General features: G+C 37.1%; 5 protein-coding genes, 1 non-coding gene and 1 pseudogene across 6 annotated transcripts; 2 read left to right on the top strand and 5 right to left on the bottom strand.

The window, feature by feature from the left end:
* The first annotated feature begins 11131 nt into the window (after positions 1–11131).
* On the top strand, positions 11132–16316 carry LOC109174985. The gene is made up of 2 exons (XM_019324232.1): positions 11132–13806; positions 14278–16316. The coding sequence occupies exons 1-2, from the start codon at positions 11132–11134 to the stop codon at positions 16289–16291; spliced, it is 4689 nt and encodes a 1562-aa protein (XP_019179777.1). The 3' UTR covers positions 16292–16316.
* A 5980-nt stretch (positions 16317–22296) lies between these two features.
* On the bottom strand, positions 22297–24303 carry LOC109174984 (annotated as a pseudogene).
* Positions 24304–30838: 6535 nt separating this feature from the next.
* TRNAC-GCA lies at positions 30839–30910 on the bottom strand. Its single transcript has one exon. It is a non-coding gene; the product is annotated as a tRNA-Cys (tRNA).
* Positions 30911–53170: 22260 nt separating this feature from the next.
* Positions 53171–56413, bottom strand: LOC109174983 (F-box/kelch-repeat protein At3g23880-like). Its single transcript, XM_019324230.1, has 2 exons — positions 55282–56413; positions 53171–53508 (listed from the first exon to the last, which is right to left on the bottom strand). Exons 1-2 carry the CDS (start codon positions 56411–56413, stop codon positions 53171–53173), a joined length of 1470 nt encoding a protein of 489 aa, XP_019179775.1.
* Positions 56414–59750: 3337 nt separating this feature from the next.
* On the bottom strand, positions 59751–62814 carry LOC109174982. Its single transcript, XM_019324229.1, has 4 exons — positions 62404–62814; positions 61574–61783; positions 60941–61373; positions 59751–60607 (listed from the first exon to the last, which is right to left on the bottom strand). The coding sequence occupies exons 1-4, from the start codon at positions 62812–62814 to the stop codon at positions 59751–59753; spliced, it is 1911 nt and encodes a 636-aa protein (XP_019179774.1).
* Positions 62815–62851: 37 nt separating this feature from the next.
* Positions 62852–63649, bottom strand: LOC109174981. The gene has a single exon (XM_019324228.1). It carries the CDS (start codon positions 63647–63649, stop codon positions 62852–62854), a length of 798 nt encoding a protein of 265 aa, XP_019179773.1.
* A 4833-nt stretch (positions 63650–68482) lies between these two features.
* On the top strand, positions 68483–68920 carry LOC109174980. Its single transcript, XM_019324227.1, has one exon. It carries the CDS (start codon positions 68483–68485, stop codon positions 68918–68920), a length of 438 nt encoding a protein of 145 aa, XP_019179772.1.
* Positions 68921–72089: the final 3169 nt, after the last annotated feature.

The following is a 72089-nucleotide window of genomic DNA, read 5'->3' as shown; positions in this document are numbered from 1 at the left end:
ATAAGAAGTTCTAAACAGACTCATATACATAGAGTCCTAATACTCCCCCTCAAGCACAGTGTATACTAGTAACCTGTAGCTTGTCCCTTAAGGAAGAAAATCTAGGTCCAGGCAGAGCTTTGGTGTAGATATCAGCAAGTTGATCCTTTGTGGAGATGAAGTTGACTTGGATATCGCCCGAAGCTACTCAATCACGAACAAAATGATAATCAATCTCCACATGCTTTGTGCGCGCATGAAAGATTGGATTGGCACTCATATATGTAGCTCCTAGATTATCACACCATAATTTTGGAATGGAAATACCCAGAATCTGTATCTCACGCAATAATGACATAATCCATAGAACCTCAGCACAAACATCTGCAAGAGCTTTGTATTCAGCCTCAGTGTATGACCTGGCAACAGTTCTCTGTTTCTTGCAAACCCATGATATAAGATTGCTCCCCAAGAAAACAGCAAAACCACTCGTGGATTTTCGATCGTCAGGACAACCAGCCCAATCAGAATCAGAGAAAGCATGAATGTCTCTAGATGAGCACCGTCGTATGCGTAAACCATGATCAACTGTTCCCTTAACATACCTGAGTACCCGTTTGAGCTGCTCCCAGTGTGATATGGTGGGGGCATGCATATGCTGGCATAACTGATTAACTGCAAAGGATAGGTCAGGTCGTGTGACAGAGAGATATTGCAGTGCTCCAGCTAGACTCCTGTACTGTGTGGGATCATCATATAGATCTGAATTGAAGGGGACAGTTTTCGAGACAGAGATAGGTGTAGAAATGGGTTTGCATTCAGACATTCCAGCCCGTTTTAAAATATCATTCATATACCGTTGTTGAGATAAAATAATCCCATTGTCACTCTTAACTGTTTCAATACCCAGAAAAAAATTTGGTTCACCAAGATCTCTGATTTTGAATGTAGCAGACAGTTTGGACAAGAGCTGAGACATAATACCTTGATCACTTCCCATTACAAGAATGTCATCCACGTACACCAATAGATAAACCAAAGCAGAGTCTTTAGAGTAATAGAACAGAGAGACATCTGTCTTGGATGCTTGAAAGCCAATCGATAATAAGAACGTATGTAGTCAATTAAACCAAGCTCTGGGAGCTTGTTTTAACCCATACAGAGATCTTTTTAACAAACAAACATGATTCGGGAAGTTAGCATCAATATAAACAGGGGGTTGCTTCATATAAACTGTTTCAGCCAGATTACCATTCAGAAAAGCATTATGAACATCTAGCTGTTTGATAGACCACCCAGATGATAAAGCTAGAGATAGAAAGAGTCTTACAGTCGTAGGCTTTACCACTGGACTAAAAGTGTCGAAGAAGTCCTGACCTGGAACCTGATTAGAACCTTTCGCAACCAGCATGGACCGCCCACGTGGACGGCCTCGCCGGCGAGCAACAGGCTCTACAGGATCACCCGACGAGGCAGCCTGTCCAGGATCCACGGCTGGTTCGAATGAAGCAGGTAGCGGCGGTTCTGGCAGCTCATCATTGGACACGGCAGGAATAGGTGTGCTGTGACTAAGAACAGATTTCGCCCAAGGCCCAGAAAACGGAGTAGATAGATCCTGCAAAGAAGTTTTAGTAGCAAAGGGGAAAACTTCTTCATCAAATCTGACATGCCTGCATGTGTAAATCTTATTAGTATGTAAGTCCATGCATCTGTACCCCCTAAAGGACTCAGGATAACCTAGGAAGACACATGGAGAAGACCTGTATGACATCTTATGACGATTATATGGTCGAAGATGAGGGTAGCATAAACACCCATAGACACGAAGAAAAAGATAGGAAGGAGGGGATTTATGTAACAGGAGATGAGGATTGGAGTTATTTAATACAGAAGATGGCATTCTGTTAATTAAATAGACAGCAGTCTCAAAGGCAAAATCCCAAAATTTTAAAGGAACAGAGGCATGAGCTAGAAGAGCCAGACCAGTTTCAACAATGTGACGATGTTTTCGTTCAACACGACCATTCTGTTCATGTGTATAGGCACATGATTGTCTATGTTGAATTCCTAATTGAACAAACAAAGAATGTAACTTTTTGTACTCAGCACCTAAATCAGACTGAATGGCCTTTATTTTGCAATTAAAGGACCGTTCAACATGAGTACGAAATTTATCAAAGATGACATAAAGATCAGACTTTAATTTCATAGGAAAGAACCATGTATAACGGGAATAGTCATCCACAAAGATCACAAAATAACGGAAGCCAGAAGTAGATAAAGTGGGCGCAGGACCCCAAAAACAATTGACTCCTGTGTGGCCGAAACCTTTACAGATTTGACACGGATTGTCGAAGCCACGTTGCTGACCTCCACGGTAATTAAGGTTGCCATCGCAGCGCTGCATCTTCTTAATTTTATGAATCACAAAACCCTAGCTAACTGATACCAGATGAGAACTAATTGTATTATATTTTCTGAACTTGATTACAATGAGATCAGATGATGTCAATATATAGAATAGAGAGTCACAGTGTGACAATGATAAGAAGTAGAGAGTCACAGTGTGACAAGGATAAGAAGTTCTAAACAGACTCATATACATAGAGTCCTAATATTAATGATAGTTTCATCTTATTTTGTAAGCTTTAAATGTTTTAAAAATTAGGGGTGTTACACACACACACACACACACACACAGAGAGGGGGGGGGGGGGGGAATGGTAATTAGCCTATAAAGGGTTAGGGTTAGATATTTGGAGTTGGAGGAAATTGGGTGGGCCAATGAAGAAAAAAATTCATTTAGAGAATTGGGTCTATTTGTTTTCAATGTAGAAAAGGTAAAGAGTATAAAAATGGAAATGTAAGAAACGCTAATGGAAAAAAAATTGTCCATACTAAGTAGCCCTTAAATATTCAAGAGGGAATCGAAAAGCAATAAAATATAGAATAGGAATTATATTCCACTATTTTTTTTCGGAAGAAATATATTTTAGAAATTGTATTTATTTTTTGGTTCGTTATAGAAATAAAAAAGCAAAATATTGATAAGAATTATATTTCACCACTATCTTTACTTATGCACATTCACTTTACTTATTTTTATATCATTACCTTCACCCACCTACCCAACCATCTAGCTACCACGACCTACCTACCTCAACCATCACTATTTAATATTTTCCTCTAGTATAATCATATCATTTTTACTAACCATGACCTATTTATTTATTCCTACTACCACCTACCTATTCAATACATCCCCCATTATCAATATCCCACAATTGTCTACTTACTTACCCATTACTACATATGCATTTATTGCATTCATATTTCTTTTACTTGTTTTACCATTATTTCACTCACTTAATCTCAGCTACCTACACACAAGGCCACAACAACCTACATAGCTACAATATAACTTGATATTTTTATCATTTACCACTACAATTTTATTGCTTTATGAAGAAAAGAATTTAATGCCAATTAATTTCATATTTTATAAATTGAAAAATATGTAGATTTAAACATATTATATAGCTTTCTAATGAAAATGAAAACATGATATTTTTTTAGAAATTATATATGTATATATATATATATATATATATATATTATATATATATATATATATATATATATATATATATATATATATATAGAGAGAGAGAGAGAGAGAGAGAAATGTAACAAAATAATCCAAAAGCTATTTGATGTTTGGTAGTGGTTTATACTCTTTTTCACTTTTAATTGTCAAAAAACTTGCAAATTCGGACGTATTAAGTAAGCAAAATTTAGGAAATACAACAAAATTTAGGAAAATTTCGGATGTATTCAATAAAATGTTTCGAAATGAAAATGTTTTCCCAATTTCAATTTATTTACAAAGAAAACTATTTTTCTGTAGTCTAAATGGAAAACATAGATCTACACTTCTCAAAAAAAAAATCATGTCTTATAGCTAGTAAAGGAAATGAGACTAGAGATCAGGTTGATAGATGTATAGACACCTTGTTTTTCAATCGAGAGACGAGAGGCAAAAGTGATTGAGAGCGAGAGAGAAGATTAAAGTGAGATGAGACTTGATACAGAGGATTTCAGTATTTAGAGAAAGAGAGGGGGGGTAGTGGTGGAAATGATAAAGAGCATATAAAGGATTAGGGTTAGACATTTGGACTTGGGGAAAATTGGGCGGCCCAACGAAAACAAATTCCATTCAGAGAATTTGGCCTATTTGTTTTCCATTTAGAAAAGATAAAAAATGTAAATATATGAAATAGAAATGGAGGATTAAGAGTGGGGATTTTGGTGCTTAGAGAGAGAGAGAGAGAGAGAGAGAGAGAGAGAGAGAGAGAAACTGGGACACATGAATTGTCGAGATATGAAGAAATTATCAAGTTAGATGCAATTCGTGGTGTTCCTAAATTGAAATTGATACAGTTGGAGTTTGTGGAACCTGTTTAGCTAGAAAACATACAGAACACCCCACAAGGCCATCAAGAGCATCACTACTGATCGGTGTCTAGAACTTGTTCATGTAGACCTAGTCGGACCAACTCAAGTGGAAAACATTGGAGGTAAGAAGTATATTTTTGTATGTGTTCATGACTTTTCACATTTTTTGGATTGCTTTCTTAAGGGAAAAATCATAAGCATTTGATGCATTTAAAAAATTATGCATTCGACTTCAAAAAGAAAAGGACGAATCAATTATCATCATTCTTAGGTTAAGGAGTAATCATGAAAGGGAATTCAAGAATAACTCATACTCGGAATTTTGTTCAAAGCATGGTATAGAACACGAATTCTCTGCTCCAAAGATTGCACAACATAATAGTATTGTTGAACGTAAGAATTGGACTCTATAAGAAATGGCACGAGTCATGTTGAATGCAAAAAGACTACCTCAATGTTTATGGACAGCGGCTGTTCATACAGCGTGACATACAGTCAACTGGGTTTATCTAGCTACGTCCTAGTATACAAATGACTCCATATGAAATATAGAAAGGTAAGAAGCCTAATCTGAAATATTTCCATTTTTTGTACTAAGTGTTACCAAATGATGGAATAAACATACTCATAGGAATTCTATACCATTCCAAGCATATTCCATGAATCAAACGTAATGCTAGTCTTTTTTATTCATGTTTGTTTTATTCTTCTTTGTTGAATCTTTCATTGGCAATTACACATTCTATTACTTTTGATATATCACTAATGGTTTTTAGGCCCAAGAAAACCATAGAATTGGAAAATATAGCGCGTATGAATTATGAGAATATGGGGTCTAAGAGTAAGATGTTGGATAACTTGTACCATTTCAGCCTCTTGAAATTGTTTCTTTGATATTTGGACAAGTACAAAACTCAAAGCATATACAAGATAATGAATTTAAAGAATGAGAAGATGATGATGACCAAGAAATAAGTTGTATCGGTCTTTTATATTATAAGCCTTGAGGAACGGTTGCTCTAGTCCATCAAATCTTTTGGAACGTGGGATGTTCTGCACAACTTTTAACCACATCCTCGCACAGTGCCATGTATGAAGCACCTGCATGATCGCACGTAGTTTGCCCCAAGTGGAACGTAGGCACTCCTATGTGTTGGCATGCTCATGATGGTGTGCAAGGCTAATAGCAATAGTGTGGGCTCACCACACAAGGCACATAACCCCTGTGTAAGGTTTCTGTAACACCCTGTGTTACGGCCTCCGTATACGGACTAATCATAGAATTAATTCCGTTAACATATAATCAAAAAGGATTTAATTAGACTAGAATTCCCATTAATTTATTAGTATGGTCCACAATGGATCATGAACCCTTATCCTAAATCAAGTCTTTAATTCTATTAGGAATAGGGAAAGTGGGTCTTTACTATTCAGATTCTAGTTAGGACTCCTGAATCTATATATAGGGGATTAGAAGGCATTTAGAAACCCTACCACAATTAATTCTACCACGCGAGACATTCCCCGAGGAAACCTAGCAAAGGAATTCCCCACCGCGAACCTAGGGAGATCCGTTGGAAGGAGATCTTAGAGAAGAACCTTAGTAGCCAAGGATATTGATTAGGGCTAAGAGGTAACCCATGTCTTACAAAACCTATTTTCCTTGCTATATCTTATTTATTGGCTCCTTTGATAATTGTATGGGTGATTATGTGATTGAGTCTTGATAGAGTTTTGCCTAGGGTTTATGATGTGTGTTTTGATTGATTATATGTGTGATCTTGTATTTAATTATGTCTAGAGCTTGTCCCTAGGGTTTATATCATGAATCTCATTTTTGTGATGTTCTTGGTATATTTGGGAGGGATTATGCATGATCGGGTGTTGAGTCTAGCCTAGGATTTATCATTAGGGCTTTGCATATAATTTTCTTGATACTCTTGTGGTTCCGGATGCTCCTAAACCGTTATATGATTGATGTTAAGTCTTGGAATGTTTAGGAATCGTGTTACAACTTATTTGGAATGATTCTTGGTTTAGTCTTTGTTAATTGAATCCGTGATATTGTTGTTACGTGTTAGAATGTGTTTGGACATGGTTTCGAGTCCCCCGAACGAAATCGAAACCAGATTTTCTACCTTAGTACCAGTGGGGGGTAGGTGGGGGGAACCAATCCCCACCACCTACCTGCTGCCCGAGACTGCCCAGTTCCAGCGGGCAGCCGGCGGGCAGGCGACTGCCCCCCGAGCACCCGCTGGAAACCAAGGCCGCCGCCGGCGAGTGGTCCTCCACCCGTCGCCCACCCGTTGGAAAAAGTTGGTGGGTTGTGATGTTTTTCCCCGTTTGATGTTTCCCCGTGTCCCGTTGTACCCCGTTTAACGTGTATGAGTCCCGTTTGATGTTTTGGATACCGTTCTAGGAATTTATGTGTAGTACGTATCGTTGTTATTATGCCTTGATTGTTATTGATTGATTATGTGTTGAGTGATTGAATGGTGATGGGCATCGTGGTCATTGCGCAATGATCGGTGTGACTGCTGATGATGAGATTGTGATTGGTGGAAATGAATTGTTGGCGGAAAGCATTACTAGTACTCGGTTATCGTGCTAAAGGCATGGACCACCCCTTAGACTAGCTGGCTAAAGGCTTGGGTCATGGTATAAGCGCCGCGGTGTCATGTTAGAGCTATATGCGCTAACCTCTTGGTATTGGTACTAGAGGCACGGACCATGCGAATGACACTTCGGTGCTACAATGTTGGTGGACTTGTTGGTGGTTACGGAGTGGGGCATGTAGTTGCTCCGGAGGATAAGGAGGAGGTATAAGGGTGGCCTGGAGGTACAGGTTGGAACTGAAATAAGGATGGAGTGGTGTGAAAATGTTGGAACTTGGTATAAGTTTGGAAGATGGATTGTGTGACTTGATGATTAATTGCTGATTGACTGTCTTGAATCCCTTTGTTGTCTCTATTTGCTATTTATAAGCTTATCTGTCTATTATGTTTTGTATTGTGTTCTTAGGACACATGTTTGTCTTTATTATTGTCCTAGAGTGTTAAGTCTATTGTTGTGTCTCGAGTCTTGATCTTGGTTTAAATCTAGAGTTGCTCAAGTTATATATGTATTCCAGTTTCAAAATGATTTCCTATATTATATTTATTGTACTTAACGCGTGGGAGTGGGTTACTCAGCATTATTCGCTGACGGTCGCTACGATATGTTTTTCAGGTGATGATCATTAGCTGAGGAACGCGCTAGATGGACTCATAGTCTTAGTCTAGTTAGTCCTAGATACAATAGCCGGCCTGCGTGCCATGGATTGTGTTTTGTTTATCGGCTTGTGGATTGCACCTGCCTGAATAGTCTTAGCCTGTGCACCTAGGTTCTCAAACTTAGGTGTGGCATAACACCCCGACAATTATGTTTAGCTTATGCTCTGTTTGGATAATTATTACAAGTTGCCTTTACTTTATAAGTCTTTAAATGATTTAAAAATTAGGGGTGTTACAGTTTCCACATGGCTAAACCTCTAGCCTTATATCACGCCCCTCCTTGTTCTGACTTGGGCACACTTTCTATAACACCCTCGATTTTTCGGCATAATTCAAAACTTAAATATAAAGATAAGTCTAATCATTAAATCAAAGCTTAGAGGAAGCTAATCAGTAAAATACGAGGGAGTTACGCCACATCTATCTGACTATAGATGCACATGCTAGAAGCTAAAACCAAATCCAAACATAAGTCAATATTAAATAATTCTAGGCTCACAGGCCACAAGTCTAGAATAACAAAAGAGAAAGCTACGCTATCTAAGCCTTTGTCTAGCGCGCTCTCAAACGATCTACTCAACACCTGAAAACACAAGGGTAGCACCCGTCAGCGAATAATGTTGGTAACCCACCAATACTTGTTGAGTAGAATATAATATAGATATAGAGAAAAACATTTGAGACTTGGATACATTATATATAGTCTTTAAATACCAACATCATCGGTTACTCAATAGATCAATAAGAACGACATAAGTAACATGCTTAACAACAAGATACATCATACGATAATCAATCAAGAGACAACACAAGTCATACTCATAAACCATGAGAGACAAGATTCACATTCAATGATATGCTCAAGTTCCGAGTTCCAAGTTCCAAGTTCCAACCTTATGGCTACCCCCGACCTTATCTCAGTTCCAACCATTACCTCCTTGTGCCACCCTGTACACCAAGTCCAACCTTATCCCTCCGGAGCCTTTACATTGCTCCCCGCCTGCATCCGCCAGCTTGCCACCGAACGTAGACATTCATAATGTCATTAATCATTTAGTACTAATCATGATAGTATACCGCCAACATGTGAGCAAAGGTTAATAACATTACCACCAATCTCATAACATTCACATAATCATTGTCATAGAGGATTGAAGCCCATCAATAGCCCAATCAAGTATCAATAAACAGGTACATCATATGTACAAGATCATATCAAGGAATTCAATCAATAGATTTCAATGAAAGACATGAATCAACAATCAAACAACGATACAACAATGATAGACTTTAATCCAAAGATTATCATGATTGGCAACACAAGTTGCCAATCCTCATTGGGAACAAATGAACAACCACATACTAGCATCAACAACAGCATAACTAGCATGTATATCAAAATGGCAAACATAACGGTTCAATCGAAAATCAACGACTTCACATTAATCCAACGAATCACAAGGTTGGACCATAAGCACGATTCAAGACTCATAATCCTATCATGGATACTTAGGACACCGTTCTAGACATACGAAACATCAAAGGAGACACACAATTGCGCAACGATTCAACAAAACGGAGGCCAAAGCATCACGTACCTGATGAACAATATTTTTAGTGTTAATTTAGTTTATTGTTTCTAATTAATAAGTAATTTTTAATTAGTTATTGTACATATTTTTATATTTCATTATGTTTTTTAGTTTTTCTTAAAATAATTAAATAATAGGTTGTTTTATTATTACTTTTAGTATTATGTTTTTCTAAACCCAATTAGTATGATTATTTAGTTGAGCCCAATATTTGTAGTCCATTTGATAAAGTCCTTTATCATTGTGCAAAGAATTGATGCAGCAAAACAAAAGGATATGACGCATCAGTTTGGCCGATTCAAGCGCGATCCAAAAGGATTTTCTCCCAGCGCTGCCTAGTCCTTTGGAAGATCCGATTGAGACGTTGAGCTATAGAATCTCCGGTTGATCAGCGGGATCTCAGTGAAGCGGTTGAACTAAGCACTATAAAAAGAAGCCAGTGTTCATCGATTTTTTTTCATGACCAATCTCACAGATTCAGCCTTCAATTCTCACACCCAAAGTATTTGCTGCGAAAAGAAAAGAGAAGGAGAGTGATTTCGGCGGCGTACGACGGTGAAGGCGCTTCGCATCTCAGTCCCAGCAGATTAATTATAGCAGTAAATTCTAGGTTCAATTCGGCAGTGGGGACAATTGATTTTGGCAATTTGCACACTCCAGGTTCTAGAATTAATTTGCAATTTAGTAGTGCATGGTATCTATTAGTTTATATAAAATCAAGATTGCAATTTTGGGATACGTGAGGTTGTTGTATCTTTGCAGTAGCATTCATATATTAGTTATATAATCGAAATGTTGAGTGGCTAATTCTTTAATCTGGGTACATGAAACAATAACTATGAAAATTCTGCACTAATATGAGTTTTAATGCTTTCAATTAAATTATGTTTTATCTTACGCTTTCATGTGATGATTAATTGTGTTGAATCTGGCCAGTTCTAACGTTAATTAGTCGTTTGATGGAATTAATTGTGTACATACCATACCTGTTAATTCTAAGCTCTGTAGGATAAAAGGATAAATAATTTGGCTGTCTTGTTGGCTTATTTATTTGGTTCATAACCCGGGTATTCCGTAGTTCTTTTAGGACTTAATGGGTTTTAACTATTTGAATAAGTATCTTAAGTACATGAATGGTTAAAACACATGATTACTTTGGACGTCATACGAAGTTATCATATTTTAGAAAAGAACGAACTCGTAATTGGTTGGCACCATTAGACTTAAAATGCAGAATTAGTAATAGTAATTGATTCATGTTCCCAGTTTTGTTTTTCTAATCTGAAGTTTAAGTTGATAATCTGTTTTTTGGTAATTTATTCGTTTACTTAATTTAAGCTAGTCTTAATTTTTGGATCTTGTTTCTAGAACTTTAATTTGTTAATTTGATCGTTTTCAATCTGTAAGTTGCATTGTTTTAATTCCCTGTGGGATCGACCCTTGCTAAAGCACACTATTACTAATAATTGACTCGTGCACTTGCGAGGACATTCAAAAATTGTCCATCAATTTTGGCGCCGTTGCCGGGGAATTGTTTACGGTGCAATTTGCTTTAAAATTTTATTTTTTTTTTAAGTGTTTAATATTGGTTTACTTTTTCCTATTTCCCTTTTATCTTATTTATTTTACTTTCAATTGCTTGTTTTTTTTTTTCTTCTTTTCTTCCTTTTTTTTTCTTTATTTATTTTTGTTATTTTATTTATTTATGTTATGCAGGGTCGTCGTTCTTTAAACCCTAAATTGTTACCTTTAGACGACCGTATTGACAGGAGAAAGAAAAAAATATTAGTTTTTGAAAATCCCATTTTTGAACCACAAGAAACGACCACCACCATGGCTGCACTTCCTCCACCCAATCCCAATCCTAACCCCAACCCCAGGCCTAATCCTAGGCTAATGAAAGACTTTGGTAGTCCCCAAGTAGGAACTTCACCATCTTGTATAGTGCTTACCAATGCAGGGCGGAATTATGAGTTAAAGACGGTTCATTACAATCAATTGCCGTCTTTTCATGGTTCAGGAACCGAGGATGCCCTCACCTTCATTAGGGATTTCTACGGGGTAGTCCAAAACTTTCCGTTGAATGACCTAACGGAGGATGAATTGAGAATGAGGTGTTTCCCTTACACCTTGAAAGATGCAGCAAAGACATGGTTCATGTCTCTCACACCGGGGTCCCTTCGGACATGGCCGGAGGTGTACAACAAATTCATAGGTAAATTCTATTCACATGCCAAGACTTCCGAATTAAGAAGAAAAATTGCGACTTTTTCGCAAGCTGAAGGCGAACCATTTCATGAGGCATGGGAAAGGTTTAAAATGTTGCTCATTAAATGCCCCCACCATGGCTACCCGTTGGAGCTGCAAAATCAAACATTCTATGATGGTTTGACCCAAACCAGCCAATCAATAGTTGATAATGCGGCTGGAGGTGCCATGGCAGAAAAAACTGCGGAGGAGACCTTAGCGTTGTATGAAATGCTAGGAGCAAACTCCCAACAAAAAAGCATAAGGGGGCGGACACCAGGAATGTATGAAGTTAGCTCAAATTCTGATTTGACGGCGTATATGTCTGAGTTAACAAAACAAATGACAAGCATGTGTTCTATGATGAGTATGAACCAAAAGAATGCATGTATGATTGAAGAAACTGACAATGTTGAGCAGGTCAGTGCAATGAACAATTTTAATCAAAGGCCAAGAAATGACCTGTATTCCAATTCTTATAATCCGGGGTGGAAGAATCACCCTAATTTTTCATGGGGTAGTAATCAAAATTATCAATCAACTGATCCACCTCAACCAAAAAGACCATCTTTGGAGGATTCATTGAATACTTTGGTACAAGCCTGCAATAGACAGCAGGAAACAACGGAGCAGCAATTCAAGATGCAACAAGAAGCAAGTGAACGACGATTTCAACAACATGAAGCTTCAATGAAAAAATTGGAAGCACAAATAGGGCAAATCGCCGAAGCTCTACAAGGCCATGTGCCAGGTAAGTTGCCCAGCCAACCTGAACAAGCTAAGGTTTTGACTGTTTTAAGAAGTGGTAAAGTTATTGAAAATAATGTGAAAGCAAGTACCACTCCTAAACAAACTGAAATAGTTGAAAACTTGAATGTTGATGATGATATTAATAATGATAAACCCAAGTTGCATAAATCTGATGATCCTTATGTGCCCCCTAAGCCTTATGTTCCCCCGGTTCCATTCCCCGGTAGATTAAGGAATTCAAAATTTGATAAATCATTTTCTGACATTTATGATTTGTTGTCAAAAGTGAATGTGAATTTACCATTGTTAGACATGATTAAAAATATGCCTGCTTATGCTAAGTTTTTAAAAGAATTGAACACTAGAAAGCGTAGATATGAACATAATGAAAAAGTTTTCATGTCTAAAACTGTAAGTGCTTTTTTGCAAACTAACTTGCCTCCAAAATTAGAAGACCCTGGTAGTTTCATAATAAATATTACAGTGGGGAATTCTAAGCAAGAAAAGGCTATGCTTGATTTAGGGGCAAGCATTAACTTGATGCCATATTTTGTCTACTTGCAGTTAGGTCTGGATAAATTGAAACCTACTACAATGTCCTTAGAGCTTGCTGATCGTTCTGTCAGATATCCTAGAGGCATTGTAGAAGATGTTTTAGTCCAAGTTGACAAATTAATAATTCCTGCTGACTTTGTCGTATTAGACATAAATAAAAAGTATAATTATGAGCAGGACATGCCTATCTTGCTTGGCCGACCTTTCATGGCCACAACAAAAACAATGATTGATGTTCAAAATGGAAAATTAACCATGACTGTGCTTGATGAAACTATTGAATTCTCCATTCTTAAATCAATGAAACTGCCTGAAAACAATAATAATCATTGTTTTGCTGTAGATGTTTTAGATTCAATAATTTCTGCTAAGTTTTTAGATCAATATCCGTTGAAGGTCGAGGTTGATGACGTGGAACACGACGAAAGCCCAATAAAAGAGGGGAGTGTTGAAGGAGGTTCAGTTACATGTCTGGAGCAAATCAAGGGAAAACACCGTCCTTCTATCGAAGCTGAAATTCCACCCACGCTGGAACTAAAACCTCTTCCTAGTTCTTTAAAATATGCTTTCTTAGGTCCAAATAATACTTATCCTGTAATAATTGCCTCTGACATTTCACTTGAACAAGAACAAAGTCTGCTAGACGTATTACAAAAGTATAAAAGTGCAATTGGTTGGACAGTAGGAGATATTAAAGGAATAAGTCCAACGGTTTGTATGCACCGTATCCTTCTTGAAGAAGGGTCAACTCCTGTCCGTCAACCTCAGCGCAGGTTAAATCCAAATATGAAGGAGGTTGTACGGGCAGAAGTCCTAAAGTTGCTGGACTCAGGTATTATTTACCCAATTTCAGACAGTAAATGGGTAAGTCCAGTTCATGTAGTGCCAAAAAAGTCTGGGATTACTGTGGTCAATAATGACAAAAATGAATTAATCCCAACTAGGACAGTAACTGGGTGGCGCATGTGCATAGATTACAGAAAATTAAATGCCGCCACTAAAAAAGATCATTTTCCTTTGCCCTTTATTGACCAAATGTTAGAAAGATTAGCTGGGCATGCTTATTATTGTTTTCTTGATGGCTTTCAAGGTTATTTTCAGATTCCTATTGCACCTGAGGATCAAGAAAAAACGACATTTACATGCCCTTTTGGAACTTTTGCTTACCGCAGGATGTCATTTGGGTTATGTAATGCACCTGCGACTTTTCAAAGGTGTATGATGTCGATCTTTTTTGATATGATTGAAAAATATATTGCAGTGTTTATGGATGATTTTTCTCTATTTGGTGACTCTTTTGATGATTGCCTTGCTCATTTATCGTCTGTGCTTGAAAGGTGTGTTAAAATGAATTTAACCTTGAGTTGGGAAAAAAGTAATTTCATGGTTAAAGAGGGCATCGTTTTGGGGCATATAATTTCTGACAGGGGAATCGAGGTTGATAAGGCTAAAATTGATGTTATTTCGAAATTACCTCCCCCTACTTCTGTAAAAGAAGTGCGAAGTTTTCTTGGTCATGCAGGTTTTTACAGGCGCTTCATAAAAGATTTTTCAAAAATTTGTAAGCCTTTATGTAACCTGCTTTCAAAAGATGTTGTTTTCAAATTTGATGATGACTGCTTATCTGCTTTCAAGTTTTTAAAAGAAAAATTAACTTCGGCTCCCGTCCTTGCTGCACCTAATTGGGAGTTTCCTTTTGAAATAATGTGTGATGCATCTGATTATGCCATAGGCGCTGTTTTAGGACAAAGAATTAATAAAATGCCTTATGTGATTCATTATGCGAGCAGAACTTTGGATAGTGCTCAGGCTAACTATACAACTACTGAAAAGGAGTTGTTGGCTATAGTCTTTGCATTAGAAAAATTCCGTTCTTACTTGATTGGTTCTAAGGTGATTGTTTATTCTGATCATTCTGCTCTAAAATTTTTGTTGGCTAAAAAAGATGCTAAACCTAGACTAATAAGATGGATTCTATTGCTGCAAGAGTTTGATTTGACTATCAGGGACAAGAAAGGTTGCGAGAATGTGGTAGCCGATCATTTGTCCCGTCTACCCGAAGCAGCTAATAACTATCCTAATTATGATATTCCTATTAATGACAGGTTTCCAGGTGAACAATTGCTTTCTTTACAGAACACAGAACCTTGGTATGCTGACATTGTGAATTATTTAGTCTCGGGTCAATTTCACCCAGACTTAAATTCACAAGGAAAAAAACATTTTCTTTCCAAAGTAAAACATTTTTTTTGGGATGAGCCTTATTTGTTTAAAATTTGTCCTGATCAAATAATTAGAAGGTGTATTCCTGAGCTTGAACAACAGAATATTTTGAATCACAGTCACACTTTAAATTGCGGAGGACATTTTAGTGGGAAGAGAACTGCATTGAAAGTTTTGCAGTCTGGTTTTTATTGGCCCACTTTGTTCAAGGATGCGTTTGAATTTTGTGCTAAGTGTGATAGATGCCAGAGAACTGGTAATATAAGTAAGCGTCATGAAATGCCCCTCTCAAATATTTTGGTCATTGATCTCTTTGATGTTTGGGGAATTGATTTTATGGGGCCTTTTCCTACTTCTTTTGGTTATAATTATATTCTTGTGGCTGTTGATTATGTATCAAAATGGGTTGAAGCTGTAGCTACTCGGACAAATGATAGTAAAGTTGTTCTACAGTTTTTGAAAGATATTTTTGCCAGGTTTGGGGTACCAAGAGCTATTATTAGCGATGAAGGTACCCACTTCTGTAATAAACTTTTTGCAGGTCTTCTGAAAAAATATGGCATTACTCATAGAGTGGTTACTCCATATCATCCACAAACCTCTGGCCAAGTAGAGGTGAGTAACAGGCAGATCAAGGGGATATTGGAAAAGACGGTGAATCCTTCTAGGAAGGATTGGGCCATCAAACTTAATGATGCACTGTGGGCTTACAGGACAGCCTACAAGACCCCGATTGGTATGAGCCCGTACAGGTTGGTATTTGGCAAGGCTTGTCATTTGCCAGTAGAGTTAGAACATAAAGCTTATTGGGCTATTAAATTTCTAAATTTTGATTTGCAGAAGGCTGGTAGAATTAGAAAATTAAATTTGAATGAATTAGATGAAATAAGAAATGACTCCTATGAAAACTCGAAAATCTATAAAGAGAAGACTAAAGCTTATCATGATAAGTTTATTTTGAGGAAAAAATTTGAACCTGGGATGAAAGTTTTGTTATTTAACTCTCGTTTGAGATTGTTTCCAGGTAAGTTAAAATCTAGATGGACAGGACCTTTTGTGGTTCGTGAGGTATTTCCTCACGGTGCCTGTGAAATTGAAAATCCAAGAACAGGTGAAAAATTTAAGGTAAATGGGCAAAGACTTAAGCAGTACCTCGAGGGTGAATCTTCAGCCCAGATTGTTGAACGGATAGAGTTGCAGCACTCTGAATGCCCATAGTTGTCTAGCTACAGACAATAACTGAAGCGCTATTGGGAGGCAACCCAATTCTCTTTCCCTTTTCCTTTATTTTTAATTTGACTTGCTTATTCTATTTTAATAATTTGATGAGCTCTGACAGTTTTTTGTGTGTCTCTTTTAATTGTTGTTCTCTACATTGAGGACAATGTTTGAAATAAGTGTGGGGAAGGTATTTATATTCTAAATAATTGTCATTCTCTTCCTCTTATGTGTTTTCATTGCAAAAAAATAAATAAATAAATAAATAAATAAAATAATAATAAAAATGTTTTACTTTTAAAAGCAATTAAGTACGAACTTGAGTTTTACTTAGTAAGTCTTTTGATTAGCCTATGATGAAAATAATGCAGGTTTTTGTCAGCTCTTAGTGTGTATATTGCTTTTGACTAGTTGTTAATTTCTTTAATTTTATATCTTTGTCAAATAAAAAACCAAAAAAATCAAAAAAACAAAAAAATAAAAATAAAAAAATAGAATATGAAAATCACAAATACCCTTATATGTTTTATGCGTTTTCTTTAATAGTTTATATGTTGATTTCAACTTATATTATCCTTATCAAATTCTTAAACAATTCTTGAGTGCTATAAATTGTGGTGTAGTATGTTGGTTTCAAGGATCATCTTTATGGCATAAGCGAGGTGAAAGAAAAGGATTAAAAAATATTTAAAAAAAATGAGAGTGTTTTATTTATTTATTTATTTTATTTGCAATAAATTCAGAGATTCTACTCCGCTGAATCAGCCACCTATACACATGTACCATAAATAAATAAATAAGTGTCGTGGTCTGGTTTATGAGTACACACAAAATTGAAAACCCAAACAAGTCTGGCTTAAAATGGCGAGGTTTTTGGGGAAGTTCTCTTTGGAAAAAGTCAAAATAGAAGAATAATGAGTGAACTTTGGAAGAGACAAGCAATTGCTTTTCAATTTTAATAAGTGCCTTGATCCTGATTTCCTTCATGTTTTGCACCTGCATTGTGATTGAATATTTCTGAATTTGGTTTAGGTTGAATTTGGTGAAATTTTCATATTTTTCTATTGAGTTTTTGTATAATTCATATAAGGGGTGTCAGCACACGAGCACACGTTTTATAATTATTTTAGTTGTTAAAGTTTTTAATTTCTAGTCAAATGTTTTATACAATCTTTGAGTTTGGCACTAACTTTGCATTTATGAGGCAATAAATTTGAAAGGCTATTTGGGTAAAGCTCGATCTTATGCTTGATTTTATTTTAATTTCTTTTCTTTTTAATAATGTCTTTGCTTGAGGACAATCAAATAAATAAGTGTGGGGAAATTTGATGAACAATATTTTTAGTGTTAATTTAGTTTATTGTTTCTAATTAATAAGTAATTTTTAATTAGTTATTGTACATATTTTTATATTTCATTATGTTTTTTAGTTTTTCTTAAAATAATTAAATAATAGGTTGTTTTATTATTACTTTTAGTATTATGTTTTTCTAAACCCAATTAGTATGATTATTTAGTTGAGCCCAATATTTGTAGTCCATTTGATAAAGTCCTTTATCATTGTGCAAAGAATTGATGCAGCAAAACAAAAGGATATGACGCATCAGTTTGGCCGATTCAAGCGCGATCCAAAAGGATTTTCTCCCAGCGCTGCCTAGTCCTTTGGAAGATCCGATTGAGACGTTGAGCTATAGAATCTCCGGTTGATCAGCGGGATCTCAGTGAAGCGGTTGAACTAAGCACTATAAAAAGAAGCCAGTGTTCATCGATTTTTTTTCATGACCAATCTCACAGATTCAGCCTTCAATTCTCACACCCAAAGTATTTGCTGCGAAAAGAAAAGAGAAGGAGAGTGATTTCGGCGGCGTACGACGGTGAAGGCGCTTCGCATCTCAGTCCCAACAGATTAATTATAGCAGTAAATTCTAGGTTCAATTCGGCAGTGGGGACAATTGATTTTGGCAATTTGCACACTCCAGGTTCTAGAATTAATTTGCAATTTAGTAGTGCATGGTATCTATTAGTTTATATAAAATCAAGATTGCAATTTTGGGATACGTGAGGTTGTTGTATCTTTGCAGTAGCATTCATATATTAGTTATATAATCGAAATGTTGAGTGGCTAATTCTTTAATCTGGGTTCATGAAACAATAACTATGAAAATTCTGCACTAATATGAGTTTTAATGCTTTCAATTAAATTATGTTTTATCTTACGCTTTCATGTGATGATTAATTGTGTTGAATCTGGCCAGTTCTAACGTTAATTAGTCGTTTGATGGAATTAATTGTGTACATACCATACCTGTTAATTCTAAGCTCTGTAGGATAAAAGGATAAATAATTTGGCTGTCTTGTTGGCTTATTTATTTGGTTCATAACCCAGGTATTCCGTAGTTCTTTTAGGACTTAATGGGTTTTAACTATTTGAATAAGTATCTTAAGTACATGAATGGTTAAAACACATGATTACTTTGGACGTCATACGAAGTTATCATATTTTAGAAAAGAACGAACTCGTAATTGGTTGGCACCATTAGACTTAAAATGCAGAATTAGTAATAGTAATTGATTCATGTTCCCAGTTTTGTTTTTCTAATCTGAAGTTTAAGTTGATAATATGTTTTTTGGTAATTTATTCGTTTACTTAATTTAAGCTAATCTTAATTTTTGGATCTTGTTTCTAGAACTTTAATTTGTTAATTTGATCGTTTTCAATCTGTAAGTTGCATTGTTTTAATTCCCTGTGGGATCGACCCTTGCTAAAGCACACTATTACTAATAATTGACTCGTGCACTTGCGAGGACATTCAAAAATTGTCCATCAAAGGAGACACACAATTGCGCAACGATTCAACAAAACGGAGGCCAAAGCATCACGTACCAGTGAGCGGAACGGTGGGTGGACAACCACCCGCCACTCTCCCATACACGTACCAGCGGGTGGAACCACGGGTGGGCCTCCACCCGCGGCTCTGCCCGCCGGTCCTTTTCCTTCCACCCTCGAGTGGAACGGCGGGTGGACAGCCACCCGTTGTTCCACCCGCGGGTACATACCTGTACCCACCAATTTCCCTTCGGGGAAAAACATCAACAAAGCCAAGTTCAAGTCCAAAATACCCAAAACCTCACATTCAAAAAAGAAATGACTTGAACACATGAATAACATTTATGAACCCTAGATACAAGCTCTAACATGCATAAACACAAGATTATGCATCAAATCACTCATGAACATCAAGAACATCAGTAGAGTAGCAAGAAATCATCATAGCAAGTATAAAATAGGTTTTGTAGAGCATGGGTTACCTTTGTAGTCTAAAAAACACTTCCTCAACCTCCTAGACCTCTCCTTGAAGTTCTTCCTCAACAAGGTCTTCTCACACAACCAAACCACACAAAGAAGACCAACACTTAGATAAAGATTAGGTAAAACCCACTAAAAACACTATCTAAGCTAAGATCTTACCCTTCCTAGAGTCTTGATGGTGGAAAGGTGGAATCTTGGAGAACTTTCATGCAAGGTTGAAGAAAGATTTGGTTGGCTTGGAGAATAAGCTACACCTTTAGAGAGAAGGTAGAGAGTCAAGTGTTTTCTTGTCAAATGTAGGAAATGAAGTGTAGTCTTGTTAGGGTAAGGCTTGAATGCCAAGTAAGGGTGAAAGGACTAGTATGCCCTCCCTTATTAAAAAGGTCAGGAAGACATCAAAAAGGCTAGGTACAACTTATAAAGCTCAAGGTCTTTTCTTTTGACTAAACCAATTGACCAAGGGATTGGTCAATTTAAGTCCTCTGACTTTTAATTAAGAAATTGGAAGGAAAATTCACAAGGAAGATTTGTAATTAATTACATAATTAACTCTATTTAAGAATTGAATTTTCGGGGTGTCACACTTTCCTTTGCACCTCAACCCTCCTCCCTCCCCAACTTTGTTCCCTAGTCCAATTTGCATCCTTTATATTTACCCCCCTCCCCCCCACAAAAAAAAAAAAAAAAAAAAAAAAAAAAACATTGCTCCATCAATCGATCCATACTCCCTTCCTTTGCTCTTGAAACTTCCACTCCCTAGGTCTAATTGAATCCTAAACCCAAACCCCAATTCCCTATCACAAGTAGGGATGTCAATCGTATCGAGTTACCCCATTCAATTTCAGTCTTGCCTTATCGGGTTGTCGACTTATCGATTCAAATTAATTTTTTCTGGTTGATTTTAAAATTCTTGGTCGTAATCCTAAAACCTAGAACTGTTGAGCTTATCAGGCAGGCTTAATGATGAGTGTTAAATTGTACTACTTTTATGGTACATTTATTGCCCAAATTTGGATTAGAATTGCTAATTATGTGCTTAAAATGACCAAATATGTGATATATTATGAAGAGGAACTACTTTTGACTATTTTGTATTTTGAAGGTAAAAAGGGCAATTTAGAGCTCAATTTGATGTGTTTGAGATCCTCTCAACTAACACCCTATTTCTCTAACACTCCCCCTCAAGTTGGAGCATCCAACTTGTTACATACGTATCACATGAACCACAGGACTCCACACCTAGACTATAAGCCCAAGTCTTGAACCACTCGAACAACCTTCGAACCACGCTGTGCCAAACCAGTCCACAACGTACCTTGTCGCACCAGCAGCACTTCTACAGAGCCAAAAAAAACTAGGCCAACCACCACAGCGCCACACCTGCCTCTCACTCCCCACACCCTTATCACCGCTGCCTAACACCACAGCGTACCTGCCTCTCACTCCACAAACCCTTGGCGCTGCTAGACCACAGTGCACTTGTCCCTCTCACCATGCACCCTTATCAACGCTGCCTAACACTACAACGTTTCCCTGGTGCATACACGTAAACTGATTCACTCTGAATCATTCTTCAACCGCCGGCCTCCCCCGCGGCATATGCCAGGTCCGCCCCACTCCTGGCACCTGTGCTGCCCACTCCTGCAGCACCCCTGTTTACGCACACTGAACAAGCTGCACTTGACTCCACTCAGACCCTAGAATTGCTCCCATACCAAATCAATTTAGAGCGACAAACTATGATAAACAAAATACAAAGGTCAAGACTTATTAATACGAACACGATAAACAAAAGAAAAAACTACTGCCTAATTATTTCTCAGCTTCGTGGACCTCAGACCACCCAGCTTCACGGACCTCGGACCACCCTGGGCTTTGTGGACCTCCCCTACCATCTCTCTCGGTTGTCTCTCTTTCTCGGCTGACACTAGACTGGTGAACAAACAAACCCTCGCTGCCGTCATCGGGGTTTACGAACCCAAACCCCTCACTGAACCACTCGACGCAGCCCTCCATCCTCTGCTCACTCTCCTCAGCCATAATAGACAAAACAGACCAACCTGAAAACGCAGCAGTCCAAAAATGCAGCAGTCCAAAACGTAGCAGTCCAAAAATGCAGCAGTCCAAAACGTAGCAGTCCAAAACGCAGTAACCCTTCACAACACCGGAGTACACAACCACTGCAGACGCGTTGGGTGTCCAGAGACGAGCCCAACGGTACCGGCCGCGACCGGAGAAACGCCAGAGAACTGCCCACGCGCCGGCGTGTGGCGTCGCGTGAGGACTCCGGTGGCCGCTCCGCCTCTCCCGCCGGCGTCGCCTCCTCTTTCCGACCAACACCCACTACCCAGTCACCTCAATCTCGCTCTGATACCATGTTAAACAATAAACTCAACTGTATATTTCTATATGTTCTGTGTGTCAATGTACAAGGAAGTATAGAGCTATTTATACTAGATAAGAACTAATCCTAGCCATAGGTTTCAAATACCTAAAACTAAGGCTAAGAGAGATCCTCTCAACTAACACCCTATTTCTCTAACATTATGTTTTAGTTAGTCTTCCATTCCTTTTTATGTTTTACTAGTCTTTGTAACCCTCTTATATAAAGGGGATTTTCATTCTAATAAAATGACAAGCAAGAAAGAAGTTAAAGTTAAAATCAAGAGGTGGGAAAACTCTTAAAATGTTCCTATTATCTTTGTTCCTTAAATTTATCTCTCAACATAGACAACCCCAATAGCCCTAATCGCCCTTTGACGTGTGCTTTCGCCCGAGAACATAACATTTTGTCTCTACAGTATGCAGATATCATGGACGTGAAAGTTTCCTTTGTTGGAACCAAACCTAATTTAATTGCATCATCAAAAAGCTTTTCACTTTCTTTCATCCTCTTTTCCCTGCATTGTGCCGCAATTAGCGTGGTGTATGTATGAATGTCAGGGTTGATACCAAACTTTACCATCTTACACCAAAGTGCAAAAGCTAGCCTACTGTCAGCGTGTTTACAACAGTCTGATATGAGAATGGTATATGTAACTAAATCTGCAGATAGCCCAGTTTCCAGTCCTTTCTTTAATAATTTATATGCTTCTCGAGCCTCTCCCTTTTTACAGAGTCCATCAATTACTGAATTATATGTACTAATGCTAAGCAACAAATCATCTTTCTTCATTACTTCCATCAACTCATAAGCACGAGTGAAATTACCCAATTTGCAGTACCCATCAATGAGAGAAGTATAGGTTTGAGCATTAGGGACCAACCCTTGTTCCTGCATTCTACTCAGAAGCATCTCTGCACGGTTCAATTTTTCCTCCTTGCAATATCCAGTGATCATCACTGTATATGTATGCACGTTTGGCTTGTAACTATCGCTCCTCACAAGTTTCAAGAAAAGCTTAAATGCCTTTTCGGTCCAACCCTTCTTACAAAGACCATCAATTAGTGCTGTATGAGTAAACACATTGGTCATTGGGTTTCCAACCCTTCCCAACCATTTCCTCTAACAGTTCAAACGCTTGTTTAACACTGCCACGCTTAGACAACCCATTTATCAAACAAGTAAAATTTATCAAGTTTGGAGTCAAGCCTAGTTCAATTAACCTATTAAAAATCCAAAATGCTCTGTTCACAAACCCCTTTTGGCAAAGCACACTCATAATTAATGTACAAGTCGCATTGTCCACAATAAAACCCTTTTCCAGCATTGCACTCATCCATCTATCTGCATCCATAGCTCTCCCTAATTTACAGTAAGCAACAACCATTGACTCAAAACAAAAAGAATCTGGATAAAGACCTCTTTCACACATTTCATCAAACACATTCTCAGCAATCTCTATACACCCCGTTTCAGCAGCTACACTTACAATGCAGTTCAAAGTCCTCGCACTAAAAACCAATCCTTGGTTCCGCATCTCAAAAATCATATCTACAGCCTCCTTCAACATCCCAATCTCACCAAAATTCTTGACCATGCAATGTATGACTTCATGGGCTCTATCAAAATTCCCATTTCTCATTAAACACATCGATGAAACTATGTAAAGCCGCATAAAGTGCATAAATTGCCCAATGAAAGAAACTCAAGGCAGCAATTGAGCCCGCCTCATCAGCCAAAGAAGCCACAACAGTGATACACTGTTCTGGAGTCAAGAGTTCCCTATCCAAAGGCAGTTCAAGTTTTGGCAATGTGGATTTGAAATGGGTATTTTCTTGATTGCTATAAGATTCATAAACCAGAGAGCAAACTCTTTGGATGACAGAGTTGTGCTCTGAAGAGGACCTGGAATACAACTAAAAATAATATTACAATTTACAATACAACTAAAAATAAATTAAGTGAAATATTAAATATAATATTTTGAAAAGATAACTAAATGACTAAAATAAGAATATTAATGTATATTTACCCAAATCCTCTTACCCTTGATGATGAACTTAACACTTCGACTAATCAATCATAGGTTCCAAATTAGTCTTTGATAAACCTAAAAACACAAAGTGAATTTTTAAAAATAATTAAACAATGAACTATAAGAAATTATTAACTTCAAATAATAATAATAATAATAATAATAATAATAATAATAATAATAATAATAAAGAAGTGATATTGATATATACCCATATCAAATATATCTAACTCAGCAGTTTCATGCTCAATTTCGTCATCGGTTGAACCTACATTTCCTTCCATGTTCTAAATGATTTTTTCAAGCATCTATATGCTCTTTTCAGTGTGTATATATACAAACAATTTAAATTCAAAGTCTTTTTGTTTCACTCAAACTCTTATAAGATACACAAACCATAATATATCTTCTCAAAGGAAATTTTGTAGAAACTGTTAAGCAAAAAGTATCTGACACTATTTTCAAAATCTTGTTACTATGAAATCAAGTCAATTAATGGTCATGCATGGCATAGGGATATGGCATACCTTGAAAAAGGAACCTTAAATATAATTTCAAAAAGGAAAATACTACATGTACTCCCATTCTCTACTCCCAACTTTTACTCCCACACTTAAAATATTGATGTAGACACTTTTACAGGGACCCCATGAAGAAAATAACCTATCAGAGCCCGCCACATCAGGGAGTAAATTTGAGGGAGTAAGATTTGGGAGAACATGTAGTAGAACTCTTTCAAAAATCTGGATTTTCAAACCGAACAGATCTGCTGATGTGTGTGTCAGGTAGGAATGAAAAGCAAAAGCTATTGATACAATACTTAAATAATATAGAGTAATAAATATATAACAGATTAACAGATTAACATATATGAGGTGAATACTGAACAGACAGGTCTAAAAAAATGAAGCATCAAAACTCAAACATTAAACTGAGGCTCGCAGATTGAAACTAGAAAGATTTGTATCAGACAGATCTAAAGTGATGTCAGTAGACAGTAGCATAGAAACATAAGAATCAAAAGACAAACAAAAACAATCCACAATTGAAGGTCAAAAAAGATGAAATAATTCACTCAAGCATGTCTTCTGTTTTGTCTTTTGGGAGGGTTAATTGTTGGCAGTTCCTAAGAGAATTGAAAATATTGTTTAAATTGTTGACTACCTGGACCAATAACTTCATACATGATGAATAATTAGATTTATATTTGTTCTTTGCGTGTGCTTAAATCTTAGTTATAGCTAACCAAGACAATGTAGTGTGTGTATCACAGACAGGAAAAACACTATTCATGTGGGAGATGCATAAGTTCAGGGTAAGCATACTAACTATGGAGGTCGATTACTTGTTACGAGATATTGTGCAGCAACTTTCTGATTGTGCTATTTAACTAATTTTTGCATTTGGAATCATTAGATGATTATAAAATGCCAGTATACAATTCATGCTCTGCAATGAAAATTACCTACATGAATGCAGAATAAACAGGTTCTTTAAATCTTAACATTATGGGAGCTTTATCCTCAATTGAGGATTTCATACTATAACATGAGAAAAAACACTAGAATCAGCAAGTCAATGTAAGATTTTTCCTAATAATATATATTGTATATTATATATTAGAGCCTTAATTAAGTGGTGCAAGTGGATGAGGCTTATTAAGTGGTCTAGTTGGACTGAATAACTAGAAGTTGTTAGTCCACCAAACTTTGTGCCTAATATAATCCTGGATTGATGAGATACTAATTGATGATATAGCACATTCAAGTTTCAGAGTATTATCCTAAGTTTTCTTATTACACTAGCCAACCAATGAGTCTTGCGTTTCCACTAATGAATGTATAAAGAAGCTCATGTATGGGAAATTTTCACAAAATGGAACAAATTTAATGATCTCAAAATGAAGAAACACCAACACTTTCCCACTTCACAAAGATATATGACATTAAACAAACAAAAACAAAAACACAACAAAACAAAACAAAAATTGAAGCTCAGTAAATCCCAAACTAAAGCGAAATCAGAAGACAACTGTATGTCAGGTACGACAACCAGCAGCCTCCGGCAGCAGCAGCTTCAAACGGAAATCGAAATCTGAACAATTCGACAAGACGTGGGGATGAGAAGAAAACGAATATGATAATTTACTCTCTTTTTTTAATAATATTGACTTTATTACAATATAATATATGTTATGTAACATGGGATTCGAACCTATTACCTCCCGTTTGAGCTGTCAAAAATTACTTAGCTCGTCGAGATAGCCTGTCCGGCCCCACTAAAAGGGCGAAACAAGCTTTAATATTTTAAGCTCATTTATTTAACGAATTTTTTAGCCCGCCCCACCTAACCCACAGACTTGATCAAGCCGGCAGGGATCTGTCAAACTCACCTAGTATATATACATTATTAATATTAGTCTATATATAAACACCATTTTATATAATTATATATATAAATATATGTTTATTGACATAAAAAATACTATTTTGTCTTTAATTTTTACGGCGCATATGGCAGGGATTATCAGAAGAGTTATAGTCGGTCAAAATTCGAAACTCGAAAAACAACGGATAATTGATTTAAAAGTTAAGGACTAAACGTTGCGAAATCATCAAACTCAAAGGACCAATAGCATTTAAGTTCCTAAAAATAAGATTATATAAAATTTTCATACATTGTAATTCTCTATGAACTTTAATTTTCACATTAATTTACTTCCCCAAATTAGTGAAAAGATTTTCCCTAAATTAAAGAATATAAACCTAATAGTGACAAAATTTTATTTTATAATGTTTTTATATTAAAGTATAATTGTAAAATAAAATTATTATTTTTTATTGCTGTAATGTTTTTTTAAGCCATAATTAATTGAAACATATTTATTTTGTTATGTTTTTTTATTTACAAAATTGTAAAAAAAAAATGATTTTTTTAATGTATTACAGCATAAAAAATCAATAATTTTAGTTTACAATTCTACTTTAATATAAAAACATAATGCTTTATTAAAATGTAAATTAAAAATTGTTTGAGGTTTTTAGTATGTCATGTAATGAACTTTTCATGCTAAATTGATGTAGAAAATATTGATGATCATGTGCATCCAAATGTCCAATTCAATGTGAAAAGAGTGGTGTGCATGGATGGCATTTGCCCAATTAATTTGTAATTTTAATTACTTTATATATAACACAATACCAGGTAAGGATTACTTCTTTTGATAATTACACATATTAAACTCAATTATATGTGGCTGCATTAACATTGAGTAATTCAAACGGGCTCAAAATCTTAATCTTAAAGGGAAAAAATGGTCAAATAGATCCTTGAATTTTATGTAAAATTACGATTAGGCTTTTGAACTTTAAAAAGTGCAATTAAATACTTGAACTTGTGAAATGCATAATTAGTAACTACAAATTTTATTTGACAAAACAGTAAATAACCAAATATTTTTATTACAATAATGCAACATGTGAAAATCCAACATATTGAATGGTAACTCCTTGAAAAAAAAATCCTAATTTAATTACTCCACATTTTATATCAGCAACGTACAAGTCTCAAAGTACAAGAAAATGGGCTGACATATTGCTTTAAATTGGAGTAAACCTGAATGATACAGTTAATTACCGGATCTACGTAGGGTCTATACCGTATATGTAAAATCAAGAATGAGGTGGGAGAATATTATGGCTTGAAGAAGTCTTTTATTCATTGTAATTGTATCATGCAGAGAGAGTTGAGAGAAGATCTAAATCTAGAGAGGGAGAGGACCCTTTAAAATGAAGGGCTAAGGCCCTTTATATAGGTCTCGGTATTGGCGGATTTGACTTTGACCCGGCTGCAAATTGTGAACGTGAACGTATAGGGAGGTCATACTGCGAAATATTCCCTATCAAATAGTCCCCCCCCCCCCCCCCCCCAAGTCCGTGCCTTGACGATGAGTTAATGAGTAAGGATTCAGGCTGGAAAACCTGACTATACGGTCCGTGACTTATGTCGATTGTCTGATTAAAAGACCTTAGACTAGGAAAAAACCTAGTGGGGAAAAATTCTAGCTAAGGAAAAGAGTACAACCATAAGCACAGTCTTTTGGACTAAAAGGGGTCGTTTAAGTTCTACTGTTCTAGGAATCAAATTTGCAACATGATTCGAGAGGTCGAAATCTACGGATCTCGCGATCGGGATGCTAGCTATGATCGGGAGATTGGGTTAGCCGCGATCTAGAGGTCTACTTTACCAGTATAGCGACCGGGTTGCTAGGTATGACCCGCAGGCCAGATTAATTGCGATAAGGAGATCTAACTTTACCAATCATGGGATTGGATTTACTCACGATCTAAGGATCGAACTCTTGCGTGATAAGAAGATCAATTCGCACAGATCTAAGGATCAGGTTACACCAATCGGGATACTAGATTTGCCTACGATCTAAGGATCGAAACTGACCGCTCAAGAGATTGGATTTTGCTCATGGTCCAAGGGCCTCAACTAACCGTATAGATCACAAGCGGGAACTCTTTTCCCAATGCCCTCCACTTGGGCTAACTGGTCGCAACCGGTTTGAGTTCGGTCAAACCCCGACCTAAATTGCTCGACTAAAAGATCGTTCTTAGCTGATCATGCTTGGTTGGTTTTGATTACCACATTAACAACTTATGACTTGTTTTTTGAAAACCAAGCGGGGGTGATTTCTCCCTTTTTGCACTCGATTTACGAACCGAGAGTCCCAAGCGAAGGGATACTAGGACTCGAATATCTGACGATAGCGAGATGCGCTTTAAATCCAACAATTAGCGGAACGGGGAATTTTCCCTTTTTAAGCTTGGTTTACGAACCGGGAGCCCCCGACCGGAGGGGCGCTAAGAGACCTGAAGGTCTAACGATAACGAGACCGGGAAGGTCGCTTCCTCAATTTACGAACCGAGAGTCCCGAGCGGTGGGACAGTAGGATACCCGATAACGAGACCAGGAAGGTTAGAGAGTCCTAAGCGGAAGGACACTAGGAGACCCGATGGTCTAACGATAGCGAGACCGGGAAAGATGGCTTTGCTCGAGAAGCGCATTAGCGAACGAGCTCCGTAGGCCGAAGGAGTTACCTGGCCGAGGGGGTTGCCCTACAACCCTATCAGTAACCCCTCCCCCCCTCCCCCCCAAGGTGCGAGAATCGTCAGCATTAGGGAGTAGAGACAATGGCTTCCCAAGTTTGTTTTCAACTTTGACTGCGATCGAGAAGTGACCCGATCGAGCTCACAGCGCCGGTGTACCACCGGTTGATTCGCCTAACTTGTAGGACTTTTGGAACTTTACGAGATCTAAACTTACCGATCAAGAGATCGGACCTCAAACATGATAGAGGATTAGCATGTTGTCGATCAACCGATTGGGTTTTTAATGCCATCAGGTGATCAAACTACCAATCAAAAGATTGGATTTGCCCGGGGTGGAAAGTCCGACCTTGCGGGCTCGATTGCCTACCTAGTAGGGCTTAAGGCCGAGATACGATATCGGGCTAACCGGGTCGGTGGTGGCAATGTCGACCTAACCGGTCTTACAGCTCCGGTGGGTGGTGGTGCCGACGTAATCGGACTTATCAAATGACCAACCCATATACATGATCGCAGTACAATTTACAAAGCAAAGTAGCCGAAGATCGGAACTGAAGGACCTTTGTCATCTTCGGTATAAGACCGGAACTTAAAGTTTATCGCCATTGCGGTCGTAGATCGGAACCTCGTCCTCATCGGTATAAAACCGGAACTTAAATTTTAGCGACATTCGGTCATAGATCGGAACCTCGTTTTCATCGGTATAAGACCGGAACTAAGGTTTAGCGACATTGCGGTCGTAGATCGGAACCTCGTCCTCATTGGTATAAGACTGGAACTTAAAGTTTAACGACATTGCGGTTGTAGATTGGAACTTCGTCCTCATGGATCCGGAGACCAAAATTGCCTATTTAGTAGGGCTTAATGCCGGGACTTTTCCCGGGCTTAACAATGTCGGTGGTGGCAAGACCAACCTGACCGGACTCGGGGTGCCGGTGGTATAAATACCAACCTAACCGGATTTATTACAATTAATTCATATTATTACAATTTTCTAGGTACAAGCTGTAACTTATACAAATCCTAATCTAATACAATTTTCTAAATACAAGCCATAACTTAAAAAGATTACATATTTTAGCGTATACATTTTTACGATTTGAAAACTATACTAACACTTTACAATTTCTAAGAATTTTAGAAAATCTATTCGTTGTGCACTTTATTAGGAGTCAATCTATGTATTTGAGTCTACTTAGGATTTTCATCCTAGTCTCCCTAAGTCTCCTCTTGTATATATACCTAGGTCTTGTACTCTTGTTATTAATCACTTTTAATACAATTCATTACAGTTCTCATCTGGTATCAGCTAGCTAGGGTTTCTATCCAATGACCGACAGATCTGTCAATTCTTCTGAACGGACCGTTGACCAGAGGAGTTCACATTCAAGTTTTCAAGTGTTTTTTTTTTTTTTTTGAAAAGAAGTTTTCAACTGTTGATTGTTCGAGCATTCACAAAACTTTACGAATAATAAGAAAAAAAAATTACAATGTTCACTATTTTACATGTCAATTTACAAATTACATACTTAAAAATTAAAAGACAAGTTAATTACAATTTAAGTTAGTTTTTTTTTTTTTTTACTGCAATCTATAACATATCTGTCCAACAACATATGTCACAGTGATTTTATCAAACTAGAAGGTTAGACAATAACATCTTCCCAAACTTCCCTAAATTTAACATTAACATTGTTTTATAAATAGGGCCCAATCGAGTTCAAACCGATGACCTCTTGATCTGCAGTCAAATGCTCTACCACTGAGCTATGGACCCTCAGTTAACATTTAAAATGTTGTCAAGTCTCCTTCCCACAGCCATTTAGTGATATATAACAAATTAACAACCTAAAAATAATGACAATATTAACATGAAAAATCAAAATCTTGTAATAAAAAAATGAGTTACCGAGATTTAAATAAATAAATTTACAACACTCAGCCACACTAGAAAATTAAAATATTTTTAAAAAAATAAGTCATTTTTTAGAAATTATTTTCCAAATTTTCAAGTGTACTCTAAATTGCGTAGGAAGTTAATTAAGATGTCTGGTTACCAACAAAGTTTTTCTGGGATAATGGTTAAATAGACTCTCCAATTATATACCAAAATGTAATTAGACTCTCGAACTAAAAAAAAACATTCAATTGAACTATTACACTAGTTAAAAATGTACAATTAACTAATTTGCCACGTAAAATGCCACATAGTTATATTTTAAAAATTATTAAATTAATAAATTAAAATAATTATATTTAAAAAATTAAAAATTAAAACAAAAAAGAAAAAAAAAAACAGACTGCCATAATTTCTTCGTCCATGTCGAATTGGATGGAGCCGTCCAATTGGACATGGACGAAGTAGCTTGCGGGCAGACGGAACGGAACAACCATTATAATAGAATGTAGCATACGTAGATGATATTTGGTAATTGGGTGGAGTTTATTTTTCCGACTGATTTAATTAGTTTTATTCTTTTGTTTTAGGTTTATTTTTATTTTTGAATGGGATGTCACATAGGATGCAAATATGCAATACAATCAAAATTAACTAGTTTCTTTTGATAACCTGTTAAATATATTAATTGCACAATTTTAATCAAATTAAGGGTTTAATTAAAATAGTTAGATGACTTATTCGATCCTTATCTCAAATTTTTTTGAATTATCATTTATCAACTTTGTGTATTTATGGGCCAAAATGTTGAATTATCATTTATTAACTTTGTGTATTTATGGGCCAAAATGTTGAATTATCATTTATCAACTTTGTATATTTATGGGCCGAAAAGTGTTTAGGTTAGTCTTAGTGGCCCAAAAGAGTTGTCTGAGTTACTGTTTTACGAGTTCGGGTGTAATTAAAAAAACAAGGGAAACTTTATCTATCAGAGCCAGGTTTCAATCTTAGGACCTGTGGGTTATGGGCCCACCACGCTTCCGCTGCGCCACTCTAATTTGTTGTTTAAGTGTTGTACATTTCTTTATATAATCAATTATATTTCTGTAGATAGCTGTGATGATAAGGCCCGTTTGTCATTCTCGTGTTTCGACGACCAATCCCCCGAGGTGATGTTGAACAGATATAGTAGCTCCTCCTTTCTCTTTCCAGTAATTCTTCAAGTCTCATTGCATATCATCTTCTTTGAATGTGTAATTAAAGTTTATTAAATTATTAGCCATCCTGTTCTTGATTGATACTGGATGGAAATGTTTGAGTCTTGGAAGAGTGGGTAGATTTCATCAAATCATGTTAGTGTTACCTTGTGTGTACTATTGGATAGTGAAAATGGGCAATCTAGCTAAGTTGGTTAGACTGAATGCTTGTAACCACAAGGTTATAAGTTCGGTTTTTAGTGAGAGCAGTCTATTAGATTGACCTTCTGGATTTGAATCAGTTAGTTATATTTTTCAAAGAAAGTAGAAGCAAGCCTTGCTAGTCATATTAGAAGATAGCCGGAATCAACAAGGTTGAGGATCTCGGAAGGTACCTGGGGCACCGTTAGCCGGAATTAACAAGGTTGAGGATCTCGGAAGGTACCTGGGGCACCGTCTATACATGGAAAAGTGACACAATATGAAATCGCAAGACTCCTGTGGTAATATCATTAGAGCTTGTAAGGAATGGTTTCAACAAGACCATTGCTAATCGGCTTGTCAAGATCGCCATTTTGAAGAACTGCGATTGGATTAAGATGTTTGAACCACCTTGGGAGATTATCAATATTTTAGACATGAAAAAAAGTGATATTTTTCCTTTGTATAAGGGATGATTGAGAGACTATGTTTTTTGGGTTCCCCTTCTTCCTTTTCCACCGAAAAAAAAAAAACAAAAACAAAAATTACAATATAAATGGAAATTAAGTTAGCATTTTTTATTTTTTATTTTTTATTTTTTATTTTTTTATTTTTTTACTTTCAAAAAAAAAGTTAGCATTTTTTTATTACATGGATAAAAGAAAATGTAAGTGTGAAAATGTTACATATAAAATTCAATTTTAGTTGGCATTATTAGTTGTTAAAATTCAAAGTTGTTATCAGGCTTTGGATCTAGTCCAGTCTCTGTGTTAGTACGCTAAGTCTGGATCAGCGCCAAGATGTAGTCCTGGAAAGATGAGACTTATTCAAACATTTATTTTGGTCAAGACCCTACTTTCATGGTATTTTAAATAAGATGATGCAGCTTAATTTGATGAGTTGGAGGCTGCACATTTTCAGACCAAGAAGTTATCAATTTATGCCTATAAATTGCTACTTTGGGGTTATTATTAACTTGATGAAAAAATGATTAATTTCTACATTTCATTCTTAAAATCCTCCTTTGGTTATTCTATTAATTTATCCAAGTGGTGAAGGTTTCTCAACTGGTTCAAGTTGTGATGAAGATAGCCTGCACGTCAAGTCCATGGTGATGCTGGAGTAGGCGTTGGAGTAGTGTAGTTTATGCTTTAGTGAGCGTTTGGTTCAGGTTATATAAGATAACCAATGTTATATTTGCTTGGTAATATAAGATTCTCATGTTTGGTTAAGGTTATGTAACTTTCACAAGGAATGTCAGATAACCTCCGCATTAAGTTTTTAGCTATTGGAAGGGAATGTGAGATACCTTCCAATTTCTTAGGTAATCTCACATTCCCTTGTCTTATTATTAATGTTGGGCTTTGGACGTTTTAATCAATTTATCTCATTACCGTTGTTTTATTTACATATCTTAGTTTTGAACCAAACACAAGAATCTAACATTCCCAAACACAAGAATCTAACATTCCCTAAGGTAATCTAACATTCCCTAAGGTAATCTAACATTCCGTGAACCAAACGCCCCTAGTGTGTAATGTACTCTTCCGTGTACTCCTTGTTGATCATCTAATGGATTGGGTTGACGTGAGTGGCCCCGCAGACGTAGGGGTGAGGCTCCGAACCGCGTGAACATTTCTTGGTGCATGGTTCCATTTTTTTTTTTTTTTTTTGAAAATAAAGGAACTCATTCATTTAATCATAAGTTGAAGCGATACAAATAAGATCGATAGAACGGTATACCATTCCTTATAGTCAGACATAGAAACAACTTCTCTAGCAATGCAACAAAGAACTTGAATCGTAGACTGTTTCACAAATTTAAAGCTGAATTCGTTAGATGAATTTAACGTTTCTTTAATATCATTGAAGAATTGATCCAACGTATGTTGGAAAAAAATAGCTTAAAATGGCATATTAAGTGGCTATTTTGTGGTACAATTATTAGTGGGGTCCACTTCCGATTTGGGTCGGGTCAAAGTGGATTTGGGTTCTTCGTAGTAAGACGAAGAGATTGATATATTGTACGCTCAAAATGGATAATGGGTGAATTTGATATTGATTCTCAAAGTAGACCCATTGAGTTGGAAAAATGAAGGGAAAAGTGAGCTTTGTCCCACATTGGTTTGGAAAGAGGATTTCACCCCCCCTTTTATACAAGAGCAACACTTCGAGAGTTGCTCTCTCGTGTGCACCTGGCCGAGAGCAACTCGAGATTCTCGAGTTGCTCTCGTGCGCTGCCAACACGAGAGCTGCTCTCGTGCGCACCTGGCCGAGAGCAAGCAATACGAGAGTTTCTCTCGTGTGCTGCGGCCGAAACTTCGGTCTACCAGAGTCTTTTCTGGACAGTTGGAGATTTAATTCACCCGTTACGGAATTAATCTATGTATTAATTCCAATTTGATTTTTGAATTAAATCTGCTAGCTGTTTCAGATGTTTCCAACGTGCCATGAATGTCAACTAAATGCTATTTAGTACTCCAATTCCTATATAAGAAGGGGTAGTAGGAGCAAGTGATTTAACAACGTGAGGGAAGAGAAAGACAGACACAACACACAAAGATAAGCACCTTTTCTTCTCAAAACTTTGCTCCTACTCCTTTCTTGTTACTATGTTTTGCCCGTGCTCTTGTTTGCCGGGTTCGTTCATTTGGGTGCTCAAACGTTGAACCGTTGTAAGACTATGATGGTGTGACCACTACATGGTCTGAGGACTATTGTAGTGTGACCAATGACTTCAACCGTAATCAAAGGAAACTCAAGTCGAAGCTTAGCTTTCAAGAAGATTATGAGAAGAAGGAGAAATGCCACTACGAAGCGAATCGTCATCTTGGTGAAAAGGTTGAAGACAACTTCGCTATGTTTAAAACGTGTGGATGGTTGGGGGAGTGAGGTCACAACCGAGGTACCCCCGATGTGCGCTATGGACCACCCTTCGTGGAGTGGACGGTTGGAAAACGGAACAAGGCACACGGGTTGACGGACTACTACAAGATAGGAATAAGGAATTTGTTTCCAATGTAGTTTTTCATATTTATTTATTTTGAATAAATGTTGTAGTATCCTTGTGACACATTTTATTATTGAATAAAATGAATTGTTCCATTTGTGTGTATTGAACTTTGTATATTGTAAACTATTCTTGTGTGATATTTTTAATATATATATAAAAGATTCAAGTAGCATTATTTGGAAAATGCTAAAAAGGCTTAAAGGCTGGAATAAAATGTAACAATAGTGTTACATGTTGAAATCCCGTAAAGAACTTCGATTCAGGTTCATGTAGAACGATAAGGATTTCAAGAGTCAATTTGTCAAAAATTGTGATAGCTATATAATCGTGAGTGTCACAGCTCGTGTGTTGAATATTTTAAATAATATTCTGAGTACGATTATATAAGTTTGGTTAAACTAGTTTGGAAATTTGATTGATTTGGTTCTGTCAATTGTGTTATAATTAACTTGATCAAAAATCCGAATTAAACTAGTATGAAATATAATTTGAGACAAATTGTTGGGACGTCAAATTAAGCTTGAGCTTAACGAAAAATGCTAATTAAATTTAGCATTGTAAAAAGTGCTATGTGATTAGCACGAAAGGAGGTTTGGTTAATTGTGTAATTAACTAATAATCCTAGTGATAAGTAGCACTGTAATTATAAATTAAGCAACGAAAGGTTGTTGTGTGTTTATAATTTAAAGCAATGGAAGATTGCTTTGAGATCAGTGCTTTAAGTTGCAGCAGTGATTCGTGCTTTGTGTAGCATGTTTCGAGCTTCATTACTAAGCACTGATTCGTGCTTCAATTTCGGAAGCACTGGTTCGGGTTTGTGGCCTTTCGGTCAAAACCGAATGGATTTGTACGTGCTGACTCATTCACACCTACGAGATGTGCTAACGTGTAGCACATGTTTATTCTTTATAAGAATAAAAGGGATAACCAAATTAATTGTGAATTAAAGCGGTTACGAACGATCGATGTAGTGAATATGAAACACATATTGGTTAGTATCGTACTCGAGCGTACGACACGGTATTCACTTCAATCGAACGTTGTTTCCGAACATAAATATCAAGACGTTGATAAGTTCGAGTCTACCTCAAGGTTTGTGGGGTGAGACAATACTTTGGACAAGTAAGTACCTTTTAAATAAGGTTACCCGCATGAAATTCTTACGAATTGTGGGTACGTAGGAAATTTTCCTACTAATGCCTAAAATGTGGGGGCGTCTTGCCAAAGGTGTGTATTGGTTCTTAGTACACGAGTCCTATAGTTTGGATGTACATAAGAACACAATAAATTGAATCAAGAAATTCATCGTTCTTCGAAGATGTATTTCTGTGAAGGTTTAATATAGGACCTAGCACGTTGAAATAAACTTTCGACGTAGCTGTGGTTGGAGGGTATGAAAGAGAACCCGAGCTCGAAGCTAGACGTAGCAAGAGAGCTAGGATTGAAAAATCCTTTGGTCCATATTTTCCGACGTACGTGTTAGAATGTGGTGTGCATATTCTAACTTGTTTACTAGAAAATAAATTGGATTTTCTGACATGGTTGTTACAAAACGAGCCTCGAACGTATGTAGAAGTAGTGACTTCTACAGATGGACCAACACGAAAGAGGCTACTAAAAGTGAAGTAGATTCTATCTTACAGAATCATACTTGGAACTAGTCGTTCTTCCTCCAAGTTGTAAAACCTCGGGATCCTAAGTGGATCACTAATTGGAAGATAAAAACCGGTTGGTTATATTGAAGTAAAATGGTCGGGCTTGTAATTGTAGATTACATGCAACGCGAGAGCCACGGTTACTTCGATATATATTCTATTGTGATGAGAATGAAATCCGTTAGGATGATACTTGCCAGAGCTATTTAGCGAGACTTGGAAGTTCATCGAAATGGATGTATCGCTTTCTTAGTAGACATGGAACGACCTGAGGGTTTGTGGTTCCACGATGTGAAAAGAAAGTGTGTAATTGGTGACATCATTGTATTGTTCGAAACAATTGCCTTTGAGATTTGGCCTGTGAGGTTTTGATCATGCAGTGATGACCAACGAGTTTAGTATAAACGGAAGTGAAAGTGTTTGGTACGTATTGCGTACGATAGACAGTGATATCACTATTTGTTTATACACGATAAGCTCAACGTGGGTAGTAACGATCGAATGATCAATTCTACCAGGAACATGTTAAATTTGAGATTTGACATGAGAGGCGTGGATTTGGCAGATTTAATCTTCGAGATTAAAGTCGTGAGAAGACCGTATGGTCTCGTGTTAAGCCAATCTCATTATGTTGATTGAATCCTTGTAAAGGATGATAATCAAGTGGCTTGGACACCGTTAGATACTAACGTATAACTAGCCGATAATCACGGAGATTGTATTTCTCACGGAGAATACATTTAGATTATTGGTAGTTTAATTGTATCAAATGGGTTGTACTAGGATGGATATTGCCTTAGCGGTTAACGAACTCGGTAGACATACGAGTAACCATAGTGTTACGCACTAGAAGGCAATAGTGAAAGTTATGAGATACTTAAGATATGCTCGTGACTTTGGATTGCACTACGTGGGATATCTAGCTGTATTTGGAAAGTATAGCACAGATATCAAAGGACGCTAAGTCCATCAAAGGCTACGTCTTTACGTAGGCCAGTGCAGTTGGTTGTATGGAAATTCTCGAAACGATTTGTGATAGCTACGATCCATGACGGGATCAAAGCTGAGAGCCTTACACTCGGGTCGCGAGCGAGTAGGCCGAATGGCTATGCCATTATTTTGAGAATGTTCCGAGTGGAAAACTCGTACCTCCAATTTGTGTGCGTTGCGATAGTCAAGCCAAAATTGGTTTAGTGAATTGTTAAAAATTCATGATTCTAATGGAATAATGTACGCAGCTGCAATTTTATACTACATATGGCGGGCAAGGAATCGTGCCGTTTGGGAAGCGTGCCTTCCGCGACCGGACGGAATTATTCAAGCGACGTTGGCAGCCATGCAGTCCTGGCGCCAAGCTCATCCGGACTGCTGACCGAAAGAAAATGTCACGGCAGCAGCACCCCAAGGGCCCCAAGCCGTAATTCATCATGCACCTCACGCTACATTACACCCACTGCCGAATGGGAATCAACGGGTCGTATGCTATTTCGACGCAAGCTATCACCATGCAACGAACAAGGCAGCGGTTGGGGCGGTAATCATCAATGGAGAAGGCGCTTATGTCTCGGCCTTCGTTACTACGCTGCCTGAGTGTTTCTCACCACTCATGGCCGAGTCCGTGGCATGCAAGGAGGTTCTATCATGGCAACGTGATCGGGGCGAACACTCTGTAGACGTGTTTACGGATTGTTTAGCGCTACGGCAATACTTATCATCGACTACCTCAGTGCGTTCATATAGTGGCTATGCCATTGACACATGCATGACTTATATATCTTCGTTTAATTATTGTCATGTTAATTTTATTCCTAGATCCGGTAATTATTTAGCTCATAATTTAGCAGCTACCGCTTCACATTATATTACTTCGATGTACTGGGACTATGTCCCACCTGACACTATTTCAGCTTATTTTGAGTAAAATGGCACACCGGCTCCTTTAAAAAAAAAACTAGTTATCTGTTGGTAACATGTTAAATATATTAATTGCATAATTTTAATCAATTTGATGATTTAATTGAAACAGTTAGATGACTTTTTTTTTTTGAACATAAACAGTTAGATGACTTATTTGACCCTTATCCCAAATTTTTTTAAATTATCATTTATCAACTTTGTGTATTTATGGGCCAAAATGTTGAATTATCATTTATCAACTTTGTGTATTTATGGGCCAAAATGTTTGAATTATCATTTATCAACTTTGTATATTTATGGGCCAAAAAGTGTTTAGGTTAGTCTTAGTGGCCCAAAAGAGTTGTCTGAGTTACTGTTCGAGTCCGGGTGTAATAAAAAATGATAAGGGAAGCTTTCTCTATCAGAGCCAGGTTTCAATCCTAAGACCTGTGGGTCATGGGCCCACCACGCTTCCGCTGTGCCAATCTGATTTTCGTTTAAGTGTTGTACATTTCTATATATAATCGATTATATTTGTGTAGATAGCTGTGATGATAAGGCCCGTTTGTCATTCTCGTGTTTCTTCAAGTCTCATTTCATATCATATTCTTTGAATGTGTAATTAAAGTTTATTAAATTATTAGCAATCCTGTTCTTGATTGATACTGGATGAAAATTTTTGAATCTTGGAAGAGTGGGTAGATTTCATCAAATCATGTTAGTGTTACCTTGTGTGTACTATTGGATAGTGAAAATGGGTTATCTAGCTAAGTTGGTTAGACTGGATGCTCTGTAACCACTCAAGATTATAAGTTCGAATCTTAGTGAGAGCGGTCTATTAGATTGACCTTCTGAGTTTGAATCAGTTAGCTATATTTTTCAAAGAAAGTAGAAGCAAACTTTATTAGTCGTATTAGAAGATAGCCGGAATCAACGGTACCTGGGGCACCGTCTAGGAATGGTTTCAACAAGAATGGGAGGTGAAAATTATCCCCTCTCCTCATGAGTCATGATTCTAATATCATTGCTAATCGACTTGTCAAGATGGTCATTTTGAAGAATTGCGATTGGATTAAGCTGTTTGAACTACCTTGGAAGATTATCAATATTTTGGACATGAAAAAAAGTGATATTTTTTCTTTGTAGAAGGGATGATTGAGCGACTATGTTTTTTGGGTTCCCCTTCTTCCTTTTCCCCCGAAAAAAAATAAAAACAAAAATTACAATATAAATGGTAATTAAGTTGGCATTTTTTTATTACATGGATAAAAGAAAATGTAAGTGTAAAAAATGTTACACATAAAATTCAATTTTAGTTGGCATTATTAGTTGTTAAAATTCAAAGTTGTTATTTGGCTCTGGATCTAGTCCAGTCTCTGTGTCAGTACGCTAAGTCTGGATCAGCGTCAGGATGCAGTCCAGGAAAGGTGAGACTTATTCAAACATTTATTTTGGTCAAGAACCTACTTTCATGGTATTTTAAATAAGATGATGCAGCTTAATTTGATGAGTTGGAGGTTGCACATTTTCAGACCAAGAAGTTATCAATTTATTCCTATAAATTGCTACTTTGGGATTATTATTAACTTGATGAAAAAAGGATTAATTTCTACATTCCATTCCTAAAATCCTCCTCTGGTTATTCTATTAAGAGTTAATACCATCTGAAGTCCTCTGAGTATAATGGTTTTGCCACGTTTAGTCCTAAACTTTCAAATTGACCAGTGGTCCTTTGACTTTCAAATTTAACCATTTGTGGTCCAAGTTAACCACCCATGGTCCTTCAACTATTAAATTTTAACCAACCATGGTCCTTTCAAGAGGATCACGATTGGTTAATTTCGTAACTAGAAGGACCATGAGTGGTTAACTTGGATCACGAATGGTTAAATTTGAAAGTCGAAGTACCACAAATGGTCAATTTGAAAGTTTAGGACTAAACGTGACAAAATCACTATACTCGGAGGACCTCAGATGGTATTAACTCTTCTATTAATTTATCCAAGTGGTGAAGGTTTCTTAACTGGTTCAAGTTGTGATGAAGATAGCCTGCACGTCAAGTCCATGGTGATGCTGGAGTAGGCACTGGAGTAGTGTAGTTTATGTTTTGTGTAATGTACTCTCCCCTGTACTCCTTGTTGATAATCTAATGGATTGGGTTGACATGAGTAGCCCCGCAGACGTAGGGGTGAGGCTCCAAACTGCGTGAACATTTCATGGTGCATGGTTCCAATTTTTTATATTTTTTATTTTTGAAAATAAAGGAACTCATTCATTTAATCTTAAGTTAAAGCGATACAAATAAGATCGATAGAACGGTATACAATTCCTTACAGTCAAACATAGAAACAACTTCTCTAGCAATGCTACAAAGAACTTGAATCGCAGACTGTTTCACAAATTTAAAGCTGAATTCGTTAGATGAATTTAACGCTTCTTTAATATCATTGAAGAATTGATCCAACGTAGTCAAGACTAACTTTGGTTGAAAAGTCTTGCACACCACCTGAGTATATGTTTTCCATCTGTCGTTCAATGACAATATATCCATCGAGCTGAAATGATGATGCTCTTTTACATTGTCATCTTTGTCACCAGGATGAAGTTCACATACGCCATGACCAATATGTTTCAGACTTATGAAGAAAAGAACTCGTCAAAGAAACGAGAGGAAAACAAACTCGCCAAAAGAAACGAGAGGAAAACAAATTCATCACACAAATGAGAGAAAAACACAGAACACAAAAGAAAAGCGAAGCAACAGTACACCTCTTGAACTTTATTTTACGGATCCACTAGAATTAAATCACTTCTTTATCCAGATCTGGCAGAATCCTTAAACTTTAGATTTTTGGAAATACCGCAACTTCAATTCCTTGAAGGGTTGGTGGCTGAATCGGCAATGGACTTTATTATGAAACTAAAAAAAAAAACAAAAAAAAAAAACAAAAGAAAATAGGAGACCGCCGGCCAAGAAACGAAGCTCCGTCAAAGGCTCAAAGCTTCGGCTAGAGGCCGATGGCCACCAGATGGTTCCATTTTATTACTTGTACTTAATTCTTTATTTTGTCTGGAATATATTCTAGAGCTAATCCAGTTTAATAATTAAATTAAAATTAATAGTAACCTTTTGGTTATCTCTTGCATTCAACATCCACGAGCTTTTTCAGAAAATACATACGATTGCAAATTGTCTTATAAGTTTGATACTAGTGTTATCACAAAATATTAGGAGTATGTCAAATGATCCATAGGAATAAACCAAACCGCCGAAGCATAAAAATGTTACTGCCGATGTGCGGAAGTTTCGAATGCAACATTTAAAGGCAATTTCAGCCGGCACAACACAAAATTTTTAATCAATTCATATCTTCTATCATGGTCAAAACGGTAAATTATAAGATATACATGCAACCCACATTCAATTCTTAAAATCCAATCATGAGTCATTGAGACTTAGCGTAGTTAATTGTCATTAAATTTAAAGATTATGACGGGAGGTAACAGTGTAGGGGTTTGAATCCTATTGGAAATATGTTTAAGGGCATCTTCAATAGTTGAAGATTTTACCTCAGATTTTTGTGGGGCCCAACATCCATCTCATCATCCACTATCTCACACAAACATAAAATCTCTTCTTCTCATTAGTTTTAAGTTTTTCACAACTTTTGTGAACCCACCATTTTATCTCCATATTTTAATTATTTCTTTATTTATTATCATTCTAAAAATTATAATTATAAATTTGATAAAAATATTATTAATAATTATAAATTTAATAATAATATTATTGATAATTAAAATTTTAATTTAATTAATAAATATAAATTTAATAAAAAAAAGAATGTTAACAAGTTAAATTTAAAAAAAAAAAAACTAAAAACTAAAAAAAAAAAAAAAAAAAACAAGAGCAAAATAAAACAAACAAGATCTTCAATTGAGAGTGGCAGCCACTCTCAAATCTTAATGGCCCATGCGGGCCACTCTCTCACCTCTCAAATCTCAATCCCTTCAGGTGAGATTTTGGGTGTTTTGGACTTGAATTTGGACTTGTTGTTGAAAATCCCCGAAGGGATTATTTTTGTGGTACAGGGTGTACCCGCGGGCGGAATGGCGGGCAGAGCTCCACCCGCCGCCCCACCCGCGGGGTACTTATGGTTTTGGGCTTCGGTTCCCGCAGGCGGAACCACGGGTGGAGGTCCATACGTGGCCCCACCCGCGGGGTACAATGTGGATGTTGCCCGGGGATTTATTTCCCGTGATTCTTTTGACTCGGTAATTGATGTTTTGATCTCCCGATGTTGTTTTGTTGGGCTATTTGAGTGTCTTCTTGATGTTTCGTATGTCTAGAATGGTATGATAGGAATCCATGTAGGATTTGGCGTCTTGAATCGTGCTAAGTGTTTAACTTTGTGATTCGTTGGACCATGATGAGTCTTGTATGTTCTACGGAACTATGGTTTGGTTTACCCGTTTGATAAGCATGCTAGTATGATGATGAAATGCTAGTGTGTGTGGTTTGTTCTTACCTTTTGAGGTTGGCAACTTGTGTTGACCACCGTTGGTGTCAGATTGTATTCCTTCCTTGTTGAGTATGGTTTCATATCTTTGTTGTGATCCATTGATTGATTCCTGTGATGAAAATGTGTGTATTGGCTGTACCTTGATTGCACGGTTAATGGTATGGGAAATTAATCACCAAGGTACAGATGTGGTCCTCGCAGTGGCCATGAAATGAAATTGGTGGTGTAACCTGAGCGTAGGCTCATATGTTGGCGGTTGTGTGATTTGAACTGTACCCTCGTGTACTGATATGTTGGCGGTTGTTGGCAGGGGAACGACTGTAACACCCCCCTAAACATGACCTATATAAAAAGGCCTTAACACATGCAGATCATACAACAACACACTAGCACAGCGGAAGATAAAACGATAACTGGATAAAAGGAATCCAAACGGGGTGTTATGCCACGTCTACCAACCACGGTAAACGCTACGGCGGTCAAATCTGTAATGTGTAAACATCTATCCCAAAGACATTAGTCTAAAACTACATTGGCACATAGGCCACAAAACAAGGATGAAGGTACTAAGCTACCGGCCACTAGACATCGCGCTCGTCTAGACATCACCTGAAAGACACAAAGATAAACATTGGGACGACGCCCGGTCAGCGATAATGCTGGTAACCCACCAACACCTGTTTAGTATCATACATAGGTAGGATATATATACAGAAATCATTTTGAAACGGAATACATATATATATATATATATATATATATATATATATATATATATATATATATATATATATATATATATATATATATATATATATATATATATATATATGTGTGTGTGTGTGTGTGTGTGTGTGTGTGTGTGTGTGTGTGTGTGTGTGTGTGTGTGTGTGTGTGTGTGTGTAAAACCAAGAGTAATCACCAACTCAAGACTCATCACTCATCAACAAACAACACGGGAACACATCCCAAGACCACAACGGATAACAACAACACAAGGATAAAGACACGACAAACGGCAACACATGCCTAGGCAACACATGCCTTTGTGACTACACACGTCACAAGAGAGAACACACAACCACGGCTACACAAGCTGTAACACCCCGTGTTACGGCCTTCAATCCCGGATTAATTATTTAATTAATCCCGTTAATAATAATTAAATATGATTTAATTATGTTAGGTTTACCTTTAATTAATTAGTAAGGTCCACCATGAACCGTGGACCCTTGCCCGAATAAGAATCTTAAGCCTGTTAGGAATAAAGGAAGTAGGCCTTTTACTATTCAGATTATGATTAGGATCCTCTTTAATTAATATGATCCACTATGGACCATGGACCCTTATCCCTAAAACAAGCCCTAGCCCTATAAGGAATAGAATTAGTAAACCCATACCATTCAGGCCCTAACTAGGAGTCTTAAATATATAAATAGGGAACTTAGGTGTAACACCCCGTGTTACGAGTCCTAAAACCAATTAGTTAATTAATCAATAGCCCAAGAGAAAGAATAAATTATAATGATTAATTAGGGAAAAAGGCCCACCATAGCCCGTGGGCCCTCATATATAAACCCAACCCCTAAACCCAATCCTTAGTTCCAAAAGGAATAGAATTAGCAAGCCTATAATATTAGTTCCTAATTAGGACTCCTAAATATATAAATAGGGGACTTAAGAGGCACCTAGAACCTCCCCACAAGAATAAACGCCCCACCACCCCAAAAGAGCTCCAAGAATCCCCGTAGAAGAAATCAAGAAAGCAAGAACGCTTAAAGAAAGACCCTTCATAGCCAAGGAATTAATTAAGGCTAAGAGGTAACCCATGTCTCAACAAAACCTATTTTCATAGTTATAATTCCCCCTTAGGGTTTCCCCATATTATTATATATTGGCGAGTTATGATGATTATTATTGGTAATTGATGCGATGATCCCATGGGGGATCTTGATAATCTTGATATTGGGAGATTCTTGATGATTATATGGAGTTCTTGATGATTATGTGTTGTTCTTGATAATTGTGTGATGCTCTTGATGTTTATGTGTTATTCTTACCGAATCTTGCAATTAGAAGACGAACCGTATTCTTGTTGATATAAAAGTGATTAGAACCCTAGGTTGTATCGTATGATCTTATTCTTGGATTATCGGGTGGGGAAATCGCATGTTTGGGTGTTGATTATATTTAGAAAAGCATGATAGGTTATGTGTCGTTCGTTTCTTGTATTCGATTCGTTAATTGTCTATGTGTTGTCGTTAATTGCGTTGTAAAGTGTCTAAGCATGGTTTCGGGTTCCACAACGGTTCCCGGGGCGTAAAGTGTGTGAAAAGAGTCAGTGGGGGGCAGGTGGGGGTAGGGGACCCGCCACCTACCCACGGCCGTGAAACACCGCCCGGCAGCGGGTGGCCGGCGGGCGGGCAGCTGCCCGCCGGCGACCCGCTGCCCGGAACAGTAAAGTCCGGCGGGCAGCCGGCGGGTGGCCCCCCACCCACCGGCTACCCACTGGAAATTATCCCACCTTGGGATCCCGGCTTCCCCGTTTGATGTTCCCCCGTTCCCCGCGGTGTCCCAAAGGACTCCGTTTATCGTGCCTATGTCTAGTTTGATGTTTCGGGTACCGTTCGTAGGTTTATGAGTCTATTATATTGCATGCTAGTTGAATTGGTACCCCGTTGACCTAGGTGGTAGAAGTATGAATCCCTTAGGACTATTCTTAGTATGTGATGGATCACGCATAGGTTTTGTTATACGTTTTCTCCCCCTTCCTAATGTGTAATGTGGGTTGCATGTGCTTGCTATGTGTTATGTGTGTGTGTGTTACCCCAATTCGGTTGCGATCGGATTGGTTATCCTGAGCTGCGGTTCAGAAGCTGGCTGCGGTCAGATTGATACTCTTGGGCTGCGGTCCACCGTTTGGTTGCGATCAAACGTTTCTATACGAGCTGCGGTTCGTCCTTTTTCCTGGCTGCGGTCAGATGACATTCTCTTGGGCTGCGGTCCACTGTTTGGTTGCGATCAAACACTATGATGAGCTGCGGTTCATCGGTCGGTTGCGATCGACCCCTCCGTGTTGCGATACGGGGCAGGGTGCTGCGGGGCCGTGTCAGAGCTATATGCGCTGACCCTCATGTATGGGCATGCGATTGGTCCTGTGGCGCCAACAAAGTGTGTTATGTGTTGTGACATGGACGAGTTGTGATTACGAGAGTCTTGGGGGATGTGACTATGGGATTTATATTGGGGATTGTTCATGTTGGGTTATGATCATTGTTTATGCTTTGCCTTATCTGCCTTATCTGTTGTGAACTGCATATGCTCGTTATAACTGTTGCTTGTGTCTGGCCTTATCTGTCGAGTCATTCCCGGTTTTAAAGCTAGAGTTCGTAGGACATATCTTCATGCTCAAAATGGTTTTCGTATATCTATATATATCTCTATATGTATTGTATTTCAACGCGTTGGAGTGGGTTACCAGCATCTCTCGCTGAACAGATATATTTGGCTTTCAGGCACAGAAGATTAAGTCACTGGAGTGCGCTAGAACTTAGAAGTAGATAGTTTCCCTTTTGGCCTGCGTGCCACGTTTACGTATTTACGCTTTGAGAATATTAGTTAGTTAGCATGTGCACTTGGGTTCTCTAGCCCAGGTGTGGCATAGCACCCCGAACGCTTGTATTTATATCTTGGGATTTAATAAGATTCTACCTTTATTATAAGTTTTAAATGTCTTGAAAATCTGGGGTGTTACACAAGCCCTCGTGACATCACACATCACGAGTTGAAATGCCTTCCTTATGCCCTGTTCCAACCTTATGGCTACCCCCAACCTTATATCTAGTTCCAACCTTTACCTCCAGGACCCTTGTAAACCAGTCCAACCTTATTCCCCCGAGGACCGTCGTCCCCTCTCCAACAGATCTCCAACAAAACCACCGATTCCATAGTACACGAGGTACCGTACACACACACGGCGACACACGCCTTCCCAAGAAATACGTGAACCTGACACACAGGTCACAACTCCATAATCACGTCACGGCCACCACGAGGACCGCTGCAATACCTTGGTGACTAGTGTCCCATACCACTAATCGTGCAATCCAGGTAAAGCCACTCGCACATCAAACCTCAACAGGAATCAATCAACGGATCGCAACGAAGGTATGAAACATACTCAATCAAGGAACGGGTCACAGCCCAACAACATCAACGATGAATAACACAAGTTATCATCAATCAAACGGAAGGTACAAACAACACACACGCTAGCATTTAGACACAAACTAGCATGCTTATCAACGGAGAAACTTAAGATAGTTTCGAGGAACTCACAAGACATTTCACGGTTCAACGAAACACGATGTTGAACACTTAGCACAATTCAAGACACCAAAGTCCTACATGGATACCTACCATATAGTTCTAGACATACGAAACATCAAGAAGACACTCAAATAGTTCCACAAAAGAACATTGGGAAGTCAAAAGACCAAATACCGAGCCAAAAGAATCACGGGGAACAAATCCCATCACATCACCACCTATGTACCCGCGGGTGGACCCACGGGTAGTGCCCCACCCGTGGTTCCGCCCGCGGGAACACATTCCCACAAGGCACGTACCCGCGGGTAGGCCGGCGGGTGGTGCCCCGCCCGCGGGTACACACTTGTACCACAACAAATCCCTTCGGGGATTTTCTTCTCCAAACACAAATTCAAGTCCAAAACATGCCAAATCTCACCCAATACAACAAAATGACTTGAATAATAGGAAATGTCAAGCAATGGCACACAAGAACCCTAAACACAAGCTCTAGATATGCATTTTCACAAGATCATGCATCAACACTCACATTTCATAGCAAAACACAAGTAGAATCCAAGAAATCACATATAGGTAAGCAAAATAGGTTTTGTAGAGCATGGGTTACCTCTTGTAGACCAAAATACTTCACTTTACACCACAACAAGCTCCCCACAAAGCTTACTTTCCAAACCCACTTCAAGATTAAACCAAAAGATCATAAAGATCCTACCTTTAAGAAAAAGACAACTAAGATGGAACCAAAAACACAAGATGGACTTAGATCTTACCCTCCTAGATGCCCAAATAGGTGAAAGGTTGAATCTTGGAAGCAAATATTGGAATCTTGACAAGGGTTTCAACTTAGCTTGGAGACTAAGCTACACTTCTTTCTAGAGAGAAGGTAGAGCTAATTTATAGGAAATGTAAGGAATGAAATGAAGAAGTCTTCTAGGTTAGGTTACAATACTAACTCTTGGAGAAAAGTCAAGAATACCCTTACTAACCTTTAGAAAATGTAAGGAACAAAGGAACTCCCCTCAAAGCTCAAGGTACAACACAACTTTAAGGTTGACTAGTCAAATACTAGTCCTTGAGTATTAAAAATCAGGATTTTAGGAATTAATTCCTCAAATGAAATAGGATTAATTATTCAATTAATCCATGGATTGAATGTGGATTTTTGGGGTGTTACAACGACGGTTCCCGGAGGCATAAGGTTGGACTCAAAAGTACAGGGGTTCTCGGAGGTAATGGTTGGAACTGTAATAAGGCCGGGAGTAGCCATAAGGTTGGAACAGCGCCTAAGGTTGGAACTATGATTCTTGTGACATGAAGTGTCACTGTGGCATGTAGTTGCCAATGTATGAATGTCTATTCTTTTCTGATGAGCATGTCGAGTGGTATTCTACTTTGTGATCAGTAGAATACACCTCGACTTGTACTTGTTTACTGTTGTCGTTCTTGTCTTGATGTTTTCTACTTTGTGATCAGTAGATTACATCTTGAGCTGTGTTGAGTTGTACTGTTGTCGTTCTTGTCTTGATGTTGTCTTGGGATGTTGATTTCCCTTGTTCTTTTTTAGAGTGAAATGGAGTCTTTGAAGTGACTTCTCTCTTGGCTTTGAATTAATATATACTGTATCCCGTTTCGAAAATGGTTTTGTCTTATACTATCTATATATGCTACTTAACGCGTATTGATGGGTTACCAGCAATGTTCGCTGACCGGGCGTCGTCCCATTTCTTTATGTTGCTTTACAGGTCCTGAGTAGCTTATGGCAAGTGCGCTAGCTGTTGGTTGTAGTGTAGCTCCCTTGGACTTTGTAGGTAGTGTTTTGGGCCTGTGTGCCATGGTTATGTTGAACAAGATAGTATGTTGGTTTTAGACTTGCATGTGCATCCACATTGAGGTGGATGTGGCATAGCACTTCCCGGTTTTCCCCGTTTTTAATTTAAGACTTCCGTTGTTGTTTACGTTTCATGATACATGTTAGTTACATTGCCTTACGTATTTAAGTTTTTAAAATGTCGTGAAAATCAGGGGTGTTACACCAAAAGCGATTTGATGTTAGGTAGTAGTTTATATCTCTTTCTCACTTTTAATTGTCAACAAAGTTGAAAATGCGGATATATTAAGTAACCAAAATTTATGAAAATTTGAAAATGTATTCAATAAAATATGGTTCGAAATGAATGTGACCATGATTTCCCAATTTCAATTTCTTTACCATGAAAACAATTTTTTTGTGGTTGTTCAAACGGAAAACATAGATTTACACTTCTCAAAAAATTTTCAAGTCTTATTGTTAGCAAAGGGAATGAAACTAGAGATTACCTTCTCAATCTAAAGAGTTTCGATGACGATGGAAGAGATCGGGTTGATAGATGTATTGACACCATGTTTTTCAATCGAGAGACTAGAGTCAAAAGATATTGAGAGTGAGAGAGAAGATTAAAGTGAGAGGAATCTTGAGAGAGAGGATTTCAGTGCTTAGAGAGAGAGGGGGAGATAGGGTAGTGGGTAGAGGGGGGAAATGATCAGGAGCATTAAATTGTTAGTGTTAGACATTTAGATTGGAGGAAATTGGGCGGGCTGAAAAAAATCCATTTAGAGAATTGGACCTATTAGTTTTCCATTTAAAAAAAAAGGTTAAGAGTATAAATAATGGAAACATATGAAATGGAATGGGATGAATAAGAGAGAGGATTTTGGTTCTTATAAAGAGAGAATTAGAGGGGGGAAATGGTAAACAACAACAAAATTGTTAGGGTTCAACATTTGGACTAGAGGAAATTGGGCGGGCTGAAAAAGACAAATTCTGTATAGAGAATTGCGCCAATTTGTTTTCCATATAGAAAAGTTAAAGAGTATAAATAATAGAAATATATGAAATGGAAAGGGGGGAATAAGAGAGAGGATTTTGGTGCGTAGAGAGAGAGAGAGAGAGAGAGAGAGAGAGAGAGAGAGAGAGAGATCATAATTAGCATATAAAGGGTTAGGGTTTAGATATTTGGATTTGGAGGAAATTGGGTGGGCCGACGAAGAAAAAATTCCATTTAGATAATTGGGTCTATTTGTTTTCAATGTAGAAAAGGTAAAGAGTATACAAATGGAAATGTAAGAAACGGTAATGGAAAAAAATTTGACCATACTAAGTAGCCCTTAAATATTCAAGAGGGAATCGAAAAGCAATAAGATATTGAATAGAAATTACATTCCACTATTTGGTTTTCGGAAGAAATATATTTTAGAAATTGTATTTATTTTTTGGTTCGTTTTAGAAATAGAAAAGCAAGATATTGATAGGAATTATATTCCACCATTATCTTTAGTTATGCACATTCACTTTACTTATTTTTATATCATTACCTTCACCCACCAACTAAACCATCTAGTTACCACCACCTACCTACCTCAACCATCACTATTTCCTATTTTCCTCTAGTATAATCATATCAGTTTTACTCACTATGGCCTATTTATTTATTCCTACTACCACCAACCTATTTAATTGGTCCCCAACTATTAATATCCCATAATTGTCTACTTACTTAACCATTACTACATATGCATTTATTGCATTCATATTTCTTTTACTTGTTTTACCATTATTTCACTAACTTAATCCCATCTACCTACACAAAAGGCAACAACAACCTATATCGCTACAACATTACTTGATATTTTTATCATTTACCACTACAATTTTATTGCTTTACGAAGAAAAGAATTTAATTCCAATTAATTTCATATTTTATAAAGTGACAAATATGTAGATTTAAACATATTATATAGCTTTCTAATGAAAATTAAAACATGAAATTTTTTTAGAAATTGTATATATATATATATATATATATATATATATATATATATATATATATATACACACACACACACACACACACACATATATATATATATATACATATGTGTATATGTGTGTGTGTGTGTGTGTGTGTGTGTGTGTATATATATATATATATATATATATATATATATATATATATATATATACATAGATATGTAACAAAATAATCCAAAAGCTATTTGAAGTTTGGTAGTGATTTATATCTCCTCTTCACTTTTAATTGCCGAAAAATATGGAAATTCGGGCGTATTAATTAAGCAAAATTAAGGAAATATAGAAAATGTATTTAATAAATTATGTTTCGAAATGAAAAAGCTTTCCCAATTTCAATTTCTTTACAAAGAACACAATTTTTTTGTAGTCTAAATGGAAAACATAGATTTACACTTCTAAAAAAAAAAATCATGTCTTATAGCTAGCAAAGGAGATGAGACTAGAGATTACCTTCTCAATCTAAGGAGTTTCGGTTACAATGGAAGAGATCAGGTTGATAGATGTATAGACACCTTGTTTTTCAATCGAGGGACGAGAGTCAAAAGTGAGTGAGAGTGAGAGAGAAGATTAAAGTGAGATGAGAATTGATACAGAGGATTTCGGTGTTTAGAGAGAGCGAGAGGTAGGTAGTAGGTGGAAATGGTAAAGAGCATATAAAGGGTTAGGGTTAGACATTTAGACTTGGAGAAAATTGGGTGGCCCAACGAAAACAAATACCATTCAGAGAATTTGGCCTATTTGTTTTCCATTTAGAGAGAAAACCTAGAGAGAGAATGTAATCGACTATATAGAACAATGTAATATTTCGTATTTCCCTATTCTAATCTCATCCTAGCCAATTAAATAGCTTCCCTCCAATTAGCCTTCAAAAATACACCAACCTTGCACTGCCAATGCACCCGGCCCACGTGCGTGGGCCGGTCGCTTATTCATCCCATGCTCGTCCCACGCACTCACCACGTGCGTTGGGTGATCCTAGCCCGGCTCTGGTTCGCTCCTTGTCTTGCAATGCTCTGATTTATGCCACCATGTCTCTTTTGAGCTGAATCTTTATTAATTCACAAGAATACAAAGTGTGGTAATAATTCATAACACGATACACATTTATAGTTTAAATGTTCACTAATTGTACACAAAGGATTACAAATAGGCTCAAAACACACCCTTAAAATACTGTCACGCCCCAAAAAAATTGTTATAATACGAAGCCTGCTAAACAAAATATCAATCACAAGATAACCTAAAAAACCTCTTGGTCTTAAAGTTCCTTCTCCCAAAGATAGCTTAATTGGAAATATAATATACACATTTAAGCTTCTAGACATGGTCCAAAAATACAACTTGAATAATATCAAAAAATGAACATTTGTCATTACAAATACCTTAATTATAGGTGTGTTTGGCACTTATCACTAAGGTACATTGAGCATGATGAAAACATTGGAGATTAAATCTCAACTTGAGGGTCGTATTCCATGTTTTAACTCTGGTGGAACGATGGGTGAATCACTAAGTCGGACAGTTGAAATATGGATCTTCGATCTCCTTCAGATAGCTGAAAGTGTGGTTCTCCAAGCTCTTTAGCCCATCTATGGAGCTTCAGCTGGTGCCCAACCATCATGAGAATATCACCATTTTTAGAAACATGTGTAATTGAGAGTTTAGCATTACACAAAGCCATGTATGCAATATTCTCTAAACTCCGGGGAAGAGGATCGTGAACTGGTAAGTTTGAAATGCAGACTAGTTTAGTCCAAAATTCTTTAACTCCATACTCATTCATTACCCAAACTTCCATTTGACGTTTATAATGAAAACCTGCAAAAAGCAATCATCTTGATCTACTTATACAAATGGCATCCCCATGTTCATGGATGGATAACACTATAGATTTGGCGGCCTGAGTGGTTAAATTAAATGAAATTATGTTCCAATTCCAGTCACTGTCATCTAAGTTGTTGTTGCACCAGTTGAGACTACCACTGACAAACACAACAGTTATGGGATTAACAAACCCACTAATAAACCCTCTTTTTCTTCTTTTCCAGTACCCATACTTAAAACTGTACACCAAAATCATATTCTCATCACTATAGTCACCATAATAAGCATAAAAAACTTGTAATCGTCATTATACTCGTCCTATCCAAATCCAAATATTATCATGTAGCCCAACTGCTAGACATCTCGGATTGTCTTGAGGTTTACATTTGAAGAAGGGTTCCAAACTATTATTTTATAAAATTTTGCACGATTGAGAAGGTAATCTCTAGAGTTCTATATTATTTTTTTAGAAAAAAACATGAAATTTTTTTAGAAATTGTGTGTGTGTATATATATATATATATATATATATATATATATATATATATATATATATATAGAGAGAGAGAGAGAGATAAAGAGTTAGATATGTAACAAATATCTCTTTTTCACTTTTAATTGCCGAAACACTTGCAAATTCGGGCGTATTAATTAAGAAAAATTTAGGAAATATAGAAAATGTATTTAATAAAATATGTTTCGGAATGAAAAAACTTTCCCAATTTCAATTTTTTTTACAAAGAAAACAATTTTTTTGTAGTCTAAATGGAAAACATAAATTTACAATCGAGAGACGAGAGTCAAAAGTGATTGAGAGTGAGAGAGGAGATTAAAGTGAGATGAGAATTGATATAGATGATTTTGGTGTTTAGAGAGAGAGAGAGGGGTAGGTAGTAGGTGGAAATGGTAAAGAGAATATAAAGGGTTAGGGTTAGACATTTGGACTTGGAGAAAATTGGGCGGCTCAACGAAAACAAATACCATTCAGAGAATTGGGCCTATTTGTTTTCCATTTAGAGAGAAAACCTAGACAGAGAATCTAATCTACTAGAACAATGTAATATTTCATATTTCCCTATTCTAATCTCATCCTAGCCTAGTAACTAGTTTCCCTTCAATTAGCCTTCCAAAATCCACCAACCTTGCACTGCCAATGCACCAGGCCCACGTGCGTGGGCCGGTCACTTATTCGTCCCATGCCCGTCCCACGCACTCCCCACGTGCGTTGGGTGATCCTAGCCCGGCTCTGGTTCGCTCCTTGTCTTGCAATGGTCCGATTTATGCCACCATGTCTCCTTTGAGCTGAATCTTTATAAATTCACAAGAATACAAAGTGTGGTAATAATTCATAACACAATGCACATTTATAGTTTAAATGTTCACTAATTGTACACAAAGGATTACAAATAGGCTAAAAACACACCCTTAACATATATATCGTACACAAAGGATTACAATCGCTCAAAGTCATAACCCTTAACACGATGCGTTGGGCGTTAAGATCAGAATACATCTAGTCCAAGATTACAAAGCTTCACATATATATCGAAAATAGTGTGTCTGTACGTTTTAAAATGCAATGAAATTTAACTTATAATCATTTCTAGGATAGCTTACCTTTTTTGCATTCACACAAATCAATAGTTCTCAACAGCGATGGCTAGTAAAATTTACTTCACAACACTAAAATACCAATAACACAATAATCATTGTTGTTGTTGTTGTTGATCGCCTGGTTGCCCACTTCACCTATCATCATTTACAGACCAATCATGGCCGGGGAAACAAGGGTCTCCACGTAACTAGTTACCATATAACCAAGACCAAAGGGGATATTAAAATTCTTTCCCCCTTTAGCATTAGGCCTATGGAGCTTTAGCTGATGTCCAACCATCATTAGAATATCCCCATTTTCAGAAACATGTGCAATTGCAAGTTTCGAATTACATATAGCCATGTATGTAGTGTTCTCGAAACCCCGGGAAACTGGATGATGAACTGGTAAGTTTGAAATGCAGACTAGTTTAGTCCAAGATTCTTCAACTCCATACTCATTCATCACCCAAACTTCCATTTGACGTTTGTGATGAAAACCTGCAAAAAGCAATCCTCTTGATTCACTTATACAAATAGCGGCCGCATGTTCATGGCTCGGTAAGGCCATAGGTTTGGCAGTTTCAGTGGTTAAGTTAAAAGAAATTATATCCCAATTCCAGTCACTTTCATGTAAGTTGTTGTTGCACGAGTTGAGACTACCACTCACAAACACAGCAATTCTTGGATGAACAAACCCACTAGTAAATCCTCTTTCACTTCTTTTCCATGACCCATGCTTAAAACTGTAAACCAAGACTACAGTCTCATCACCATTGCCATCATAATAAGCATAAACAACCTTATAGTCATCATTACACTCATCATACCCAAATCCAAAAATGCTCACGTAGCCCAACTGCCAGACATCTGGGATTGTCTTGATGTTTCCATTTGATGATGGGTTCCAAATGATTATTCTATACGGTTTAGCACGAAAGCAAAGGAGCCCATTGCAAGAACCCAACAATTCAAAACCACCTTCAGGGATTAAGACCAAGCGGTCATATGTAATAAACTTGCGAAATGATGATTGCTTGTTCTCTGTAATAGAAAACAAGGACATATAGCTATTAATCCAATTTGCGCTGCTATAAGTCATGACCTTATTATCTTTTTTCGATTGAAAATGTAGGTGGAATTTGACAAATTCTGGAGATGAGATTAAATCACGCCAAGCTTTTGAAATACACCTAAATTGCAGCAGAGACTTCACAGACAGCCTTTTAAGGATTTCTGTGATAATATCTTGATTCAAATTTGGTTGTGGCATATGGCGCTTTCGCTTAGGAGTAGGGAATGACATCTTGATTGTGTGTCTTAGATTAAACTTCCTTAGCTTTTGTTATCTGAAAATAGAAAAAAAAAAATTAATTATATATTTATGCCAAACTCATATCCTTAAAAAATATGAATGCCAGTACAAAAGGAATAAGAAATTTGAAATTTGAATGTAATTGTTATATAATATCATTCACATTATCCATAAGAAATTTGAATGTCAGTACAAAAGGAATAAAAGCCATACAAATTACAAAAAGATTCCAATAAATATTGCTAGTGTTACATCATTGATTAATTTCAGTATGTATATTATTATAGAATTAATTTATTTTGTTTTTAACTAATTATCTATAAGTACTCAAAAAAATTAATTATCTATGAGAATAAATGAATATTTAATTTTTAATTAACTGCTAATAAGAATTTTAAAAAATAAAATTATTCCCATGTAGCTATTTGCCACTATCTCTACTTTTTTTTTTTTTTTTAAGAATCAAGAACTACATTCCAAACCACTATCTCTACTTACTATCCATCATCCCATTTATCACATTCTGAATATTTAATTTTTAATTAACTGCTAATAAGAATTTTAAAAATAAAATTATTCCCACGTAGCTATTTGCCACTATCTCTATTGACTATCCATCATCCCATTTATCACATTCATATTTCTTTTACTTGTTTTACTGTTATTTCTAACTTTATTCCATCTACTAACCACAAGGCCATAACAACCTACATAGTTACAAGGGAAAATGGCACTTTTTCCCCCTGAGTTATATATCTATAGCATTTTTTCCCCCTAAGTTATTGAAGTGGCTGTTTTTCCCCCTGAAATGTTAAATGGACATATTTACCCTTAAACTAAATATTTAATTTATTTTTTTCTCCAACAAATTATGACCATAATTTGGTTCAAACTAAACAAACACTATAGCAACCAAACCGAAATATTCCAATTACAATTTAGAATCGAAATTTGATATTTAGAGTTTATTAAAATCGTGAACCGGAACGGACGGTTCATGTTCCGAAAAAAAATAAAATACATTTATTGTTGAATTTAGACTATTTTAAAATAAAAATAAAATTTTAAAATAAAGACGGTTCAAAACCGCGAATCAGATCCGGAACCGCCGGTTCACGGTTCAAGATTCAATTTTTTGATACATAATTTTAATAAATTGACATTTAAATATTGGGTTCTAGATCTGAATTATAACCGTAAACTATTAATTCGATTGCTTTAGTATCCGGTTCAATTCAAATCGAACCGTGGTCATCCCTACTTATACGCAATAATTTGTTGGAGTAGTAAAATAAATAAAATGTTTACTTTAAGGGTATAAATGTCAATTTAATATATCAGGGGGGGAAAAGCACCACTTTTAGAATAATTGAGGGGGCTAATGTGCTTACCTAAATAATTGAGGGGGAAAAAGTGCTATAAGTATATAACTCAGGGGTAAAAAGTGCCATTTTCCCTAGTTACAATATTACTTGATACTTTTATCAATTGGCACTACATATTTATTGCTTTATGAAGAAAAAAATTTAATGTCTATTAGTTTCATATTTTATAAATTGATAAATAAATAGATTTGAACAGATTTAATAGCTTTCTAATGAAAATGAAAACTTGATATTTTTTTAGAAGTATATATATAAAGAGAGATATATATATATATATATATATATATATATATATATATATATATATATATATATATAGAGAGAGAGAGAGAGAGAGAGATAGATAGAGATAGAGATAGAGAGAGAGAGAGAGAGAGAATTGTATCAAAATAGCGCAAAAGCTATTTGAATTTTAGTAGTATTTTTTTTCTCTTCCTCGTCTTTAATTGGGGACGACTTTGTAAATACGGGTGTATTAAGTATCACAAATTTAGGAAAATAGAAAATGTAGTATTCAATAAAATATGTTTCAAAATAAATTTGTCCATATTTTCCTCATTTCAATTTCTTTAAAAAAAACAATTTTTTTTTGTTGGTTGTTCAAATGGACAACATACATCTACACTTGTAAAAAAAATAAATCAAAAACAAAAACAAAAAAAAAAAAAAAAAAAAAAAAAAGCAAAACAAAACAAAACAAAAAAAAAAAAAAAAAAAAAAAAAAAAAAAAAACAATGTCTTATAGCTAACAAAGGGGATGAGACTAGAGATTACCTTCTCAATCTAAGGAGTTTCAATGACGATTGAAGGAAACATTGTTTTTCAATCGAGAGACGAGAGCTAAGAGATATTGAGAGCGAGAGAGAAGATTAAACTGAGAGAGGATTTTGGTGCTTAGAGAGAGAGAGAGGGAGGGGGAGGCCGGGATGGTAGATGGGGGAAATGGTAACGAGTATATAAAGGGTTAGGGTTAGAAATTTGGAGTTAGAGGAAATTGGATGGGCCGACAAAAAAAAAAAATCCATTTAGACAATTCGGTCTATTTGTTTTTAATGTAGAAAAGGTATGGAGTATACAAAATGGAAATGTAGGAAATGGAAATGGAAAAAATATTCCACACAAAGTAGCCTTTGGTTTACGTAATTGAGTTTGGAGGAAGAAGAATAATATCCAATTTTAATGTAGAAAAGGTATGGAGTATACAAAATGGAAATGTAGGAAATGGAAATGGAAAAAATATTCCACACAAAGTAGCCTTTGGTTTACGTAATTGAGTTTGGAGGAAGAAGAATAATATCCAATAGGGAATCGAAAATCAAGATACAGAACATGAATTATATATATTCCATTGTTTTGTTCTTGGAATGAATATATTTTAAGAATTTTATTTAGGTTTTGGTTCGTTTTTGAAATAGAAATGACATAAGCATTCAAATTATAGAAATACCCTATATAATGATGAGAGTGTATGTAAAAGTGTTGTGTTCAGTAATAATGTCTGAGAGTAATATATAGATACTAGATAGAGTCCTAGTCTAACACGAATAATATAGTCCTTGTCTAATATGAATAATATCGTCCTAATACTCCCCCTCAAGCACAAGGTTGACTAGCCAAAACATTGAGCTTGACACGGAGAGAATTAAAACAAAGAGACGAAAGAGACTTTGTAAAGATATCCGCTAGTTGATCATTGGTTGAAATAAAGTGCACATCTAACTCCTTTTTAGCTACTTTATCGCGAAAAAAATGATAGTCAATCTCAATGTGCTTCGTGTGGGCATGAAACACTGGATTGGCACATAAGTAAGTAGTAAGAAGACATAATATATTTACGTATGTTTTAATCTATTGTATGGATTATTTCTTCCTGCTTTGTAGGACTAGAATAGGTCCAATAACTACTCATAGATTGTGGTGGTTCGGTTGTATACCTAGGCTATTTAACACCATAGTCGAGGAGGAGATGCAGGAGGGATGCCGATTTTGTTTAACAGGGAAACAAGCCATGTAACCTCTACAGATACATCAGCTAGTCCCTTGTATTCTGCTTCAGTTGAAGAACGTGTCACACTCCGTTGCTTCCGACATACCCAAGATATAAGATTACTACCCAAGAACATAGCAAAGCCACTAGTAGACTTGCGATCATTTTGATCGCCAGCCCAATATGAGTCAGAATAGGCGTGAATATCCATAGATGTAGACCGAGAAATTCGCAGACCAAGATTCAGGGTGCCCTTGACATACCGCATGACTCTTTTCAGAGAGGCCCAGTCCGTAGTAGTGGGCGCATGCTTGTGCTGACACAAGAGATTAACAGCATAAGATAAATCAGGGCGATTTATCGTAAGATACTGGAGAGCACCTGCAAGACTCCTATACTGTGTAGGATCGGCATAGGGAACAGCGACTTCGTCGGTGATTTTCGCAGAAGAGACGGGCGTGATTACTGGTTTGCAGTCCACCATGCTAGCACGGTTGAGAATATCCTTCATATACCGTTGTTGTGATAAAAGCATACCGGCAGATAACGGGACAGTTTCAATGCCCAAAAGGAAAGAAGGCACACCCATATCACGAACCTTAAACTCAAGTGCTAATTTATCAATAAGAGTAGTAACACGCTCTGAGTCAGAACCCATAATCAAAATGTCATCAACATACACCAAGAAATAAAGATGAATATTGTCACGAGAATAGATAAAAAGAGACACATCCGTCTTTGAAGGCGAGAAGCCCACAGAGACAAGAAAATCATGCAATCTTGTGAACCAAGCACGTGGAGCCTGTTTGAGCCCTTATAGAGATTTTTGAACCAAACACATGTGATTAGTTAATGACTTGTCCTCATAACTAGGCAGTTGTCACATATAAACAGTCTCAGCTAGCTCGCCATTTAAAAAGGCGTTGTGAATATCCAACTGGTGAATAGTCCACCCACGAGATACAGCTAAATACAAGAAAAGGCGTACCGTAGTGGGCTTAACCACATGACTAAAGGTCTCAAAAAAGTGCTCTCCAGCAACCTATTTAAAACCCTTGGCCACCAACCTAGCTTTATGACGTTCTATTAAACCATCGGCCTTCCGTTTGGTTTTGAAAACCCATTTGCAACCAACAACATTCATACCTAGTTGAAACGGAACAAGACGCCACGTATGATTATGGACCAAGGCATTGAACTCTACGTCCATCGCATCACACCACTCAGGAGATTTGACTGCCTGAGTGTAACAAGTGGGCTCAGGCACTATGGTAGAAACACTGGTTAAGACGACATGTTGATGCAGACCTGAGCTACGAGTGTTCATAGCATGCGACAGAGGAGGAGGAGTGACTCGCCGAGGACGTCCACGCGGCCTGCTGCGCTGCTCAACCTGCTGGTCCGAGACAGTCCGCTCACTCGATGCGGACTGCTCGGGACCGTTATCGTCACCATCGCTAGAAGCCGAGATGGGCTCATCAGACTGCCAAGCGTCATCAATAGCCGTAGTCGAGACACCACCACCTCGGCTCGTCACAATCGGTCCAGTAGCCCAAGGTTCAAAACATGGTCTAGCAACCTGCGAGGCAACATGAGAAACAAATGGAAACACAGTCTCATCGAATCGAACATGGCGATAGATAAAAACCTTGTTAGTGTTAGTTTCCAAACAACGATAGCCACGATAAGATGGAGGATAACCTAGAAAGACACATGGAGACGAACGAAACTGGAGTTTATTGCGATTATATGGACGAAGGACAAGAAAGCACAAACAACCAAACATCCGCAAGTAGGAGTAGGAAGGGGGAGAACAATGAAACGAAAATGCAGAGACTCATTAGACAGAACACGAGTAGGCATTTTATTTATAAGATAGATAGCAGTCTCAAACACATATTCCCAAAAACAAGAAGGAACAGATGCTTGAGCCATCAAAGACAGTCCTGTCTCAACAACATGACGATTCCTACGTTCTACTCGACCATTCTGCTCATGAGTATACGCACATGATTGCATGTGATGAATACCCAGAGAAGAAAGAATGGAACCAAGCTTTTTATATTCTCCCCCTAAATCAGATTGAAAGGAAATAATCTTGCGAGAAAAGGAACGTTCAACCAGTGACCGAAACTTATCGAATATGGCATATAATTGAGATTTAGCACGCATCGGATTATACCACATATAATGTGTATAATCATCCACAAACCACACAAAATATTTAAAGCCATTTGCAGAAAGTAACGGCGCAGGGCCCCAAATATCAGAATAAATTAATTCTAAAGGGTGCATACTAGTAGTTTCAACACGAGATAATGGAAAACGAGAAGATTTTCCCAATTGACAAGACGAACAAACATTGGGAAGATCACTAGAATTAAATTTACTAACAGACGAAGACGCTAAAATTTGACGTAATACTCTAGAATGATGATGCCCCAGTCGCATGTGCCAAACTTAAGAGGACCGTGCAGCAACAAATGAGCAGGAGACACAGAAGACGTGGGCCACTTGTAGAGACCCCCAGACGCATTCCCCTTAAAAAGAACCTTCTTTGTCAAAATGTCCTTCACATAGAAACAAAGTGGGTGAAACTCAAAGAAAACATTATTGTCTTTCGCAAAGCGCTGAACAGACAGTAAAGAAGAGGAGAGACCAGGGACATGCAAAACATCATGGAACTTAAAAAACTTAGAATTAGTAGCTAACGAAGCGGAACCAACATTAACAGTAGGAAAACCTGTACCACTGCCGACTCGCAGAGTTTCCAGGCCATCATAACTTGTTGCTGAAGTCATCAAGGATGAATTAGGCGTAGCATGATTCGTAGTGCCAGTGTCCGGGAACCACTCATGAGGACCACTGGGATCACCAATCTCACTAGATACAGCCACATTCGCTTGCGGTGCTGGGGGGAGGGGGGGTCGAGAAACGATACCAACACGAGAGGGCCCCATGTCCTTGTTTGTCACAGATCTGGCACCGTGGTCCCGTGCTCGAGCCACGCCCGCGTCCATAGCCACGACTGCCGCTCGAGCCCCGACCGCGACCTTGCTATTGCGTCGCACCGCCACGGCCACCGCGGCCTGAAGCCAGACATCCACGGCCAGCAACCATCGCAACCGGCGGTACATCGCCGACTCTATCGTCAGTGCAGATCCACTCCTGCGATACCAAGAAATATACCACCTCCACAAGCGGAACCGTAGCACCTCGAGCTAGGTTTGCCACAAGCGAACAAAATTCAGACTGTAAGCCACGAAAGATGTACAAGTTTTGATCGTCTAACGTAACATCACGACCGGTAAGAGCTAGATCATCAACCAAAAGTTGTGCACGACCAATATAATCTGCGATGGAAGAGTCCCCCTGCAGAAGGGGTTGCAACTCATCGAATAACTGCAACGCCCGAGAACGCGAGGAAGAAGCGAGAGATTGGTCGATGGTGAGCCACAGTTGCCGCGAAGTAGAATGACCAACGGCGAATCGTATCGTCTCCTCTGAAAGGGACAAAATTAAAAGAGACAATCTGGCCTTGTCTTGCCTCCTCCAAGCCCCCTGCCGGGCTACGAGCTCACCCGCCGCCGCTAGGCTGTTGGAGGTCGAGGCAAAGGCGACCGGTGCTGCGACCGGATACGGTATACTACCATCGATGAAACTAAGAAGGCCTTGACCCTCTAGGAATGGCAGCATCTGTGTTCGCCAGAAAAGATAATTACAGGAGGTCAATTTGAGAGAGACAAAGTGACGAGACAATGAGAGGCTGTTCCCGGTAGGCACAAGGAAGGTCTCGATAACGGTCTGTTCTGAAGATCGAACAGAGCCAACATCAGGGAGACCGAGACCATCCATGGGAGAAAAACCTGGAAGCTGATACCAGATCAGAGTGTATCTAAAAGTGTTGTGTTCAATAATAATGTCTGAGAGTACAGAGAGAGAATATATAGATAGTAGATAGAGTCCTAGTCTAACAAGAATAATATAGTCCTAGTCTAATATGAATAATATAGTCCTAATAATAATAAAATATATTTAGTTTCAAGGCCTATCATATTCTTGAAAATAGTATTTTCAAGAATTTATTCTTCCAAAGGGTTGAACTCCAACCCTAAGGGCCCCCCACACCCCGGCCCGACAGAGCATTTGGGAGGATGTAAATCAGGGTGACTCAACTGAACATGAACCACAGAGGCTAGACCGGTGCTCACTGCGCACAAGGAGCCCCTCTCACTTTTATTTTCAAGAATTTATAAACTTACCAAATGATGGAATAAGCATACTCATAGGAATTCTATACCATTCTAAGCATATTCCATGAATTAAACGTGTTGTTAGTCTTTAGATTCATGTGTGTTTTATTCTTCTTTTTTTTTTTAATCTTTCATTATGGTTTTTAGACCCAGACAAACCATAGAATTGGGAAATATAACATGTACGAATGATGAGAACATGGGATCTTAGAGTAAGATGTTAGATAGCTAGTACCATTTCTGCGATGTTAGATAGCTAGTACCATTTCAGCCTCTTGAAATTGTGTCTTTGATATTTGGTAAAAGTTAAATTGTGGGTTTCTCAAATATATATCTATATATATATATATATATATATATATATATATATATATATATATATATATATATTTATGTGTATGTGAGTTTTTATTAAGATAAATTATATTACTATATTGGTTATAAATTATTTATGTGAAAAGAAAAGAAACTACATACTCCATATTTATTTTGAATATCAATGGTTTTTTTCAAATAATATATTCTAAAGGTGTTTAACGAGGTGAAGTGAACCTTACTTAGCTTTTTGCTCATTTTGGATGTATCTTGTTTTCTTCACATCATCGCATATTAGTTACCTTGGGCCGGGGTAGTATTTTATTTGAGAAATCAAATATTGTATAAGTTGTTTATACTTTTGGTGTTGTTAATCTTTGTGAAACTTATGTGGAAATGACTGATCATCCTACTGAGGAAACTCATGTGTCATAACCTGATGTTGAATCTGGGAATATTGAGTTCATTGATGAGACCATAATCTCCTATTACCAACAACGAGAGTTCTCAAGCAAAATAGATAAAAAGAAAAAGACAACCTGAGAAGTGTGTTGATCCATCTACTGAGTCAACCTTGATAGCTTGTTCTGACAAGAGAAGAAAGGTTCCTATTTCTACCGATCCAGAGAAAAATCCACCAGTTTAACAAGTCTTCAAGAATTTGAGATATGCCACAAAGGGAAAAACACCCATGGCTGCACCTGCTCCGATTCCATAGACTAAAAAGACTACTTCCAAACCTGCAAGAAAAGGAGTTTTACTCCTGAGGTTGTTGAAAACCCTGATCAAGCTGAGACAGTTGCTCAATTCATTCATGTTTTACTGAATGAAGAAACGGAGAGCATATGGGAATCCATGCTAAGAAGAGAACTAATTGTCTAGAGGAATGTGGATGTCAATCAACTAAACTCTATGTGTGATGTGATCGCCTTACTTCAAGAGGTTGGGTTGATGGCAACTGTTGAAAATGTAGGGCCATATTCTAAACTGCTGATTAGTGCGTTCACTGCAACCTTTCTGAGTCAATCAGTGATCCAACCAATCCAAAGCACTACAAAGTCTTTATCCAGAGGTTATCTATAACTTTTATGGACTTAAGGCAAAACCTGGGGAGGATATTACAAATTGGGATCAAGTTGCCAAGACTCTTACTAGAGGAGTCTATTCTCACTGGCCAATCAACAATCAGCTCAGCTAGATGTAATCTACAGTGTTGACCGAAGTTCAAAATATGTGATCCTACATCGGTTGTCCACATACAACTGGATCCCCTCTGCTCATCATTACTCAGTGACCAAGGAACTAGCTGCATTTCTGTATCGAATTGGCACTTTGCAGGGCTTTGATATTGGAAAGCTGATGAACCTCCAGTTGTTTGAAATTGCTTTGTCTATTACTTTGACAAAAAACGAGGAGAAACGTATTGAGGGGGAGTAATTTATAGACAATTGGTTACTTTAATTTGGATGCTTATTTGGTTACTTGGTTTACAGACCGCACTATTTTACGTGTGTTGGTTACTTGGGTCTATAAAGTTTGAACAATTGTCCTTGGACAGGACTTTATAATTTATGTGTTTATTTTTGTAACTGCTCTTGGTTTTTATTGTTTGGTTTACTTGTATTAGTTTTAATTGAATTGTTTTGACAAATAATATAAAAAGGGGGAGTTTTGTTAAGTGTTTAAATGTTGTAAACCCCAACATATAATTGACTTTATTATTATGGCAAATCAGATAACTTAGGTTTAGTGTCAGTTAGTATGCTAAGTGATTATCTGACAGAATAGACACTACATCAGAGCCTTGGAAACTGGCTGTTGGACTACACCGACTTATCCGAGATTACCTGGCAGAGCACTTACAGCACTTGAAGTTATTTTACAAGACAGTCCTTATCTGCTGATATACCTCAAAGGGTAAGACAGTAATCTTCTACATGAAATATCTTTAAGATTACTTGTCTTCTAAGAGTCAAAGATATACGTAGAGAGATCATTCAAGATTATAGAGACAATAACAAGAAATGATCTTCAACATCTAAATCACAAGAAACTCTCTCTACACTCTAAGAACGACTACTCTGGCATATCTTTTTCTCAAGCCTTTATGATCTGAGTTTAAGAATAATATTTAGAAGAAACACTTTGAAGCTGAATCAGTGGACCGTATTCTATGAAATTGTCGTACAGTGAAGAGTGAGTTAGCGAGACAGACAGCAACAGTGTGGCTCTCCAAGAAGGGACTTCTTGGACTGCTGTTTGCACAGATCTCCGCCCTCGGCAATCTACTATACCCTCTATAGATTGGGTTACTACCGTGTGTGGCAAGCATTAGGTGAGAATGGTCTTCTCTTACATTCTATATGAATTGCTGATGAGAGCGTGAATTGGACGCACCGATGGTGGTCCCCAAGACGTAGATATGAATTGTATTGAACTGGGTAAACAATACCTTGTGTCATTTACTTTCTGCATGTTTTGATTTCCGTATTTAATCATATATTGTTGCTATAACTGTTAGAACACATGTTTAGGGTTTTGAGATATGAACGATATGTTAATTTGTTAAGTCAAGATGTTAACCAGAGTTATAGAATATTACGCATACATGAAATCACAATAATTGTGGGGGGTTGATAGTTGGGGATAGATTAAATAGGTAGATGGGAGTAGGAATTAATAAATAAGTCATGGTGCTTAAAAAGAATATGATTATACTATAGGAAAATATGAAATAGTGATAGTTGAGGTAGGTAGGTGGTGGTTGATGGTTTTGGTAGGTGGGTGAAAGTATAAGAATATAAAAATAAGTGAAGTGAATGTGTATAAGTGATTAAAGATAATGTTTACTATAAATGATGTGTTGGACGTAGACTAGTTTGGCCGAGTTCAGCCCTTGCTCGATTCGAGACGTGGCATTGTCGCTTACCATGGAGGGATGTGGTTAAATGGTTAAATGATTAATCTCTACCTATTTATCACTAATTGGATTTAAGTAGGATATAGTAACCAGATAGCCAATGAACTCTGTGGTTAAGCGTGCTTCACTGACAATAGTTCGAGGATAGGAGACCCCCTGGGAAGTAAGCATAGTGTTGCGCTGAGATTCATCAATTGGAATCAAAGCTGATGTCATAGGTTCAAATCAATGGCGAGGCGAAAGCCGAGCCTAGTCCTAGATGGGATGTGAGCGTAAGACGTGCCAAGTCCAGTCCTTGGAGGGGAATGATGGGCGCAAAAAGGCTAATGACCGAGTCAGGCATGGTGCACAATTGGGCTTGACGTTCAAAGGTTGCGGCAGGTGCTAGGAGGGGGATTTTTGGGCGTCGGTCGAGTTGGTCGAGTTTAGCCCCTGCTCGATTCAAGACGTGGTGTTGCGGCTTACCATGGAAAGATTTGGTTAAATGATTAATGTCCACCTATTTATCACTAATTGGTTTTAAAGAAGATATGACAACCAGATAGCCAAGGAACTCTGTGATTAAGCATGCTTGACTTACAATAGTCACATGATCTACACTTTTATTCCTTTTGTACTGACATTCAAATTTCTTTTGAATATTTTGAAGGATCAAAGTTCAATATAAATAAACAATCAAATTTTTTTTTCTTGTTTTTAGACAACAAAAGGAATTGTAATCTAAGACACAATCAAGATGTCATTCACTACTCCTAACTCCAAAGCGCCATTTGTCACAACCAAAATTGAATCAAGATATAATCATGGAAATCCTTAAAAGGCTGCCTGTGAAGTCTCTATTCCAATTTAGCTGTGTTTCAAAATCTTGGCGTGATTTAATCTCAACTCCAAAATGTGCCAAATCGCATCTAAATTTTCATTGCATTCTAAAGAGGATAATATGACCATGACATATAGTAGCTAGTGTAAATCATATTTGCTATATGTCTTTGTTTTCTCTAATAGAAAACAAGCAATCATCATTTCACAAGCTTATTACATATGGCCACTCACTCTTAAGTCCTTAGAGTTGGTTTCAAATTTTTGGGTTCTTGGAATGGGCTCTTTTGTTTTCGTCCAAAATCATATAAAATAATAATTTGGAACCCTTCATCAAATGGAAACCTCAAGACAATCACATATGTCTGGCACTTGGGCTACATGAGCATATTTGGATTTGGAAACGACGAGCATAATGACGACTACAAAGTTGTTTATGCTTATTATGCTGCTAACTATGGTGATGAAAATGTGGTTTTGGTGTATAGTTTTAAGTATGGGCCATGGAAAAAAAGTGAAAGAGGGTTTAGTAGTGGGTTTGTTAATCCCAAAAATGTTGTGTTTTTGAGTGGTAGTCTCAACTGGTGCAACAACAAACTAAATAACAGTGACTGGAATTGGAACATAATTTCTTTTAATTTAACCATTGAAACTGCCAAAGCTATAGCTTTACCTAATCATGAATATGGGGCTGCTATTTGTATAAATAAATCAAGAGGATTGCTTTTTGCAGGTTTTCATTATAAACGTCAAATGGAAGTTTGGTTAACGAATGAGTATGGAGTTGAAGAATTTTGGACTAAACTAGTTTGCATTTGAAACTTACCAGTTCATCATCCACTTCCCCGGGGTTTAGAGAACACTGCATACATGGCTATGTGTAATGCTAAATTCTAAATTTCACATGTTTCTAAAATTGGAGATATTCCAATGATGGTTGGGCATCAGTTGAAGCTCCAAAGGATTATGGGGTAAGAATTTTAATATCCCATATGTTGTTGGTTTTACGGTGACTAGTTAGGTGGACACCCTTAGCTTGTTTCACCAGCCATGATTGGTATGTAAATAATGATTGACCAAGTGGGCTGGCAACTAAGGCTGTTGTTTTTGGCCGCCTAGAAGCCAACCCACTTCATTAATCACCATTTACAGACCGATCATGGCTAGTGAAACAAGCTAAAGGTGTCTACATAACTAGTTACCGTATAACCAAAAACATAGGGGATATTAAAATTCTTTCCCCTTTAATTTTACCATTAGGCATATGGAGCCTCAGCTGGTGCTCAACCATTATGAGAATATCACCATTTTTAGAAACACGTGCAATAGAGAGTTTAGCATTACACATAGCCATGCATGCAGTATTCTCTAAACCCCGGGAAAATGGATGATGAACTGGTAAGTTTGAAATGCAGAGTAGTTTTGTCCAAGATTCTTCAACACCATACTCATTCATTATCCAAACTTCCATTTGACGTTTATAATGAAAACCTACAAAAAGCAATCATCTTGATCCACTTATAAAAACGGCAGCCCATTGTTCATGGATGGATAATGCTATAGATTTGGTAGTTTGAGTGGTTAAATTAAAAGAAATTATGTTCCAATTCCAGTCACTATCATCTAAGTTGTTGTTGCACCAGTTGAGACTACCACTCACAAAATCAACAATTATGGGATTAACAAACCCACTAATAAACCCTCTTTTACTTCTTTTCCATACCCATAATTAAAACTGTACACCAAAACCATATTCACATCATCATAGTCAGCATCATAAGCATAAATAACCTTGTAATCATCATTATGCTCATCGTATCCAAATGCAAATATGCTCATGTAGCCAACTGCCAGACATCTGGGATTGTCTTGAGGTTTACATTTGTTGAAGGGTTCCAAATTATTATTTTATAAGATTTTGCACGAAAACAAAACAGCCCATTCCAAGAACCCGAAAATTCAAAACCACCTCTAGGGCCTAAGAGTGAGCAGTCATATGTAATAAGCATGTGAATGGATGATTGCATGTTTTCTGCTAGAGAAAACAATTATATATTGCTAAGCTGATTTACACTACTATATGTCATGATCATATTATCAATTTTTGAATGCAATGTCAATTTAGATGCAATTTGGCAAATTTTGGAGATGAGATTAACACACGCCAAGCTTTTGAAACACACCTAAATTGGAATAGAGACTTCACAGGCAGCCGTTTAAGGATTTCCATGATTATATCTTGATTCAATTTTGGTTGTGGCTTATGGCGCTTAAGAGTTAGGAGTAGTAAATGACATTTTGATTGTGTCTTAGATTACAATTACATTTGTTGTCTGAAAACAGGAAAAAATTTTATTGTTTATTTATATTGAACTTTGGTCCTACCCTATATTCACAAGAAATTTGAATGTCAGTACAAAAGGAATAGAAGGAATATGGAACTCATAGCTGCAATATGCTTACGTCCCAAGGGTAACCCATCATGTTATGGTTCTAAGTTAAGCACACTTAACCATAGAGTTCTTTGGCTATCTGGTTGTCATATCCAACCTAAAACCAATTGGTGATAAGTAGGTGTACATTAATCATTTAACCACATCCCTCCATGCTAAGCCACAGTGCCACATCTTGAATCGAGCAGGGGCTGAACTCGGCCAACCCGCCCGACGCCCAAAAATCCCCCTCCCAGCACATGCCCTAACCTTTGAACACTAAGACCAGTTGCACTGCATGCCTCACTCGGTCCTTAGCCTCCGCGCCCATCTTCCCCCTCCAAAGACTACACTTGGCCTGACCTACGCCCACATCCCATCTGGGAGTAGACTCGACTTTCACTTCACTATCGATTAGAACCCGTGACCTCGGCTCCGATACCAATTGATGGATCTCAGCGCATCACTATGCTTACTTCCCAAGTGCTCACCCATCTTGCAACTTTTATAAGTCAAGCACGCTAAATCACAGAGTCCTTGACTATTTGATTGTCATATCCTACTTAAAACCAATTGGTGATAAGTAGGTAGGCATTAATTATTTAATCACATCCCTCCATGGTAAGCCACAGCGTCAAGTCTCGAATCGATTAGGGGCTGAACTCGGCTAACATGGCCGACTCCCAATACATAATTTATAATCACCATTATCTTTACTTAATTATGCGCATTCACTTCACTATTTCATATTTTACTCTAGTATAACAATATTCTTTTATAGCACTATAACCTATTCATTAATTCCTACTACCATCTACCTATTTAATCCATCCCTAACTATCAACACCCCACAACTATCTACTTACTTATCGATTATTGCATATGCATTTATGGCATTCATATTTCTTTTACGTGTTTAACCATTATGTCTCTAACTTAATCCCATCTACCTCCACACAAAGCCCCGACAACCTACATAGCTACAATATTTCTTTATATTTTCATCATTTACCACTACATTTTTATTGCTTTATGAATAAAAGAATTTAATACCATTAATTTCAAATTGTATAGATTGACAAATAAACAGGTTTTACCACATTATATAGCTTTCTAATGAAAATGAAAACTTCAATTTTTTTTAGAAGTTGGAGAGAGAATTGTAACAAAATAGCTAAAAAGCTATTTGAAGTTTGGTAGTAGTTTATATCTCTATCCCACTTTTAATTGTCAACAAAATTGCATATGTGGGTAACCAAAATTTATGAAAAATAGAAAATACCAAAATTCTATCTTCAATTTTTTTTGAGAAGTTGGAGAGAGAATTGTAACAAAATAGCCCAAAAGCTATTTGATGTTAGGCAGTGGTTTATATCTCTTTCTCACTTTTAATTGTCAACAAAGTTGAAAATGCGGATATATTAAGTAACCAAAATTTATGAAAAATAGAAAATGTATTCAATAAAATATGGTTCGAAATAAATGTGACAATGTTTTCCCAATTTCAATTTCTTTACCATGAAAACAATTTTTTGTGGTTGTTCAAACGGAAAACA

The sequence above is a fragment of the Ipomoea nil genome, unplaced genomic scaffold, assembly GCF_001879475.1.
Source record: "Ipomoea nil cultivar Tokyo-kokei standard unplaced genomic scaffold, Asagao_1.1 scaffold0679, whole genome shotgun sequence".
NCBI classification, from domain to species: domain Eukaryota; kingdom Viridiplantae; phylum Streptophyta; class Magnoliopsida; order Solanales; family Convolvulaceae; genus Ipomoea; species Ipomoea nil.
The sequence above is the reverse complement of the archived record's forward strand: the minus strand, read 5'-3'. Positions and strand labels throughout refer to the sequence as shown.

Coding starts and splice junctions, on each gene's coding strand:
- LOC109174985 (XM_019324232.1), top strand. CDS start 11,132: ATGGCTGCACTTCCTCCACCCAATCCCAATCCTAACCCCAACCCCAGG. Junction 13,807..14,277: donor CCAACTAGGACAGTAACTGG/GTGGCGCATGTG, acceptor AATTTCTGACAG/GGGAATCGAGGTTGATAAGG.
- LOC109174983 (XM_019324230.1), bottom strand. CDS start 56,413: ATGTCATTCCCTACTCCTAAGCGAAAGCGCCATATGCCACAACCAAAT. Junction 53,509..55,281: donor TGTTTCCCCGGCCATGATTG/GTCTGTAAATGA, acceptor TGCTTTTTGCAG/GTTTTCATTATAAACGTCAA.
- LOC109174982 (XM_019324229.1), bottom strand. CDS start 62,814: ATGGACGCGGGCGTGGCTCGAGCACGGGACCACGGTGCCAGATCTGTG. Junction 61,784..62,403: donor GCTTTGCGAAAGACAATAAT/GTTTTCTTTGAG, acceptor ACTCATGAGCAG/AATGGTCGAGTAGAACGTAG. Junction 60,608..60,940: donor TCTTGTTCCGTTTCAACTAG/GTATGAATGTTG, acceptor AATCTCTATAAG/GGCTCAAACAGGCTCCACGT.
- LOC109174981 (XM_019324228.1), bottom strand. CDS start 63,649: ATGGATGGTCTCGGTCTCCCTGATGTTGGCTCTGTTCGATCTTCAGAA.
- LOC109174980 (XM_019324227.1), top strand. CDS start 68,483: ATGAGCATATTTGGATTTGGAAACGACGAGCATAATGACGACTACAAA.